Below are 72,089 nucleotides of genomic sequence, written 5' to 3' on the forward strand. Positions count from 1 at the left end.
AACGGAATAGGATCAAGGTGTAAAAGTCTGTCTGCAGAAATAACAAAATTCTTCATCCTCTATTTCAGCTGCTGAGTCTATTGCTCAGAATGATAATGTCAAGAATGCTTTACTGCAACATTGTTGGAAGAAAGCCCAGGTTAAGAGATTAGGGCTTTGTACGAGCCTTAGCCACAGGATTTCTCCCTGAAATTAAATTCTCCTCATTAATATATTTTCTTATCTTCTACCTTTCTTATACTAACAAGAAACCACTTTAGTGGTTTCCTGTATCCTAGAAAGTGCTCCAGTTGCTGTGCTGCAGTCTGTCTTCCGAAGACAAGGCAAAGAGAGTTACCGTCATCATTTTCTCCTGGTTCTCCATGAAAGTTTAGTCCAAATGAACATATTTTCAGAAACTTTCAATTTAAAGACAAATCATAAGAGTGTTCCTGATGAATCCTACAGAGCAGATGAAGTAATCCATAAAGCTGAAATATGCCATGTTTTAAGAGAAATATGACAGTGGTTTTTTTGGAGCTAATAGAAGAGCAACAGCCCTGTGGTGAACAGGTAGAGCATGACTCAGGTCTACATCCATCTCTGCTACTTTCCTTGGGGCATTTTCCATCACTACATACCTCGAATGTCCTTCCTCTTACACACAGTAAATGACACAAAGAGCAAACATAAACATGAAGGAAACAAAGAGTAACCAGGATTAATATAAAGACTACATATCAGTTTCAGGAAACAACTGCCTGGGGAAAACCTTTTTCCTACCTTATACAACCCTGAACCTCTGGCAGCTGTATATCATGACGTCAAGACCCTTTGACTGGCTTTGACCTATGAATCCTAATCCTACCAGCAAGCAGATCTCACTTCATTTCTCTTCCTTTTCTTCCAGACTATTGGCAATCAGTTAATACTTCCTGAATTGTTAACAATTGTTAAAAATATATAATTATCCCTGTTTCTATGCATTTGCTTCAGAAGATAAACTGTGAGTCAGGAAATACGAACTATCTCTGGGAAAGCAAGTGGGGATAAGAATAAGCAAAGATCATAACAACAAGAAACAGGAGAGTTTACACAAACCATATTAATAAGTAAAGCTGCTTTGGAATAGTGTCTCTCGTTGTTCCTTTTAACCATCTTTTTTTAAACACCAAAATAGTTATTGCTTTAGTGAAAGTTAATGCAAAAAGGTAGGATTGATTTTCCCATTTTTAATGATATAATTTTTTTTGTTGTTTTCGGTTTGCCTTTTTTAAGTGCCTTCTCAAATTTATGTGAAAATAAGAATTCTCACAAAAAAAGCACATTTCAATTAAAAAAAAAAATTATTAACACTGCTGATAAGGATTTCATCTTTCTGTGCTATGATCTTTTTTTCAACATCCCAAAAGACACTCTTATACTCAGTTAATTTTTTCTAGTTAAAAGTGTGTCTTACTAAGTTGAGATGTTCATTTAAAGAAAAGTGCTCTAAAGTTGTTTTAAAATGAGACTTGAAGGAAGTAAAGGGTTGGGGATTGGGGGAAGTCAAACAGCATCATATATTGCATCTCTCTTGGACAATTCCTTCTTGTTCTGGGACAATCAGAGAATAGTTATGTCTTTCAATACATTGACCTAAGTTACAGTAAATGAGATAGATATCAACTGTATTTAAGCTGATATAACAGCATAAGCGAGGTCTTACATTTTGTGAGAGCAGATGTGAAAAATACTTGCGGAAACCAGGAATGATTAAAGGTATTTTATTAGTTGTGAATCTTTTTGTTAATTATTAAATTTTTAACCTGAAGGTCTCAGCACATTTTTCCTTGTGGGACACACCTAACTGTGAAGGAACAGCCATTATTTGAAGAACCTCGTCATAAATGACCCAGAAGAATCAGGGGAGACTGTAAGGAACTCTTCTTTCCAGAAGCAGAGAAAACAAAGAATATGTTCAAAAGTTTTCTGTAAAAGCCAGAGGCAATGAACAAACACAGAGTCTGTAAGCAATCAGATCAGCAGTCACTTCTATATTGATTCATGTCTGCATTGACTGATTTCTCTGATATATAAAAAGGATTTCAGCACTGGGAAGGAGAAATTTAGTGATGCCAAAATGGCTATGAACAGCCAAGAGGCAGCGGCAACAAGTGACTTCCTGCCTACATTACCTTCTGTCTGTTTGCTAGCTCAGATTTATGTGATACATACATACTCCTTAGAGATCTGACACATCTCATCAATCTAATGAAATTTGCTTCATCCTGAACTTTCAGTACGGACTCTCTTCTTTTTTTAGCATCAGAATATCTCAAAAATTCAATAAAATGCCAGAAAACTTTGGAAATAAAATAAGTTGGTGACATTCCCTTAATCTGGTCTGAGTCAGGCTTTTCTTACCAGCTGATTGGCATATATCAAAGTCTACTACAAGCCATCCCATAAAGATAAACATTTTGAATTAAAAGGAAGAACACAAAATTAAAATGAAGTGACTAGAAGAAAGCATAAAATCATTTTTTGTGTGTGTGTAAACACAAAATACAAATCTTCTGCATTGCTCAAATGGTGTTGCTGAACAAGGAAAAAATTCCATTAATTCACATTTCGTTTAAGTTTGCATGCTTCACTAGGTTCTAATTTGTATTAAATTAAAATTGTACTTTAAATATTAAACGTTATTTTAAAACAGGACAAACGTTAACATATTAATGTGTTAATATAGGCCTGTCCATATGCTCTGTCGAGAAGACGAGGAATATTTTCTCTCTAACTGCACCAAACGACTATTGTGACAAACATCATATATGTGAGCAACAAGTGAGAGCACAGAGGTGGGTCCAGTCAATTACAGAGGGTGAAGTTCATATGATAGCAAGGTATGACATTTTATGTCCTTTCTAACAGATTTTAGGAATAATAATAAATACATAGACAATGCTAGCTGCAGCTGCATACAAACTCCAAAAATGCCAGTGAGGTTCCCTGATTAGGATTAGGAACAGAACTTCGAAATCCCTGATGTTTGCATTTCTGTCTCAAAAGGCTCAAAAAATGTGCTGATTCTTCTTTAATAAGGAAAACAAAAAGTGGAGTAGATATCCTCTAGTCAAATCTAGGCCTCAGCAGTATTTAGCAAAAGCTTAATCATTGAGCCAAAAATGCTACAGTGGGTGCGATTTAAATGCAGGAGCAATGAAGTGGCCTGTTCCAAACCTTTGCATCTTGTCATGCAACTTCCTAGCGACAATCTTGGGCTGATTATGGCAATAAGGAAAAATGTTATAACATATTGATATACTAAAAAATATACAAGAGCAGTAATTCTTGATTACTGGTAAAAAGTCCAAGTTTTTAGAACTGTAGCGCTTACTCTCAGGCTTTCTTATTTAACAGTTCATTACTGTTACAACTCCCTCGCAGTTGAAAGTCACGGTACTGGAACTGGGATGGGTTAAGGCTAACATGTACTTTCCTGACCTACTTGCAACGAACGCCTCTGTTGCAAAATTAATGACCCTTTTTAACCCATAACCTGGCTTGGCATTGCCACCACATATTTCACCTCAGTACTTGTCTTAACCTCGCTGTGCCGTGGTTGCTCAAAGATGCCATAGCTTTCCCTCACTTCAGATTTCTGTTGCTGCTTGTTCACAAGTAAGACCTCAAAGTTGTACTCTGCTGTTATGTTTTCGAGGAAGATGAAAAACAAACCCCACATATGGACAAGGAGTCTTATTTGCTCTAGAGAAGCACTTTTTGGTATTATTTCTTGTTATATCTAGATAACTGTTTTTATTAAGGGCTGCACGAGCTGTATTCGTAATAGCGACAGCAGGACTGCAAACAGCTATTTAAAAACGGGTTAAATGACAAGATACCTGGACTTGTAAAGAAGATAGGCTGATCCCTTGTGTAGTGCTTGTGGCATCAGGGACCAGTGAACTTCCCTGTCCTGCATGGTCACCAGGCTGCAGAGTGGAGATCATGGTCTGATTCTGTTGGGAAAGTATTCTTACATGAAACTCCTTTCTCATGTTCGCTGTTCAAGTCTCATTGTAAGAAACATTTCATAATCTCAGACATGTCAAACTGGATTGAAATCTGTAGCAGAACCCCTGAGTACACGAGAAGGCCAGGAAGACTGTCATTTGTGGTAGCAAGGCTTTCAGAAGGAAGAATCCCTCCCTTTTTAATGAATAACACGGTCACAGGCAGCACCCCAGTTAGTTACCAAAAGATTAAATTCTATTGACCTGCTGCTAGTTCGCGGTTTTGATTTGGTCACAGATGTTTTGTGCTGAGAGCTGTCATGAATCAAACTGGAGCTGAATATTAATTGGGAAATTTAGGACACATTGGCAAAGTAGGTCTTTAAAAATTATCAGAAAAGAAAGACCAAACAGTATGGTAGACTGTATTGCCAAGAATCCCAAAAGGTAGTTCACAGTTTGTGAACAGTTTTTTCAAGGAATTGGCAGGTTCAGAAAGACCAATTTAAATCACAATAGACTTAGTCCATATTTCCCAAATTGTTTTCCCAGACAAAAGAATTGAAAATATTTTTATGAACACGATTTAAAAAAGCAAACAATAGTCCACAAATGGGTAAACATTCTGTTTGGGGTCTATAACATGGAATCATGGAGTACACAAACTCGCAAGATCAAGTGCTGCTGGAGTTACTAGTTTTACTCAAATACACTAAATGAGATTGGCTGGGGATGACAAAAAGAGACAAGTTTGCTCTTACAAAGAGCCAATAATGAAATTATAATTAAACGTAGTGCATGAGTGTCAGGAGGAAATATTTATGCTACTGTTATGATGCCTAGACATGATCTAGACACAGTCCTGGGCAACTGGCTGTAGGTGGCCCTGCTTGAGCAGGCAGTTTGGACAAGATGACCTCCAGAGGTTCCTTCCAACATCAACCACTCTACAATACTGTATAGATATTATACATATTAAAAGAGAATGATTATTTTTAAAAGTCAAGTAGTTTTAATTGCTGTGGCAAAGCCACAGTGAAAATAACACGGCAAAAGAAACAAATAAAATATTGCCTCTATGTTTTTGCTTGATCAATGACTATGTTCCTTCAGCTTTTGTGTCAGCATAACTTGACTGAAATCAGTTTTTTTCTAGCATCCCAGGGCATTTTACACCCAGCCAGTTCCTTGTCTTGCAGTTTGTTACAGAATCAAGAATCTCCTGTGATGTTTAAGTAGTTCAGACCTTCATTCAGTGTTGATGCTTTTAAGGAAAAAAGACAGAATTATTCTGTCACTATCTATTTTTCACTTCTTCAAAAAAACTACTGTTAAAATTCATCTTTAGTCAACAAAAAGCTTGCATATATGTTTGCCAGGAAGGCATGTAATTTCTTCATGGGCTCATGAGCCCAGGGTGGAAAGACATGCCAGATCTTCTTACTGGGTTTGGGACTCTAGGTCTCATTTCTGTAATGGTTCTTAATCTAAGCTGGAATCACCTTCTCCCTAAATCAGAACTGCTGCTTGACACCGTTACAAGCCATGGGTATGCTGCTAAATAACAGGGTGAGGCAGCAACTTAAAGCACTGTAGTGACTGTCTGTATGAGGCATGGTTTTGATCTGTCCCAGTTAGCCCACTGTGATGCAATAACTGGGCCCAGCCTGGAAGATAGCAGACTGCAAGGACCCTTCACCATAGGCATTATGGACAAAAGCATGCCAGGTTTGTCTTCTCCACCCTACACAGTCCTCCAACATTATCTCATCAGACTTCATACCCTCAGGTGATTCCTGAAGGCATGCAACACACCCGAGTCATGTCACGTTATCGAACTATGCTCCTGATGGGTTGCAACACAGCGCTTTATTTCAGACCTGTTGAACTCAAAATTGTGTCTTAGGAGTGTAGAAACTGTAACCCACAGGAGAGGCACAAATCCAAGCATTACGTGGTGTGGACATGAATAAACTGTTCCACTTTGACCCTGCTTTATCTTGCAGCATGTAGCTGGCCCTGCTTTATTTTGCAGTACGTATGCAGCCACAGGGTCTCTGACCTCCAGGCTTGTTGGTCCTGGTGAAACCAAGAAATAGTATTTCTGCTGGGAGTAGAGGGAGGGCTCTATCTTGCTAAGCTCCAGAAAATGGTGTAGTTTTATCATCTGAAAGCTTAATATGTAACAAATAAGACATTCCTCCTGGGTGAAATTTAAATGCCTTTGATATGCATCAGGCCAACTTTGTTGATCTAATAGTTCCTTCCGACCTTAACTTTGGTGAGATCCACCATGCAGGGAGGTGTCTCACCAGGGGTCACTGGGAAGCAAACTACAGCCCACAGAAGAGTGGCCCAAATTGTTTCCTTTAGCAATTTTTTTAGCATGACATATTACTGTCTTCTCAGGTAATAAGTGACAGGCAAAGTCTTTTCTTGCCTAAGAAAAGAAATTATACAATTTATGAGTAAAAAAGTACTAAGACAGCACTGTGTCAGCAACATAACATCAAGTAAAATTCTCCTGTAAAATCTACTGGCATGTAGCAATGATTATAATGTAGGTGTTCTCTTAGGTGTAACATAATGGTACAGATTGCAAAAGAGACATGGAAATGGTGATCATGTTTTATAGCAAAGAGGAAATTGTTCCACTTACAGCACACAAAGAAAAAACTGCCTTCTGTAATCAAATAAACCTGACTGAAATTGTCAGGATGTCACCAATTGCACTTGATGAATGGCCACTTATACTGTGAAGAACACGATTTTGGCAAAGCATCACTCTGGCAGAGTCCCACTGCCGTGCTCGTGGGGCAGGCATGTGTGACTCAGCAGAGAAATACATTGATGTTGAGTGACTCTAGGCTCCTCTTCTACCAAAATCATTTGAAGTGAGACCTTTTGTGGTCTGAATGTGAGATGGGCACACTGTCAGCACATCTCTAAAGGGCAATCCTCCCCGAATTCTCATAATGTGGTTGCTGGTGGACATTTGGGCTTTCATTCTGCATTGAAAGGGCAAGTACTAATAACAAACAAGACAGACAATAGAGTGAAACAAGGAGTTAAATGGATAAATAAATAGTGCAAACCAGTTCTACGTACTTTCAGTAACACATACTGCACTAGTATCCTGCTGGTCATGAAAACACATCGCCTAAGTATTTCATACGTCATGCATTAGCCAATAATGGAGAAACCCAATAAAAATACAGGAAGAAGATTGTTGGGTATAGAGTTCCAATTTTAAAAACGTTCTATTCCAGTATACATACCAGTAAGTGCATTGTTGTTACTACAGGGCTTGCCTAGGGCATGGTAAAGAAGGATTTTACAGTTGAAGAATTTTAAGCCATTGACTTCCGCCTGAAAGAGTAGCCAAAATATGACTTGGTTGATCTCTTTAAGAAAGCTTGTCTTTTTAAGATCCTAGTTTCTATGGAGGAATCAAACCACTACATGTTGAATTAAGACAATTATGATTTATATATTAATCCCTCTTACAAGTATAGCATTTTTATGCTGCCATTATAATCTAATAATCTAAAGTTTAATGTTTTAATGTGAATAAACCAGACATATTTATATTCAAAAAGAGTATCCTATTTATCAGAGTCTGGCACCATTTAGAAAACCACTCCTAGGAGATGTTATCTTTGGAACTCAGGTTCCCATTATCCAAACTCGTTTTTCTTTTTCTTAAAAATGTCCAGAAAGTTAAAAATACTTGGCAGAACTTAATTAATTTCTGTAAGTGATTGGCATGCTATATCCTAAAACCCAATATTGAAGCATTGCTGCTTCATGTATAATGCAGGTGTCCAGAGGTTAATACTTATATTAGTTTGATGCCAAGGTGATACAGCGGCTTGAAAGCGATGATATCTGGGAAAGCAAACACACCATTCTGTAAATAATCACTCAAAGCCAGACTAACATTTCCGCATATTGCCAGGCAGAAGGAAAAGATGTCAAAAAAAGGATTAGCCCATAAATGCGATCTGCCCCGCAGAGCCGGGTGGATGCTGCATTCCACTAAACTCTCCATGGATATGGGAAAAAACAGCAGTGAGAGCACATGGTGTAACATATCTCAAGCTTTCCTTTCATAAACCTGGCAGTAGTTCCTTACTTTTGGAATAGAAATGGGGTGATCTGTGCTGTCCATCTATTATCTTATGGAAGAGAGTGCATTGGTCAGGTCATTCAGACACTACTGCAAGTGAACAGGAAGAGATGCAATGACCTGAAGAGTTTTAAGTCATTTCTGTCTCAGGACATTTCCAAACGTCTATCAGGACCTCTTGATGACAGGCTAAGAACCTTGGGGAAGCAAAACTGTAATGTTGGAGCTAGTGAGTGCTAGCTAGTGTTTCTCTTGGTGGAGAATGGGAGAACAGCCACACAGAAATCCAGCCCTATACCTGATCTGAATGAGGGATAAAACAGGCATCTAGCAGAAATACTTTAGCAGCAGAGGCCTGATTTTTTGGTAGGGAAGGCTGAGGTTGTCTTCAAAGATGTGCTAATCAAAAGCCATGATCTGTCTAGGGCCTGACAAAAAGTAGCAAATTCTTATTGTCAGCAATGGAAGCTTGATCAAATAAAATTCAAGAACTTTTTGGAGAAGACAGATCAGTCTGGCTGGCTGAGCTGGAGGTTTTCTGCTACTTGCTGTTAAAAAATGTTTTCTTTCAGCCATTTGTCCATATGGGTGTGCCACGATGTCTGTTCTCTGCAGATGGGCCTCTGTTGAGAAGAAATGTTAAAAACCACTTGAACTTGTTAACAGCTGAAATAGTGGGAAACTGACACCAGTTGATGATACAGGTACTGCCCCAACCTCACAATGATTTTTTCTGGAAAAACAGAAGTGCTAGGTAAGATACACAAAACTCAGATCGTACAAAATCCGCACCCCAATCCAGGCTCCTGTGACTCAAAAATGCAACTGCCTGAGCTGCTTCCTTAAAATGCACCCTGCTGGCACATGGAAAGAGCTTTGACTCTAGAGATTATAACACACACTCAAACTGCGGACTTTCAGATAAAGAAGCTCCCCCGTTCTGGAAAAAGTGGGATGAAAAAGATTTGTAAACAAATCCAACCAACTCTACAGTCTCCTCTGGATGCATGAGAAAACCGTTTCCCTCTTTCCCCAGGTGAATCCCCACAGATCCTGGTGCTCTCCCTGTGGGGCCTCCCAGCCCATGTGTTCACCTCCTGTTCTCCCAGTGTCTCCACTGAGTGTGCACAGTTATGGTGAGGGTAGGCACAGCCCCCCCGTCCGTCCCACCAGCATGTTCTCCAGGGACCAGGGTGACATAGGCTGGGCAGGGCCAGTTGGCAACCTGCCTCCTTGCTGTCCAGCCAGCTGCTGTGGCATTGAGCCTTGTTCACATGAGGCATGCAAATCAGGCAGCTATATGGTCCGGCACAGTGCCTGGCCATGCTCTCTTGGACTTGACCTCCGCAACCCAACTCAGCTGAGTTTCCTTGTATCCAGTATCGGCCTCGGTCACATTTCCTTTTTGGTATCCTGTAACCCGGTATGGAAGAGTCCTCCTGAACACCTTCAGAGGTGAGCAAACAGGAGATTTCCCAGAGTCATAAGCTTTTATGAGAAGGGTCCTTGAAAAGAGACTGGAGTTGGAGAGCAGACCTGGAGGCACATCCCCCATTGCCCTTGGGGTCCTGCCCACATTGCCGCTCTGCAGCATGACCAAACCAGTCAGCTGCAGTAGGCTGCCTGCAAAATCCAGTAGCTCTCCTCTGCCAAAGAGTGTAATCTAAACACCTTGAAAGACCTTCCCTTCATATCAGCCCTTTGTTGGCTCAGCTGGTCATTGACTCTTGCACAGTCCAGCTGTGACGTTCTCTGTACATTCACGGTTATCGGGGTAGGGTCAGCAACTCGTCTGGTTTGAGCACGTTGTACAATTGATTTTGCTGCCGTGTTACATGCTGTAGATTTTCCTTCTGCTCTCACTAACTTTGTTAACTTAAACATTAATGGACAAGTTATGCTAACCACAATAAAAAGAAATTGATTTAACTTGTTTTGTTGGTAAGTCACGTATGATCTGGTTCCCTGATAAATAAAGACTCATTTGCTCATATTTTGTTTCAGTATTGAAGCCCCTGTACAAACCTCCACTGTTTCCAGCTCTGAGTTTTTCTCAACTGATCAAGCACCCCATTGACTCTCTCAGAACAGTTCAGCCCCTACAGTGACCACAGGTGCCAAGGCTCCAGTGTATGCATCTTCTTCCATCAGCACCTGACCTCCTGCATCAGGATGCATTTCAACATCTCTCCTGCCTTGTGAACTGAAGACCTCATCCCCTTGTGTTTCATTCAAGTTTGATCAGGCACCTCTTTCTCTGCTCTTGTAAGGAAAGATTGTTATAGACGTGCCCTTAAGCATAGGTATATAAATATAGTCAAAATTTATGGATGTGTATTTCTGACGCTGCCTACCTTTTCATCTCTTCATTTCCTTTCGTCTGCTTAAGTTCTAGCCCCCTTAGTGGTCCTTTTCTATATCGTACGTAACAGCAAGACCAGTGTTTGCTGGCACGGCGACACGCTGATCTGACACGACGTACTGACTATCACCCCCTTGTCTAAGGGTCTTCTTCCCCGTGAGACGCGCTGGCCCGTTCCGTGGGGCCTCGCTCTCCGATGGCGCCGGGCAAGCCAGCAGCAGCCGCAGCAGCAGCGGAGCGCGGGGCAGCGCGCAGGGACCTCTCCGGGAGGCGAGCCGTGTTTGGCCGGGGCCATGAGCCACCCTCGTAACTGCGTGTGCTGCAGGTTGCAGGCACGGGCGGGAACAGGCAAATCCTTTCTGGAACAGGAACGATGTCGAGTGTCAGTCCGGGCCGGACAACCGGGAAAGGCGGGAGCGCGGCGCCGGGCAGCGCTGCTGCGGCACCTGCCGGCGGGGCCGCGCTCCCGCCCGGGCCGCGCCCGGCCCCGCCAGCGCCGCCGCGCAACCTCCGGCCGGCGAAGAAATCCGCTCACCAGGTCACTGCGCGTAACGATAAACATGTTCTTTAACCCTTTGTGACTCCTCATAGTCATAAATATCACTCCCCTTTGCACAGGGCAGTGCTGGTGACTGAGTCGTGTCCTAGAACGTGGTGACTACTGGTTGCAAAGATGCAACTACTAGTTAGCCATTTTTTGACGTTTATAATGACGTGCGGAAATAGACTCCCCAACTCGGAAAGCTGTACAGTAGGTATGTTTATTGCAGCGCTGGGTGCACGGGGGATCGCTCCACCACAAACGTGCACACCGTATGGCAAAACAAGAACCAATTTATAATGCAAAGGCATACATGACTCATCACCGGATCACGGAATGGTCGTTAACAGTTCCCATTAGCTTATCTGCTCCTTCTAAGGTCGTTACCCACAGACAATAGGGTTCCGGTAACAGTTCCTGTTACCTTTATGGCTTTAGATGGCTTTAGATGGCTACTTATCTATAGGATTCTTGTTCGTGACAGAGCTTCAGTGTTTTGCTAAACTATTTGCTGTGTTGCAATGTGATTCTCCATATCAATAGGCATTATTTTCACTCTTCATGTCTAAGTCTAAAAAGCATTAAATAAGTACGTGTATGATCTACTAAGTGTGGTTTTAACCCCTTCCTTACCTTGATGTTTCTGGTTTACATTTTGATATGATGCAGGCGTTTCTGTAGGTGTAAACCGAGGCACGGCTTAGTCTGCGGCACACACTAAAGATTTGGTTTTTAACTGCCTGGAAGCAGATTCTCCATGAAGATTATCAAAAATACTCAGCTAATGGAATCACTTTCCACCTCCAAATAGATGCTGCTGAGAAATCTGAAGGAGGAGTGTGTCAAAGTACCTTATGCTTTAACTTACTTGGCTGCAGCTACTTCCCCGCCCAATTTCCCCATCCTGCAACCACTGTCCTTGCCTTGTGGGGATTGTACCTGGGTACAATGTCCACCTCTAGAGCCTCTGCACTAATAGTGATACTGAGAGCCTAGCAGAGCAGCAGTAAGCCAATGCTGCTCCTCCGCAGGTCAGTGGGCATATGATAGACCTTCAGAGACAACATCTGCAGCAAGCCCCCAAGTTCTGTATAGGCCATGCACAGGTTGCAGACTGCACATAGGGTACAGGAAACAAAGGTTTAATATGCCAACCCAGAATTTTGTGTCATGTCTTCAGAGCATATGAGTCACAGCATAGACATCTATTAATATTTATTTGGCCTAAATATTCACCCCTGGCTACCCTGAGGAGACTCCCCCCTTCCCATTTTAATGCTTGCAAGCTTTATGGAGTAAAGCAAACCAACAGGCAAACGCTGAGACCTGGCTGACATGTTAAGCAACTCTCAGGTAATCAGATCCTCTGACAACCCAGCCTGAATAATGTTGATAAGCCATGTTTTCAGGGGTGGCTGAATGTGGATGACTCATTTGTTCACGTGGGACAGACTTGCTGGCCATCATGCAGACCAGGCAATTGGGAACGACAAGCATTTCTGGGTATCCAAGAAGAAATCCCTTTTGGTGTCAGGGATAAACCGCACTTCAAACTTTTATCTTTCTCTAAGGGAAACCAGAACTGACCTGTCTAACTCACAGGCACCTAAAGGCTGATGGCCCACAGTGCAAGCTGGCCTGCCTGAACCAACAGTAAATAACCCTACTGCAGATGCTCACAGTTACCTAGGCAGTAAACTTACCTGCCAGTTAACCTATAGAATGGGAAAAGAAAACAGCTAAGCCTGTCTTGCTTTTTGTGTGTGTCTCTCTCAGCTTGGCTTAGAGAGCTAGCATGAACCACGAACCGAAGAACTTCATGAATGTACAGCCATCTACAAACCTCCTCTGATCAGGATGTCATTGTTATTGCAGCTACATGATTGAATACTTCAGAATAAAGACGGTATGTTCAGAACGCATTTGAAAGTGGGGCATATTCCTCAAATTTGATATACTTCCTGCAAGTCCCAGGCAACTAGGCCACAAAAAATAAAGATTCTTCTACTGTCTCTGCTTTAATAGAGAAACATGGCAGTGTTTCAGATGTTTGTAACAGTGCACAATGCAGTTTTTTCTCTTGAATTTTTCAAGGAAAAGTGTGGGCCTGTTATTAAATGGAGGAAATAACCTGGCACCAGGTGATAGAAAAAGCTCAAGTATTCAATACTTTTTGGCCTTGGTTTCCACAGACAGGCCTGCTCCCAGACTTCTGCACTGCCAGTGTGCTCTGAAGAAGAGAGGGATGGCCATCAGGAGGAAACGACATTAGGGTCTACCTAAAACCTGGATGTGATGGGACCCATCCACAGCTGTTGAAATAGTTGACCAATGTGATAGATAGTTAGATAGTTAGATAGTTAGATAGTTAGATAGTTAGATAGTTAGATAGTTATCTATCATCCATGGAAAAATCACATTTATCAGGGGAAGGCCCTGATGACCGGAAAAAAGGCTGATGTACCCAAGACACTGCTGCCACTTTGAATAAAAGGAAGACCCAGGAAATGGCTAGTTTGCTTCTACTGCAGTTCCCAGAGGGATGAAGGACCACTTCCCATTGGAATTCAATCCTAAGTACTTGCAGGACAAGGAGATAGCCAACACAGACTTGCCACAGGCAAATCACACTTGACCACTTGGTAGCTATGCATTTCACCACTGACAGCAATGTAGATGCAGTGAAGGATGTAATGCAGCACATCTGGACTTCAGACACCTCCTCCCACGGCAGTCTCCCTTAGAAGCAGAGGTACATGGCATGGAGGAATGGACCAACAGGCTGGGAGAGCAGCGATCAACAACATCCAACTGGTGGCCAGCAGGTAACAGAGAGTGTATTCCAGAAGAATAATACCAAGGCCATATTGTTCAACCTCCTCCTGCTACTATCAGCAAATGTAAACAAGGGAAGGTGGCCACGCAGTACAGCTTGGGAGTCTCAAGTTGCACATTAGGAAGAACGTGACTGGAATGGATTACTCAAAAAGACTGTGCAATCTCCATCCTTTTAAGTTTTCTAAGATTTGGCTAGAAAACAACACACGGCTGACCTGGTCTAGCATTGCTTATAGCCCTACTTCACACAGGAGATTAGACTAGAGAGAGAGATAACAGGGGATTTTCAGGGTCGCTTCCGCCAACATATCTATGAATTGGTGTAACTGTTTTCATTCCTGTCAGTAAAAATATTGGTATTTCAAAGGAACTGCCTTTAGTATGCAGAAGATATGCATCTATTCATTGCAATCTAGAACTTCCTCAAGGGGAGCGGTGGAGGGAGAGATGCTGATCTCCTCTCTCTGGTGACCAGTCATAGGACACAAGCAAATGGAGTGTTCAGATTAGACATTAGGAAAAAATTCTTCACTCAGAGGGTGGTCGGTCACTGGAACAGGCTCTCCAGGGAAGTGGTCATGGCACCAAGCCTGTCTGTCAAGAGTTCAAAGAGCATCTGGACAATGCTTTTAGTCATATGGCTTAGATTTAGGTAGTCCTGCGAGAAGCAGGGAGTTGGACTTCATGATTCTTACAGGTCCCTTCCAACCCGAGATATTCTGATTCTTTCACTGATTAGCTTAATTCCCAAGCCTCTCAGCCCAGTCAGTTAACTGCATCATTCTGCTCCTGGGCACAAGGAAGGCACCTTTTTCTCCTCAGTATACTTCCATTGCAGATAGTCATGGCTAAATTTATTGTAGGGAAAAGTTTGATCAGCAAATCCTTCCTTGTGCCACAACCATGAAACAGTATCTGCAGTGACATACTGACACATGCAGTAGGAGAAATTCCTGGATTCTCTGCTCAGAAATGTAGCTTCAAAAAATTCAGTTCTGGCTTGACAGATCCCATAGCTTCGGCATTTCACTTCAGAAAAATATTCATGTAAATAAGATTTCCAGGCAGTTACCCTGACTCTGAGAAGCTCTAATGGTTAAGAGCAAAAGCATTTAGCAGAGGAACAGAGGTACCGGAACATCTGTTGTGGGTCTATCCATAATTCTATCATGTGTCCACTTTCCACAAAACAATTTCCATCTCCAAATGCATTTGTGATGTCCCTTGCCTTTCCATTTACCCATTGCCAGTTAAAGATCTCATTTAGGATTTGCTGATGATGTTCCACAGAACAGCTGCTGTTAGTTTCTGGCTGACAGTATAGACCAGCTTCTTGGAAGGCCAATGTTCTGTACAAGCGTGGCAGAAATGGAACATGCAACAAGGATTAAATCACACTGTTAAGGGGGGAAGGGAGAAGAACGCCTGCAATACAGCCTTGTGAGGAACTACTGGTCACCTTAGTTCTCTTAAATCTATCCCTGGCCTAATTAAGCTGCATTTTCACTGTAAAGAAGAGAGCTGTCAGTCATGGCGAAGTGAAACCTGCTTTCCAGTAACTGCCAGCTAGAGCTCAACGACACGTTTAAAACAGAAACCTTCAAGAGTAATGGGGCTTGAGGAACCATATTTGGGCATGGCTTGAACTAGCATTAAAATACTCACAACTCTTAATATAGCAACTCTTAAGGGTTTTGTTGTTGTTGTGGTTGCTTTTTTTTTTTTAATTTTATTCCCACTTGGAGTCTAATTTCATATTCACATCAAGCACCTCAAATATTTCCTTTGGAGGTCCCTATAAGCTGTACAGTACTGCTGAAGAACAGAATTTGGGGATCATGGAAGACAGGACCTCACAACAGTCCATCCAGTCTACTCCTGCTGTTCCTCTGTTCCAGAGCGGGCAAAGGGGTCGATAGCTTGCCGCAAAAGCAGCCTGCCACCCACTGCCATCTCTACACTCTCATCACAGGCAGAAGAGGGGTCACAGAAACGTGTGATGGCTGAAACAAGCACAACTCATCCAACAGAGAGAATGGCTTGCATTCCTACACATATATTTTACAGTCACTCTGACAGCGGACAGCACATTCTACTGCTTTGCAGAGGCTGACAGTCTAGTTTTCAGACCAAACAGGACTGTTCAGGAGAAAGCTTAAAATCAGCAATGCTCTACTTCCATATAGCTATCTCCAGAAAGGTCTGCATTCTCTTTGAAAAAGGTCTTTTGCTTTATACAGCCACACTAAGAGCTCAGTTATTTGTCTTTCCTTTAGAAAAAAAAAAAACAAAGCATGATACACCTGGCATTTTATCAGTGGAAGGCTCACTGAAAGAAAACTCAATTTAGGTTTTGTGCAATTGAGATTAGAAAGTAAGAGTCATGCTGTAGCTAGGTGCTCCTGTCCCATCGCAATTTCTTGACTTTTGTGCTTAGTGCAAGACTTTTTCAGTAATTAGGAGCTTGATTCAGAACTGTACAACTCGGCTCCTTCAACTCAGTTCGTGATCCTTCCACGCTAGATGAACAAGCAGCCTGTGCTATGACACTGTCCAACAGAAGAATGTCTTTTCAGATTTATAGTCGGGATTTGCTATTCAACTACAAAGACCGTATTAGTCCTTAAGGAATTAGCAGCTCAGGCCATATGCCAATAAACAAATCCCATGGAAGCTGAAGCATGTGCAACCACCTCCACAGGCAGGCATCCAAGTACAAGTCTCAATACAGAATTTCTAGCTAATAGGTATTCTGCACATGCAGTATTACAAGGTCTTCCAGGAATCAAAATATCTCGTCCTACACATCACCTTTCAGACATGGTGCACAAGCTCTAATGTGCAGGAATGAATCGACTTGTAGCAGTAGGAAGCTTCAGGAAATTATGCCATTTCCCTGAAAAAACTTCCTGTTTTACTAGCAGGCTTGTATCTTATAAAAGCAGGATTTGTCAGTGAATTCTGTTCTTTGCCCATAGACATCTGCCAAACTCCCCTCCATCCCCAGACTTTATCATTACTTTAATAACAGGGATTCAACTACAACAGGAACTAGATGAGACCAGAGGAACAATGGATGAATTGCACAGGGACTGGCACAACAACAGAGTAAGTTTTAAGGGCTAGGAACTGACAATCTTGTTTAGTTGAATCTTATGCCTTATTTCAAACATGCCCTTTTCCAAAACTTCTCTTGTTCTTGCACTGTTAGTAAACTGACGTGCAAAATTACTAATGAAGAGATGCAGTAAGCACAAAGAAACCATAATGCAAAATACTGTGCTTCTTAGATAAAACTTATGTCGACTGTTCCAATGCATATGTTGGTTTGCGAGGCAGAAGACATCTCATCACCACTCCTAAAAAGAAATCAACATTTTTCCTTTTAAAATGATGTTCCACCAATTCATTTTTGACAGGCAATTTTTTTTCTCACCAAGTCGTTTTTGGCAGGCTTTTTTTTTTTCCAGCAATTGAGCAATGGTCCACAGTATGAGAAGCAGCAAAAGCGTTTTATTTGCCGTATAATTAGTGTCATTAGAAATATGATTGATAAAAAACAACACACAAGTCCACAGAGAAAGGAAAGCTTAATAAAAACCAAAGAGTACTGAAGGGGTTGTGGTGGTGAAGACTTAGAGAAAAGTTTGGGTGGTTTGTTTTTGTTTTTTTTTCCAAAAGTCTTCTAAAGTTCTAGAGACAGCAACAACTTCTTTTGGCCACAAGAGATGGAAACAAATCTTCCTACTTCTTTTGCAAAGTGTCCTCCTCCACCCTTGCTGGACTGCTAGCTTCAGATCACTTAAACGTGTTGCAGAGTGGGAGAAGTGAACTAAAACACAAGATCATGATCTGTTTGCATTAGATAATGGCTTCCATGCAACTGTTCTGCACATACAAAGGCATAAAAGTCAGCAAACATTATCTTCTCAAAAATCACTTCAAGTCATAAGAATGCTTCACTTTGTTTAATTCCTGTATTTTTGAAAAGGTGGTGTAAGTACTGCATTTTTTTTTAAACAATAACATGCTTCTCCTCCTTCAAACAGAAAATATCTTTAATCTTTGAAACAGAATGATTTTTTTTCCTCTGACACTGAAATGACCAGACATTCTTAATTCATGAAAGTAACAAACATGTTTCTGAAGCAGAAAGTTGCCACAACAATTATTTGTAAACATTATACCCACAACAGTAAGTACATCGAAATCCCACACTTCCACCTTAAAATAAACCACAAAGCTTTTGACACGAAATACATAAAAAGTTTATTATGTATGTACCCCATTTTGTTATCTGGCGGAGAAAATCTGAGGCAACAGTTTGGTGCAGTACAGAGAAGCAAAGCAATATACAGTAGCTGCACACAGCTTGATTGGTTTCAGATCACAACTAAATACTCTTACTATGACCGTTAGTACAGAAATGTTCTGTAATTAGAAAAAATGAGAAGTATTACTCTCATGCTGTACAGTCTCATGGTTCTTGGTTAGAAAAGAACAACTGATTGAGTTTGAATCTTTCACGCCCGATTCTTTCACACCAACTTGCTCGGCTGTTGCCTCTGGAATGTTCAGCACAAAGGTTAAGCTCCAGACGTAATTTAAGTGCTTTTCATGTGCAAACTGTTACTGGCTAAAGCTTTCAAAGTACATTTAATTACAGATATGAACACCCTGTAAAGATATGAGGATAATGATAGCAGACCCAGAGGCCAATACAGATTCTTTAAGAGAAATGCTATGTTCCACTGCAGTAGTTCTAGTCCCTGATTAGGTCCTTCCAAAGAGAGGCTTATTTCAATTGTAGGAGATAGACCACTCTTTGACAGAAGCATCATGGGATGTTGTTACCAGAGTATGTTCATCCAGCCACGCCAAGCCGCTTACATGATGTAGTCTGTGAGCATCTGTATAGCAGTGCGAAATAACAGAGAAGAATTAAGAAGCCTAGGCTGACAAAATAACTTATTACCAAATAATAAATGACAAAATAACAAAATAATTTGAAATAGCATATTCCAAATGTGATTTTCAGTTGCATTAAATACTAGCAGTGTATTTTAAAAGTGACTACAAAATAACATAACAGAAGAGTTCTGGCTATTGTAGCTAGACAGAGATTAACATAAAGGCTAAATTAGTTTGGGAACACTCAAAGCCTGCTTACCATTAGTTCTAGAAAACAGTTACTGTGCTGAATTTCAAGAACTACTAGCAACTTTCAAAGTTAAGATTCTGAAGCAAACATACCTGGTATCTTGACTCTGGTCTCTGGATCACTTACAGTCCAAACATATACCATCATGTCCATGCCTCCAGAAGCAAAGTGTTCATTGTCTGGTGACCAGGCAATACAAACAATTTTTGCATGGTGTCCATAAAAGACATTATGTTCCTATTTGAAAGTTAGAGATACAGTGTTATTTCATTATTTTAGATTACTTCCAAGAGATCACAGGCTTTGTGGCTAATGTGTAGCATCACAATAAGCTACTGCAAGACTCCAGACAACATACACCTCAGGTGCAGATAGATGACCTAAATCAAGTAGTAGCTTCATTTTATGCTATTTATTTAAGCACCCACAGGCCAATAAAATCCAAATCTTTTGTAAAAAACACTAAGACTTTTTCTATGAAAGCAGAATCCATAAAGTTCATATGTAACAAGTCACTTCTTGCTTAGAAGCTTTTCAAAGTAACAACACAGATATTTCTAAAAGCAAAATTCTTTCAATTTTTACTTAGAAAATGAAACTTTTCTGTGGAACGTCATCTTGTATTTTTTACTTCAGTGTAATTTCAGTCAAAGCTTAATGACTTTACAGGCTGATACACATACTTACTGCTCAGCTGAAAAGTAGCAATCACCCATTTTTTGGTTCATGGTTAAAGACACTAGATCGAAGCATAAAGACAGATTCCCTGCCCTAATGTATCTCTTTCATTGCTTAGTTCTTACCATTGAACTATGTGTCACAGCCAGCAAAATTGTATTGCCATGTCTGCTTTATTTACATGATTAAATGTTATTGTACTGCATGATTCTTATCAAATTGAGCCTGCATTCTTGTCCATTTTACAAAAAAGCACACAATCGTAACAGGTACATATGTAATTTGTTGTTTTTTCCTTAAAACAACCACACTAGTGATTCAGCTGACCTAAGGGACCTGCATACTTTGTAATCTTTTGTATTTAACTACTGCGAGCCTGGAGAAATCCAACGTCTCCTTCATTTAAATAGGTGTTTTTTAGATGAGTTTGAGTGTTCTCCCAACAGCAAACCAATGCTGCACATTTCCTCATCTATTCTTATGATCTAGAGGCTTCACACAGGCTGCTGTGAAAAGCAACATTAACTCAAAATACCAGGTAAACAGTCACAGAAACACCAAATATACATTAACAATTTAACAATTAAGTTTCACCAGCTACACTATATTTTCCCACAAAAGATTTAGACCCAAGATACCAGTCAATTTCCTTTTCAACAAAAAAAACTCCCAGCACAACAATTCTTACCGCATAGCCATCAGCGACACTGAAGACAGTGACAACTTTGTTTGCATCACAGACTGCGAGGAAGGCACCGTCGTGAGAATACGCCAGGTCAGTAACAGGACCTTTAGCTTCCAAAGACTTATCATCATTTTTCAAAGAGCTTCCTTGGATTGAATACAAACGGACATTCCCATCCTGCAAATTAATAGTGAAAAAGGTGGGGAAGGTAGAAAAAAATCACTTTATAATAGAAAGAGCAAGGCTTACCAAGTTTCTGGAACTTTCTGCATCAATTCCATCTGGTAGTGCTAATACTAAGAAATAGTTAGAGAACCTGTCATTTAAGCTGGCTACAATCCAAGTCTAGGATATAGACCTGATTTCTAGAATTTATCTACTTCCACTTACGCCTGCAGGGCTATGATCTTATTGGCATCACGCAGATGCGGTGGGATGAATCCTATGACTGGAGTGTTGGAATGGAAGGATACAGGCTCTTTAGAAAGGACAGGCAGGGGAGATGAGGAGGAGGTCTCACTGTCTCTGTCAATGACCAGCTGGAGTGCATGGAGCTCCACCTGGGGATGGATGTGGAGCCAACCAAGAGCTTACCAGTCAGGATTAAAGAGACAGGCAGAGACAGGTGACATTATAGTGGGGCTCTGCTACAGGCTATCTGACCAAGAAAACTCAATAGATGAGGCCCTCTACAGACAAATAGGAAAAGCCTCACATTCACGAGACGTAGTCCTCATGGGGGACTTCAACCACCCCAATATCTGTTGGAAGGACAACACAGCAGGCCACAAACAATCCAGGAGGTTCCTGGAATGCATTGATGATAACTTCCTTCTCCAAGTGGTAGAGGAACCAACAGGGAGAGGTGCTATGCTGGATCTTGTTCTCACCAACAAGGAGGGGCTGGTGGGGAATCTGAAGCTCAAGGGCAGCCCTGGCTGCAGTGACCACAAAATAGTGGAGTTCAAGATCCTTTGAGCGATGAGGAGAAAGCACAGCAAGCTCACTACCCTGGATTTCAGGAGAGCAGCCTTTGGCCTCTTCAGGGATCTGCTTGGTAGAGTACCAAGGGATTTTAAAGCCCTGGAGGGAAGAGGGGCCCAACAATGCTGGTCAATATTCAAGGATCACTTCCTCCAAGCTCAAGAGCAGAGCATCTCAACAAAGAGGAAGTCAGGCAGAAGTGCCAGGAGTCCTGTGTGGATGAACAAGGAGCTCCTGCACAAACTCAAGCACACAGGGAAGCCTACAGAGGGTGGAAGCAAGGACAGGTAGCCTGGGAGGAATACAGAGAAATTGTGTGAGCAGCCAGAGATCAGGTCAGGAAAGCTAAAGCCCTTGTGAAATTAAATCTGGCCAGGGACATCACAAGCAACAATAAAAACTTCTGAGGTACATCAGTGATAAAAGGAAGACTAGGGAAAATGTGGACCCTCTCTGGAAAGAAATGGGAGATCCATTTACCTGGGAGATGGAGAAGGCTGAGGTACTCAGTGACTTTTTTTTTGTCTCAGTCTTCACTGGCAAGAGCTCCAGCTGCACAGCCCAAGTCACAGAAGGCAAAGCCAGGGACTGGGAGAATGAAGAACCGCCCACTGTATGAGAAGATCAGGTTTGAGACCATCTAAGAAACCTGAAGGTGCACAAGTCTATGGGACCTGATGAGATGCATCCATCAAGGAGACCAGTGACAAGTGGCATTCCTCAGGGGTCTGTATTGGGACCGCTGCTGTTTAACATCTTTGTTGGCAACACAGACAGTGAGATTGAGAGCACCCTCAGCAAGTTTGCTGACGACACCAAGCTGTGTGGTATAGTCAACATGCTGGAGTGAAGAGATGCCATCCAGAGGGATCTTCACAGGCTTCAGAGGTGGGCCTGTGCAAACCTAATGAAGTCCAACAAGTACAAGGTCCTGCACATGGGTCAGGGCAATCCCAAGCACAAGTACAGGCTGGGCAGCGAATGGATTGAGAACAGCCCTGAGGAGAAGGACTTGGGGTTGTTGGTAAATGAGAAGCTCAACACGAGTCAGCAATGCGTGCTTGCAGCCCAGAAAGCCAACCATATCCTGAGCTGCATCAAGAGAAGCATGGCCAGCAGGTCGAGGGAGGTGATTCTGCCCCTCTGGCTCTGCCCTAGTGAGACCCCACCTGGAATACTGCATTCAGCTCTGGAGTCCCCAACACAAGAAGGACATGGAGCTGCTGGAGTGAGTCCAGAGGAGGGCCACAAAGATGATCCAAGGGCTGAAGTACCTCTCCTACGAAGACAGGCTGAGAGAGTTGGGGCTGTTCAGCCTGGAGAAGAGAAGGTTCCGGGGTGATCTTATAGTAGCCTTCCAGTACCTGAAAGTGGCCTACAGGAAAGCTGGACAGGGACTTTTTATAAGGGTATATGGTGATAAGACAAGGTGCAATGGCTTTAAACTGAAAGAGGGTAGGTTTAGACTGGATATAAGGAAGAAATTCTTCACTCTGAGGGTGGTGAGGCACTGGAACAGGTTGCTTCGAGAAGCTGTGGATGCCCCATCCCTAGAAGTGTTCAAGGCCAGGCTGAATGAGGCTTCATGTAGGGAAAGGTGTCTCTGCCCATGGCAGCTGAGCTGGAACTAGGTGGTCTTTATGGTCCCTTCCAACCCAAACCATTCTATGATTCAAGTATACACTGGGTAAAAACGATTTGACAATTTAAAAACAGCTAACACAATAAAAAAATTGAAATAGATATTAGGTCACAATGTGGGAGAACCTGGGGAATGAAAGCCCAGGAATACCAATTACATATAGTTTACTTGTTACAATACTACTGTTGTTACAAACTGCCATCTACTACTTCTCAACACAACACAGCTACTACTATTAAATGCTTCTGTAACTAGTTCCAGTGCTCAAAGTAGCATAGGTTTATTAAGTGCACCTTACCGCTCCTCCCACTGCTGCTGTGCCTCCTCCGGGGTGAATGGCTACAGCTTCTGGCTCATAGCCAAGGTCATCAATTGCAAAACATTTTTTCTTGTCTTTCATCAAGACAATCTGCAAATAGAAAACCAGAAACTAAGATACTTCTTCAAAGTGCATAATACAAAACTATCACTAAGCCACATTGAGTAGTCATAAATACAAACCCACTCTGATGGCTCAGAAGTTTACTATATTCTGATCTTAAGGGAAACAGTTTCACTCTTAAAAAAAAAAGAAAGAAATGCCTATGTGCAGTGACTAACTAATCTGCTGTACTGAAGTACTTATGTGGTCTAAAATAGGTAGTGCAGGGCATGCTCTAGTGCCTATATGAAAGAAATATGAACAAAACAGTATTTTTAGCAATGCTTACTCCTTCCTCGTTCACTGTTAAAGGAAGGCAGGCAGGATCAAATTAGCAGCAAGTTAATACTGTAATGTTAAATTTAAGGGCTATTTCCTATCCAGTTCTGTACTATGGACAACTGCAATTATAACTCACATGAAAAACAGGTTTGGACACCACTAATTAGAGTCCCAAGCATAAAACCAGTATCCATGCAGAAGGTATAAATGAGATGTTAAGCATGCTTTGATACAAGACAGCCCTGGTGCAATTTCTCTGGTTTTGCACGATCTAAATACTACTGGCAAGCAAGTTAGAGCTACCTACACTGTAAATCAGCATTAGACAACTGGTTAGTTGGATTAGTTGCAAAAAAAAAAAAAAACATGCAGGAGTAAGACATCCTTTCCCCAGAATCACGTCACTGAACAGATCAGGCAAGAGCATGATTAAGACTGGTGTAAGTCTTCCAGCACAAAGCTGTACTGATAACAAAATTGGATGCATCCACACGAGGGACCGTGTTAAATCTATGCATTGGCACAGGATGCAAAAAGACGAGCCTCTAAGTATCCTGCTTAATTATATTCCCCACAGCAGTTATTAGAAAATTCTGCAGATGTACGAGTTGATCCACACTAAATAAGTTTGTCAGAAACCATTATGTTATCAACAGAGCAACTGTGTTGACAATACACAAAGTTAACACTTACTTGTCCAATACATAGAACTACAGTATAACCACCAGGACCCACGGCTAAACATTTTGGTTGAACATCCATTTTCACAGCATCCTGGCCACTAGAGGAAGTCATGCCAAGGTGGACAAGCAGGAAAGATAAAACAGAAATAAATTATTCCATGCCTACCATTATTTAAAATTGCCCATTCAAATAACGACCCACTAATCATAAAGAACATGCATAATTTATATATATTTTTTTAAATAATCTGCAAAGTTTCTTTCTGTTTACTATTTAAAGCATTACTATTTAAAGCATTACTATCTTGATCAGGTAGTACATCTTCAAAGTGAAAGTCAAAGTCAATGTTACTACACTAGAGTCTCATTTTTTTAACTAGCTAGGTGATTTTAATAGGATTCCTTGAAGTTGTGGTTCAATTGTGGTTTCCATGAAGGAACAGCTGTGTCCCACCCTTCCTAACCACATTTATTACCAATATTCCTGGGTATTTACGAATCATAAAACAGATACCCTTCCCACAGCCTTCCAACTAAGCCACCTGATACAAGGCAGATCTCTACTCAACCTGTGGGAAGGGATGAGACAAATTGGAAAGTCTGGGATACATTTCTTCTTGTCACAGAAAAAAGCAAGGTTGGTACAGCAATCATTTCTACAGTTTCCATGGTAACTTAACTCCTGGATAAAGTGCTGCATAAAATTCTTTACCACATAAATCAACAAAACTCTTGCTGTAAAATAATTAGGGCAGCAATACTACAATAAAAGGCAACATTTTAACTAACCTGTAGTCCCTCTTGCTGAGGTTGGTATAGCGCACCGTGTCATCCATACTGCAGGTGACGAGCTGATCCATTTCATCCACTGCCATTCTGGAAACCTGGTTTGTATGGCCCTTCCCAGAAAAGCCATCATTCTCTCCAGTTTCAGAATCCCAGTAATGTGCATAATAGAATTAAGGAACACTTGAAGATACTGGTGCAGTCAGGTACAGCATCATAAAAAGTTAAATAACTGACAGAATAGCTATGGTTAAAGGGACCTCTTGAGATCATTTAGTCCAACCTGCTACTCAAGTCAGTGTCAGCTACAACAGGCTGCCCATTCCATCAGTTTTTTAGTACCTCTAGGGATGGAGACTCTACAGTCTTCCTAGGCAACCTGTATCAGAGTTCAACCAACCTCATTTAATAATTATTTTGAGGGTGTGAATCTCTGACGTTCTGTAATGAGACAAATGACCTACCACAAACAGTGGCAAATACCAGAACATTAGGTCTGAGAATAGGAAATACTTCTTACAGCATTATAGTTAGAAGTCCTGCAACACTGGCTTTCCCTGATGTTGTATGTTAACATCGTTTTGAACTATTAACACTACACTACATATTTGTAAAGACACAAGTCCTATATTTGTAACAGTTTATGCCAATGTGACACCATTTTAACGCATAATGGCAAGCAGGATGAAGGACTGCAGTTTTATTTACAAGCTTCAGAATGTTGAAGAAAAGTCAACAGTGTAGTAGCTGAACACATCCCGACCTCACCCTTTAACATGCCCTTCGGGAACCAGACTACATTCCCAGTGTTCTGTTCCAGAAACCAAAAGGACTGAAATAGAGTCTCAAAAGAAGCACAAGCTCTCTTCAGCAGTGAGGACAAAGTCTGATGACATTTGAGATACCACATAAAGAGCACAATGTGTCACAGAACTACAAAAAACACACCTTAATACAAGCCAGAAAAACCTAACTGCAAAGAGAAATGCATGTTAATGGCTCAGAGACAGATCCACAAGAGTTTATCTTTCTTGTTCTGAACTTTTAAAACACAAGATACATGACTTTCACCACATGCTAAGATCTACCTATCGCATGTAACAGCGGAAGACAGCAACACACATTTTGCATGTATGACAGAACACATGGAAAGTTTCAAGAGGCTAATTTATATATTTACTTGCTTGTCCGTACTAACAATCAACCTACTACAAATAAGTGACAACTGGAAATTAAGAACTGGCTTATATTTAGCAGGCAAGTTTAAAGGCAAGCAGGAAAATAGGCAAGTTAGGGGAAAGTAAAATAAACTTCAGACATAAAATATTTGTGTCCAACAAATCTAAGTTTTCACCTTTGGCAAAGGTTTTTTTTGTCCTCCTAATGAACTCACTCGGACTAGAAAACTAGAACAAATAACACTGTCATTCAAAGGATATTAATATGACCGTCATTACTTCCAGAGTAAATATAGGACTTCCCACCATTTTTATGTACTGTAAGACACTGAATTGATTTACTATGACCCTGTGAATGGGACACATAACAATTAGTGATAGGCAATTTTTCATCTTAACACATATATAAACCAAACCTAGTTGAGACAAATTATAGGTTATTCAGAAAATAACATATAATTTTATTCACAAGCATTAAAAGTCACCCAGAATACAAATCACTAATTAACAGTGCAGTCATTTAACTCTTGCAGCATTGTATTTCCATGTACTACTCCTTTAAGAGAAGGAACAGGCATTGTGAACATCCTTATTAGCCTGCTGGGCCAAAATACTTTCATGGTCTTTTCATCGACAAAGTTTGCTTTTCAGGCACTTGATGATTTGGGGAAGAGGACTAAACACGGTCACGTACCCACATCAACTGACAAAACTATAGCTGCAATAGCAGGAATCTGGGACATCCCTTTCTAGTTCATGTAAAAATACAAGTTCCCATGAGACTGCTGTGTCAGCGAACTCCAATTCCTAAAATTAAAGCTCAATTGCACAGTAACCCTAGTCACCTTGCGCACAGTACACTGACTCTGGTAGAATATGACATCACTGGTAGCTTTCGATCTATGCTGCGTTTCTTTTCTCATCTCAAAAATGCTTAAAAGCTGCTACGAAAGATAAGCTGATAACCATAACTGAAATCAAAGTCAGTCTGTATATTTGCACAAAGCACAGTATCATGATGTAACATTTTAACTTCTTGATTCATGTGACTTGCAAGAGTCAGTCACACATAGCTTGTCTGGCAACACTAATTTAGCAAAACCATTTTTCAAGTTATTATTCTGACAACTTCAACAACTGAGTCATTTATTACAGAAACTGATGCAACAATAGAAGTTTAACCTACCTTTATGACACGTAAAGGCTTATTTGGATTGTTCTTGTCCAAGTAATTGATATAGCCAGACAGAGAGATAGTCAGTAAGTGGTCTTTCTGCCACAAACAACCCAGCTGCTGATCCAACACATTTGATCCCATGTTGAAAGTACTGACAATAGAATTAGCACCAACATCCCAGATTTTAGCAGTTTTATCTCCAGAAGCAGAAAGCAAGTGACTACTGTCAGGGCTCCAACTAATCTGTGAAAACAAATGTCACCACTAGATAGTAAGTGCATTTATTATTGCAAGACTTCACAGTCCATGAACTTGGTAATGAAACATCATGGACCATTTGTACAAATGAAGCGATACTTACAGCATAAATACCTCCATCATGAGCTTTGCCTCCACCAAGAGCACACACTTTCTCTCCAGTCTTCCCATCATAGACAAAAATCTTAAAAGAGCACACAGACATACAACTTAAAGGGAAAAGCAATGACAGGAAAAAAAACATAAGAACTGAAACACTGTTACCTGCACTGCACAGACCATTCTTTTGTTCTATGTCATGCTTGCAGTTTTATCAAACACTAGATTTTTGAAGAGGAGGCACCAGTATTCCTGCATTTAATATTTAAGACTAAACAAATGAGATAACAATTGTGAATAATCACAGTAAGCCACTCTATACACTGGATATTGACATTTGAAATTCTGGAAGATGTTACATTTTGGATGGCAGCTGCTTAGCACTGCAGTCATGGGAACCTGCCTTCCTAGAAGGAGGAGCTACCTACGGTGACAGTGTCTCTGTCAAAACTGCCCTCATCAGTAAGGAGTCTACATGGAGCTGGGTTGCTATCTACGACTTCAGTATTTCAGCCAGACTTCTCAGGATCCTAACAAGGACATACATACTCCCAAATTCTAGTATGTTCCTGACAAAATAACCTGTAAGAGAAGTAATATGCTAGGGAGATGGAGTGGGGAAAAAAGCTGAGTGAGAATAGTCTGTTTGATCAGTTGTCACAGCTTTATAGGAGGATACTTAAGAGTTTAAGCCAGCCACTTCTTGGCATGAAAAAAGGAGCAACATGGATTTTACAGTACCAGTCCTGTTCTAAAAATGCACAAGAAAATCTTCTCATGCTAAAATCACTACAGAAAGAGTTTCTTGTTTTTTACCTGGCCATCTGCACTAGCTGTAGCAAATCTGTTCCCATCAGGAGAAAATCTTACGCAGTTCACAAACCGTGTATGGTCCTGTAGGAAAAAAGTAAAAATCAGCACATGTAATAAAACCAGACCTTTTTACACAGGAGATAATCCAGTAACAATGAAGTTCTCTTACAGGCAAGCCTTAAGTTAGCTCAGTAGGAGACACCTGTTGTAGAGAATTGCTACACAGCAAGTCCAGTCTCTCTCTGAAGAGGATCATGAGGCTCAAGAACAACCCAGGGAAGAAACTGTCATATCAATACCGATGTAGTTGAAACAACTTAGCACAATACCAGGTGAATGAGTAACCGGGTTCAGGGATAGGCAGAAAAAACCCTCAGCTGGAGCCTAGATGCAAACACGGAATTCTTTCCCTCTGGTTGCTGAGTTCTTCTGCAACATTCTCCAGATTTTGACTCCTGCTTCATTGTGCAAGTAAGTTTTATACACAGAAGAGTACTTCATCCATCTTATTGTAAAAATTACAGGCATGAAGAATAAATTACTTTACTGGAATTCCATTTCTGGGAGACTGCATTAGTGGTAGCTCTGTGAAGTAACCAGGCAAGACTGATGTATGCTCTCCAAATAGACTATTTACAAATAGGAGACTATTCAAACCATGCTAGCTAAAAAACACACGTTAAATACAGACATGCCACAATGAGGCCAAAGCTCCCACGCAAAGAGGCCTGGGAGACTATTTTTAGTATTATGAAAGTCAGGTTCTAACCTACTTTAACTATAACTTTTTTTCGTAGTGATACCTCAAGCTCTAATCTAAATCATTTAACAGCCTGTACCAGAATCCCATACATCAACTCAAATATCACTTTAAAAGGAAGACTGCATCATACACCAGTCTAAGCAGCACTGGTAAGCAATTCAGACTTCAGAGTTCCAAAAGAACCAGCTTAGCAAAATGCAAGTATCAACTTAAGTTCAGAAATATATTAGGCAATTACATCATTTCATTGGATTGCAGAGCTCAAAACAATTCCTTTTCTAGAACTGGAACAGAATCCTGACTAAAGTCAGTGTATAAAGACTATTCAAGGTACATACTTAAGAAAACAAAAGGCCTACTACTGTGTTTTTAAAACTAAAATATGAACTAAACATTTTGAATTTACTACTGCAATAACATCCAGTATCTCTGCTATAGTTTTTTTGAGGCAAAACACATCTTCTAACATTAGAAACAGCTGCAAAAACTTTTGGCTTTTTATTTTCTTTGGCCTCGAGTAACAGTGAACATCTTAAATGTGGTAGTTCCAGGCTTTGTTTCACTTATGTAAGAGATGTTAACTAGTAGAATAAGAAACAAAAAGTGAAAAGCAATGTAGAAACAGAAAACTGACCACAGAAGTTACATACCTGTTCCTCATTGTAAAAATCAGTTACATTTTCAAACATTTACGCTCACCCCTTCTAAGCTGCCCTGGGATTTCAGATTTTAGCATTCTTAAGTAGATTGAAAAATTCCATTCACATCATCACGTTTCTCAATTCAAGTACCTTGGAGAGTATTAAGAAATTCTATGCATGTCTGCACTGGGAAGCAGAGCTCAGAAAGCACCAATACAGTCAATAAAATATCCTACTTCTTAAGTTATGGAAGAGGATGAAGAGCCAAAAAAAAAATTATCAGAAAAAGTGCCTCAGGTCTCCTTCTTCACCAATCATTTATTTCAGTTTTCTTGGCCTGAGACAAGCCTTCACACATGCATTTCAGAATGCCACCTGACACCAACTATGCCTCAAAACTTGGCGCACAGTTTTAACAGAGCCAACACTAAACTTAAACTCACGCTTATTGTAAACTTGAACTTGAATGGTGGTCCCTCAAAGAAAGCAGCACAGTTGTCATCACTGCCAGTTGCCAGACGATACGGTCTTGTCTGTTTAATGTCCACGCTATTGATCACTTTGTTGTGCCCAGTAATCTCACCAACAGAAGAACCGCTGTCCCACAGGAACACTGCTCCAAATCTAGTCAGAAAAGCACACAATAACTACAATTCATAAAAGTTACATGTAGATTAACTCCTTGAGCATCTGCAAACAATAGATTTGAGTGCACTCAAAGAAAAGAAATTAGGTCATCTTGTTAATCTCATGCAAGCTCATCAAAATTCCCTGAAGGATATTTGAGATCTTGCTGGAGAGAGAATGAGAATCTCATCTTCAATAGGATACATTTGCTGAAGGGGACAAACAAGTAAGTTTTATTTATAAAGCTCCTCAAATTCATAGATTCAAAAGATATTCTTCAGTAAATTTGTCAGTTTATAAAAGAAAACAGTAAGTTATTCTGTCTGCCTAGTCACTACACAGAAAGTAGAAAGCTAGGATAACAAAGTTATCAAATCATTTCTCTGATTATTTAGTTAGATTGGGTACCACCATTTTTACAACTATTATTACTTAAAGGTTTAAGGAAGAAGAGTTATAACAGTGTTTTTGCCAGTTCTTTAAATAATCTTAAAAAAAATAATCAGTATAATCAATACAGTGGCATTAAACTAACAGAACATCGCTATTAAAAAGCAGTTCTATGGCATCACTTCAGCAAGATTCCAGACTGAAAGCACATCCACTTACCAGGAAACTGGCAGACCTTTTGAAGTCAGAGAGCAAATTTACACAGTATTCACCCAGGGGCAGGTGGGGGTGGAGGGAGGGATGGAGGCCAAACACTCTCAAATATCAGGACACAGTACAAGACGGTGATTAAAAAACGTCACAGGGCATCAGGGAACAGGACCACACTAAGTTTTTCAGACCTTTAGGCATAAGACTACCTGGTCTAGACTCTGCCTTAAAGATCTGTCAGTCATTAAACATTAATATTAATAACTTATGGTAATGGGCACCTCATTTACTCAAAAACAAGGAAAACTGGCTGCCATTTTCTTTTACCATAATAAGGCCTAAAAATATGGGTATGTTGCCGAGGGAGAACACTCAGATACACTTTTTTTTTTAATTCTTATTCAATCATGTCCTCTTAATTTGGGAGAGGTGAAAGAAAGGGGAGAAGAATTGTCTTGTAGTTCTCCCTCCCTATACTATCAGGATTAGGGAAAAACATCCACCAAAAAGCATAATGAATAGCTATCATACAAAGTAATAACTCTCTCAAAACCAAACAAGACTCTCACAATTTTAAACACCACAATTCTAACAGAACTGTATTTTCCAAGTAGTTTTACTGCTGCCAAATACCACATAAAGAATTATGCTGCAGAACAGCACAACTTGAAGCCTAAACAGGGAACACACCATGATTTTCTTCCCTTGAACTAAGAGCTTTCTGCACAGAACCTCCTCTGTTAGAACACAGACATTTACAGTATATGTGGGTTTGTTTTTTTTTATATACACACAAAAAGAATCACTCACTTTTCCCTTCCTTCTCCAACCACAGCAATTCTCTTGCTGTCCTCAGTCCAGGCAAGGTCCTTTATTTTTCCTGCAAACGGCTGATACTCATACTTCAGTAGGTGTTCCTTCTGCGTAGTATCCCAGATTCTCAGCTTTCCAGAGACATCTGCCATAACAAAATAGAATATAACTATTGTTCCAGCATGACTCAGTCACATGACTCAGCAATCTGCCAGGATACAGCTTTTTGGCTACACTGAACACTCATACTAGGGACTCACTATTTTACTCTATTACACTTACTGCAAATCACTTGATTTAGGAATGAAGGCTACATTCGTTTCACTGACTTATGTTTTTAACCAGATATTACGGTTCTAGATATGCAGCAATAAACACAGCACATGGAGCACACTTTTTGCAAACAGGTATGTGAAAAAAAAAAAAAACGCACAGTAAGAGGGTAGGAAGAGGGTTATCAGCTGGTACGCGTTAAGTCTGTGTTACAGAAGAAAACCCCGACCCCCAAACCAGCCTCCTCCATCAGCAGCTACAAGCCGGCTTACCCACACTTCATTGGGAAGCCACCCGTCCTAAATCTACAGTAATAGAGCAATCTGGTGGACAGTGGCTGAGGCACTAAAATTCATACCTCGGGTTTTTTGTACCTTCAAAGCAAACCCGTTTTGCACACAAATACCAGGTATATGTAAACACATTAACAGATTTTGGCCAACAGAACTCAACTCATGCACACTTGGCAGCATACTTTTTCTATAAAAGCTCACATGCACTTATGTTGCGTGTGGATACCTACACTATCTTGACTACTACAAAGGAATCCAACAGAACATTAAAAAATGGTAACATCAGAAGCAGCAGATATAGCATAGGTCGTAACAATTTAAGATTGAATATAATGAAAGCTTCCTTGGTCATTGCTTCCTCTCAGTATTACACAGCCCTAGGGCTTCCTTCTATTCAGAGCAATTACTGTAGTGCAGCGCTGTAACCAGAGGAATTTTTCTATACCCAGACTTGTAACCAGAGGAATTTTTCTATACCCAGACAGGTTTCCACACCTCTGATGAAACCCACACAGTAAATTCTGTGTGTATTGGACCCTTCATAAAAACCACTGTTTTAGAATAAGCCACATGCTAAAATATGTACCTTTCACCTCAGCAGAATGTTTTTGCGTTCTATTTACCATTTATTAGTGCATCTTCACAGTTCAATTTAAGCATATAGCAACCCTGTATCTTTGGGACCTGATCATGGACTCATCTTCTCCACTTCTACTAAAAGGACAGATGTAGAATCCTCCGTTTTACATAAAGAATTTGTTATCGAAGGAGAATTTCAATGCGAAGTTCAAAATCTGTTTGCTCCATCTATTAATAGACAGGACACATATAGCTTTAACTTTGTGGTATCTCCCATTACTACATCTGTTGGGACTGCAGTAAGAGAAATTACCATAAAAGCCACAAAGCATATTGCCAAAGGTCTGTCTCATCAAGCACATGAAGTATTAATGCAGGTTGCACGGCTAATGCAGATTTATAGATAGAGAAATGAATCTTGCATGTTATACTTAGAAACAGCTTAAACAGCCTGATACTATCTTCAGACCCCATGCTCAGCAGAATCACAAAACTATTTATAAATGACATACAGAAGACACTTTTTAAGGGAAATACTGCAGCCTGAACTCATTTACTCAGGTATGACAGACAAATTCTTAAAAAAGTCAGCTGAATACTGCTCTAGGAATAAGGAGCTTCCTTAAGCTGACTGTTAATGATATATTACTGTTCTTTTACAGAGGACTAAAAATCTACAAGGCTACAGGAACAAAACAGATGGTTATTCTGAGGGTTAAGTACAGTCCAAACCTAGAGCACCAAGTCTGTAGAATAAAGAATGCAAACTGGATTTTAAGAAGGTATTCAATTTGACATATGGTCCACATACAAGACTGAGCCAAGAAAATCCTGGATCTGGTTCCTTTCAGATAGGGGGGGGGGGGGAAGCAAAAAAGCTGTGCTTTCAGTGTTCTTAAAGCTTTCCCAGTACTGAAAAGATACATATTCTAATACAGCTTTCTGATATGCAGGAAGCCAAGGAGGACAGAACATTTTGCATTTTAAAAAACATAGTTCCCTTAAAATTGCTGAGACAGAAACTCTCATTCTAGTAAGACCTATGCATGAGTCTGGACTCCCTTTCTAAGGGGCTCATAGTCAAAATTTTTTATTTTCAGATATATTACTTAGATAGTATCTCTGTATTTGGGCGCATTACTTGCTTCTGAAGCATTTTTAATTGACGATGGCAAGCAGATTAAAAAAACCCATAGATTAATTGCAATTATTTTTAATAAATTGAAGTTATAGTATTATATTTAGCAATATTTTTCATTGGTATTAGTCCTACTGAAAAAAGACCAATTATTTGAAGCAAGCTTCTATATAAAAGGGCTTGTTTAGTTCTTTGTAAGTCATAAAAAACTGTAGCCAATTCTGCTAACAATCCAGGAAATTCATGTTGTAGAAATTCTTATTACCCATTTGCAGACTATTGATTCACATACATTACATGGAAACTGAGAATCAGTCTCTTTCCCTGCTAACTTACCAAAGAATGCTTTTTTAGTTCAGGTTACAAACATAAGAAAAACCATGCCAAGTTTTGCTGAGTTTGGTCAGGAAGAATGGGTAAGGGAAAAGAAAGGAATATACACTCTTCTAGAATTCTCCCTTGCCACCAAAGTATGAAAGTTTATTAACAAGTAGAAACAATAGCCCTGTATTTGAAAAATAACTTTTCACCCTGCTGCACATACACAAGTAATTCATTACACTAAGATTTGCTCTTTCTAATGCTTCATACGAAGTTCCAAGGCCAGGTCAGATGAGGCTTTGAGCAACCTGGTGTGGTGGAAGGTGACCCTGCCCATGGCAGGTGGGCTGGAACTACATGATCTTTGAGGTCCCTTCCAACCCAAACCATTCTATGATTCCAAGTATTGTAAAGTTCATTTTCAGGTTCTTTTTTATTTAAATAATGAATTTCAAAAAAAACCCAAGCATGTGATTAAACTCACTGCTTTAGAAAGCGGTTAGAGAAACACTACAGAAAACGTTCCTCCCTCAAGTATGTATACATAATTCCGTTGAAGCAGGTCACATTGACTATATATATTCTGCACAAAACCATGAAGTGTTACTACTCCGTTTTGAAGTGTTACTACTCCTTTCTGCAGTAAGTTTAACATCAAGCACTTTAACAGCTATATCCACATATCTCATGCAGCATGCCCACTGGTACTTTACCTCCAGATGCTATGTAGAATCCACTGGGAGCATACTTGGCAACTACGACCTGATGGGCGTGCTCAGTGTAGATGTCAGCAATTGCAGGGTTCTGGTTTAAAGGAATAAAAGTTACTAAGTTGTATTTTCTGGTTTTCAAAGGAATAATGTCAGACATTCAAAGATAAAATTCAGAGCTTCTCCTTGCACTCCTTCTCTCACACCCTTCCTTCCAGCTTCAACAGAGCTATTGTCTAAAACTGACAAGTGCAGTACACACTGCACAACACTGCTGTCCAGGACCGCTAAAACAACACACACGTTTCTAACAACTGACACAATTAAAGTACTACTTCTAACAGCCACGACTGCTGTGACCCTTTCCGCTCCAATATCTGTTGGAAGGGTGAAAAACGCTCTCCAAAATAATTGGCCAAGCACTGGGCTCTCTTTTTACAGGGCTGGCCCAGGTAAGGCAGCTACCCAAGTAGAACACTAAACATGAGCTGTGCTTCCCAGCACACATCCAAAAGTTCTACTACAGTTGGGTATGGAAGTTACACATACGGTTAACCGTATCACATGGCTGGTAATCCTCAAGATCACTCAGTAACCAACGAGGTGTGCAAGGCTTGCTCTTTCTTGCTGACTGCAATCTGGTTAAAAGCTAGTGCACTAGCGCAGGAAAAAGACCTTTTCCCTCGTATCAAGAGCTGTGCCGGAATTCTGAAAGCAATTCACTGCCACTCCATCACAGTTTTACCTCTTCAGTCTTAAATACGTTTCCAGATGCTCCAGGTTGGACAATAAAACTGACCCAGGGTCTCAGCAGATCAGCAGTGTTACACTACAGAGGGGCCACACAAATCAAAAAAGGATGACATCACGGCAAAATCTGCTCTCACATTAACTGTATAAAAAAGCCATTCTGCACATCTTCCAAATATAGTGCACACACACTACAACAGTAATACACCACTCCTTAGGAAAATTTTTCTACCAGTTAGTAGGTATCTTCCAGCTCCAGAAACTTCACTCAGACAGTCAAAACAAAAGGCCATTTGACCTGCTGCAATTAATCCAGATTTATTGAGCCAAGCCAGAAAACCACCTGATGTCAGGGAATGAGCCAGCAAGTCAATCAGGAAAAACAAAGCTACCTGCTCTGTGCCAGAAAGCAAACAGTCTCCTGCTTGCAAGGGTTCTTGCTGTTGTACCTCAGGAGACAGAATATAGCTTACTCGTGCAAGCAGCAGCTCCTTTGCATTCCTGCTTTCATACATCGCTTGAGCGCATTATAGCCCTACTTCAGCCACAATCACCTGCATTTACAGTGTGCACGTTGCTCTCCATTTTGTGTGCAACTGGATTTCATCTACGCAAGACAAGATCATGTTTTGCCCATGCCAGAGCTGCATCACCTACAAGGTTAAGGAGCTCAACTGCACCCACTACTTCATCAGTAATGGCACACAGAAGTAGCTGATCTTTTACAGCAAGCATCTCCAAGAGTCCAGGATGCTGAGATGACAAGAGACCAAAGTTAACAGATTGACTTAAGGGGTTAAATGAAAGAGAGATTCCCAAATTTAAGATATAGTAAATAGATTCAGGAAACGATTTAATAAGTTAGAGCTGCCAATTTAAATGCTGTAATCAAATACATTACATTATTTCTGCATATTAAGGCAATTTTTTAACTTGTATGCCTTTCATATCAAAAGCCCCACTTCTAAAGAGATTTTAGGATAAGATTATATTGTTAGCTGGGACAAACGCTTTACCTGATACTAGATTCAACAAGGAGAGTGAGCTTACATGGCTTACTTTGAACACTGAAACCAGAGCCACATACGAAAGCGAGTAGTTGAAGTTCCAAGCTTCCAAGTAGGTTTAGACCCATGAAGATAATCAAATATTAACAAGGTATGAAACCTTACAAATATCACTAGTCCTTCTGACTCACAGTGCTTTTCCAGCACTGTTCCAGGACTTTTCCTGTGAAAGGAAGTCTCTAGCTCATGCTCAAAGATGAAGCATTAACCCTGACGGCTATGTTCATCACCACTGGTTAGCTAATACTAGGTAACTTCTGACTTAAAGAGACAGGTGATCACTGCATTTTGATGACCTGGTTTTTTAATTAGAGCACCATCATCCCACTGGAGAAGTGTTCAAAGAGGGATTCTACACAGACCTCCCAGCATCTCATTTGGTTGTTGCAAACTACTATACAGGCTTCTGTACTATTCAGAGAAGCCATGGCTCTCAGTTAGCATGGCTCGCAGTTAAGAGTGGACATGCTTCCACGTCGGGTTAGGAACAAACTGCAATGTTCTCCAACACAAGCGCCATAGCACAGGCTTTGGTCAGTTCTTGTGTCACTGCTCTGATACATTCTGCAGTTGTCTGCAGACCATCACCTGTGAATTATTAACAGTAGCTGACTCTCCTTGCTAGTTAGGTAAGCATGCGTACCAGCATGCATTACACCATAAAACTGAAGAGTTTATGGCTTCCATTCTTCACTTCCCTCAAAAGTTTAAACAGTCTAAATTCGAACTCCCACAATCCCACCTCACCTGTACTCAGATTGTGCCATGTGCTCTATGCTCTGGCTCATGCTGGGACTAACACTTTCACTGGGCGAATCTTCAGTGAGCCAATTCAGGATCATACTAGTAAATTATTTCCTTCCAATTTAACCCCAAAATAGGATCAGATGAGCGCTAACGACAGTGCAAGGGAGGAGGTCACAATCCATAACTTGGGCAAAAATTATAAAGTAAGCAGAGTGGCTTTTCTCTCTCCTCTCATCACATTGTGGGCCGTTACAGTGTTTTAAGTGGGGCTTCTCCTTTCAGAAAACGGAACTTTTCCTGATACCAAGAGTGAAACAGTATTACAACAACATTATAGTGAGACATTGAAACCAGAGTGCAAGCTCGTTTTTGGTTTTAAGTGGCTGAGTTCAAACTGTTATCGAACAAGAAATTTGCAGAGAATTATGGTATTAGCAGCATTTCTGTATTATGGCACAACAATGAAGAAATGTCTGAATATAGTGGGGGTGATAAGATAAAACAGAAAATAGCTCATAAAAAAATCAGTTTACAAAGGTGATTTACAGAAGCAGCCATAAACAAATCCACTGCTGTTGAGATCTGAAAATCCCAGAGAGGTATGACCTGCCTCCCCACTGCAGGCCAAATCTGCAGTAAGAGAGGAAAGTAAATTTAGGGGAGAACGTCATCTGCTAAAGAACAAGCATTTACTTTGAAGAAAAGTATTGATTAAAACCCAGTAGCAAGACAACAGCCAAGACATGTAAGCGATACTTCCTCCATGCTTCTCAAAGGGATACCATCTTTAAAAAGAAATCATTTCAATAGCTCTCTTTTTAACATTTCTCTACATACCACTAGAGGAGAAAAAAACCCACTTCAACCTCCACACCACTGAAAACATCAACTGGGGCATTCTCATAGTTAATCGATGAGAAAAGTTCCCTGCGACCTGGGCTGAGAACTCACCTAGCAGGCAGCCTGCCACAGTCAAGCAAGTCACAACTGGTTTGATTCCTGGAGTGCTGGGGGCGGGGGGGGGGGGGGGGGGAGCAGCTATGGACTCATGCGTTTAAAGAGAGGTGTTTGTGAGTAGTAGCACACTCCACTTACAAGCTAAAGGCACAATACAGCAAATAAGGAACTAAGAGTTCATTTATTAGGCAAACCCAACTCCGGAGCAGCGATACTTCAGAAGATAAACAGGGCCGACTAGAAAATACCAGCCTCTCGTCTATAAACCCTATGCAAAGAGAGGGAGAAAACGGTACATTTCACTGAGGTTTTCTACAGGTTTTTAGAGTCGCTGCCCAAGGTTTTATGCCTGAGTCATGCACCCTGCTTCTTTCCCTGCTGCTGCTCGCAGATCTGTGACCTCAATTCAAATCACCAAGCGTGAACGAAGATATTAAAGGAGAGGGGCAGGGAAACAAAATGAAACTTAGCGAAAGCTCTATAAGACGAAACAAAATAAATCAGGATACATTACATCAACGTTTCTGATGACGACACATTTTCCATTGGTATAAAGAAAATTGTTGCCTTTAGGATCACCTCCGATAATTTTGGAAACACCTCGTTCCACCTGCGGGAGGCTGGCGAACACTTTTTCTACGGGAAAAGGAGAAAGAGAGGAGGGAAGACGTTTTATTTCTCCCCGTTACCGGACGCCAGCCGAGCAGCCCAGCGCCCTGCCGGCAGGCGTAGTCACTTGTTGCTGTCAGCGGGCTGTGACGAGCCGCCGGCTCCGCACCCGCCTCCGGGGCGGCGGAAGGCCGCCCGGCGGCCCCCCAGCCACGGGGGCTCGCCGCCGCCGCCGCCCAGTGCCCTTCCCTAGCCCGGCACCTCGGCGCTCCGGCCCCCCCGCTCCGCCTCGCCAGGGGCTTACTGATCTCGTACGGCATCTTCGCCCACTTGTTACCGCGGACGGCGCTCGGAAGGGCTGGGAAGGGCGGCGAGCGCGACCCCGCGCAGCGCAGCCGGACCGGCCTCTCGCTCTCGCCGCCGCCGCCTCAGCCCCGCGGCGCCTCAGCGGCACGAAGCAGGAAGCGCCCGCGCGGCCCGCCGCTCTCCCCTGCCTTTGACCATATATAGTCAACTCTGCTCGCGCCGCGCCGCTCCCCGTCCGCCCGCGCCACGCTCCCTCCCCCGGAAATGCCGTCGGCTCGGACGGGCCCGGCGGGGGCTGCGCTGGGGCGGCTGCAGGAGCCGGCTCCGCCCCGGCGGGGAGCTGCGTGCAGGCCGCGGCGGGCGAGCAGGCGGGAGAGCCGCGGCGGCGCCACACGGTGGCTCCGGCCCGCCTCGGGGTGGGCCCCGCCGGGCGCGCTGCGCATGCGCGGGCACCCCTCCGTGGCCCAGGCGGGGGGGGGGGCGGCGCATGCGCGGGAGCGGTGGTGAAGCGGCCGTGGCGGCTGAGGGGGTGGTTGCGGCGATGGTCGGCACGTTGTTATGGGGACAGCCGGGCCAGTGAGGGGGCTGGTGGAGCTGTGAGGCGAGGAAATCTGCGCTGATCCCAAGGGAAGGCGGGGAGAGAAGGAGGGCTAGGGATGCTGCGGGTGCGTGGGAAAACAGGCCGGGCTAGGCAGGTCTTCTGATCCGTGATTTCCTTTTAAAGAGGAGTCGGGAAGGCACTTCCTGTCTGCAGTCGTATTCCCTAGAAGACCGGTCTTAACCTTATTCCTTAAACGTTTATGACTGTGTAACAATTGTTAATGTCTGGGGCATATTCCCAAAATGTTACGCCATTCAACTCCAGGTATTGCTGAGGTGCTTTGCAAACTGCAAGTTTATCTCGGAGTTGTCTGTTGTGGCCAAGTGGGAAGTCTGCTTAAATTAACGTGGACAGCAAGCTGTAAGGAGAACCACACGCTATCCTTCATGTCTCCTGTATAACTTTGGATAAATTGTATTTTTCTCTCCTTCCAGTGCTATTAATATAAACCATGTGTATACCATCAGTTCTGCAGGATACAGCAAAGCAAAGCATTTATAGCCAAGTGGCAGGAATTCCTTGAAATGGGTGCTGGTTTATGCTTTTGTCCCTTTAACTTGCCTCATTCATAAAGTGTGTTAGTTTTTTTCATATCAGACGGGGGAAAAAAGCGTCAGTGTATATGAGTGTGACAGGACTGCCTTGCACGGCATGTGAATGTAGTTACAGTAATAGCAGTGTCCTTGGCATGTTCTTGGCCAATTGACCTGTAAAATAGGCGTGGGAAACCCCGTGGGACTCTCCTTTGGGGGTTGGGAGAACAGGTGAGGGGGAAAAAAAAGAGAAAGTTTTGGATTCTCAATGCAGAATCGGCATTGCAATACAGGGATATAGAGGCTTTCATGCAGACAGGTGTAGGCATTTCAGCGTGAAAGGGTGCTGAAATTTCCCAAGAACCTGTCTTGAACCGGCCTGCGTAGCCATTGCTTAAGGGACATTGATGGCAGCACACAACTAGGTTGGGATCACTGCGAGTTTTCTGTACTTTTCACTTCCGCACTGAACAGATGTGCGTTTTTCCATTGTCCAGTGTGTGGCTTCATAAGAGGTATGTTTTTCTTGAATGATTGGCATGTGCCCATTGAAAATCAAATTATCCATGTGGAAACAGATTTTTTTACTTCGCTTGTTTAGATTTTTCGGAAGTAAATGAATCTGTATGTATTTATTATGCCAATATTTAATGCTGAAGACAAAGTAAATTTCTACATTTCATATGGTTTTGTGCACCAAAGCTGAATTATCTCTTATGTATATGAATAAAATCTTATGTGCCCAGAATCATGTTTACATTTTTTCAACTGCATTAGTCCGTAGAAGATATTTTCTCTCCCTGCAAGGGTTGCCTTTATAATTCCTTAAAGCACTGACCTCTGCTTGCATCCTAAGATTTTATTTTTAGTACAAATTTGATGACTTGAAACGATGTAGCTAATGTATTATAGATATCTTATTCATTAACTTCTCATAAGTATCCAAATAATGCCCTAGGCTTGGAGGCAGCAAGTATGCCTGTGGAGACCCCTGTGAAAAACGTGGAGTCAGAGTTTAAAAAGTGATTATTTATTTATTTTAATTTATTTATTCATGTGCCTGAAGTATTTAAGAGGCTGGAAATCCAAATCTTGAAGTAGAGTGGTAAGACTCAGCACAGTGCTTCTGGAGCTTCCATTTTTCAGCTTGAAGTGGGGGATGGAATTGATGAATTGTTACTTTTCTCTACTTGACGTAGTTTTTACTAACTTGCTTAGCAAGTCTTTGCAGCTTTTTCGTATTTCTACAACCGTCCTTGCACTTTGGCAAGTCTTAGGGGTTTTTTTGAACGGAGATTTCCACCCAGCTCAAGCTGCAAGTCCTCAGCCTCTTGGGGAATTATAGCTGGCTCGTATTTGGTAGCAGATTTGTAGTAGTTCAAGAAGTTACTGCTCCCAGCCGTCGTGCAGCTCTTCTCTTGAATGACTAGGTGGGTATCTGCTAATGTCAGTTTACATCGGCATGGCTATGGAGATGGTAGTCTTTGGCAGAGGGTGGGCAGCAAGTGCTAACCGCTTCATTCCACCATACTAAATCTGCCCGAAAAGTCTGCCACCCCTGGGCTTACGCTTGGAGCATATTCAGACATTCCTGAGTATTTTGGCAAGCCAAGTTTCTCTACTGTCTTTTCACGAGTGTGGACGTGCCGCCTGCTAGAGTATGTGCTTCATCTTCATAGCGGTAATTAATACTGACGACACGGACATCGAATTAGGTTGCTTTAGAGTCTGCTCAGATGTTATTATTTGCTTGCTTGACCACAGATACATATAGTGGCTTGTAAAACATGTAATGGTCAATTTCTATTCCAGAAGGCTCATAACCTGCAGCCCCATCTCTCCGGGCATGTAGATGTTCACCATTAGGCATGTGGTACCAAAGGTGGTGTTCACGTATTTGGAGTTGAATGCTAATGTTATGCTTAAGGCTCCGGGCCAGTATTAAGATAAAAATACGCCTAAATGACAACATTGCGTGAGGAAGCTGTGGGGACTTAAGGCTGGACTTTAGACCATTAGATAAGAATGTAATGAAAAATCAAAGATTACGCTGTTGCATTGCTCAGCACATGGAATTTCTAAAATTCGTAGCAACTTTTCACGGTTTTTTAGCTTTATTTACCATTCTCCTTTCCTCACTAACAAATATGACTTGAATACTGATGAAAACACGCCCCTCAAATTTGCAGCTCAGCAGTACAGCCTCAGGCACATGTTAACAACTCCTTAGAAAGTATTTCACAGTCTTTGGGTATTTCCACATCACTTAGCATAGCATTGCATTTGTACACAAGTTTTGTCTGATGCCGAGTAGCCATCAGCTTTTCTAAAAGGAGTGTTAAATAAAACACTTCTTTGTGCTGTGGGTTGTTTTGTTGTTTTTTTTTTTTGCCAGACTGCAGCTGGTTTATCTCTGTGTGTTGAGGTCCAAATGGTGAAAACTGCTCCCAAATAGTCAAATGGAACAAGCAGTTTGAAATGAGAATTAATGTTACACATCATATCTGCTGCTGTTATGACAAGATTTTAGAATGCCAGACGTCAATCTGTAGGTGCTTTACATATTATATATCATTAATAAAATAGTTACTGCAAATACCAACAAGATAAATACTCTGTTTTGTGCCCTAAGAAATACTGAATTTTGATTCCAGACAGATTCATGTGGGGTCAGTGTTAAAATACTGATCATCGAATCAATGAGAAAAGACAGACTGTGATGAATATTTTCTGACCCTGATACCATGAAATACACTGAAAGCTAAAAAATACAAAAGTTTGAGTTACTATCTTCATAGAAATATTCTAGCAACATGATCATTCCATATATAAAAATGCAAACATACTAAGATTTGAGGCGAAATTCTGGTTTCACTGAGGTTTGTGGGGCCAGAATTTGTTCCGGATGGGTGAAGATCAAGTTCTTTGCAGTTGAAGATCATCATATCCTGGGTTGCTGCAATCCCACACTTAAAGTTTCCCCAGGCCACACCTTATTCCCTCATCCCTTGTTCAAATACTGGCACTCCTGTGTTCCCATTCCTAGATCAGAGACCTGAACTGGGCCAAACCAAATGGAATTTTTGGCAGGTTGGTTTTCAATTAAATGAATGCTAGCCTGTTTCATAGGACTGTTAAATGAGCTCAGGGGTTGGTGCAAAGGATTGGGAATGTGTGAGAGGAGGGTTGCAAAATCAGCAGTACAGTTTTAGATTAGTTTATGCTGGTACAGAGCTAAACCTTGGTTATTTCTCTCTCTTACAGGTTCTTAGCTTTCTCAGAGAGCCAAGGGAAAATCTGAGGGAAAGCTTCAGTGTCATGAGGCAGTTAGAATAGTAACCACTTGTGCAGGTTACATGCCCCAGCACTAAGAAATGGTTGCAGAATCACCGTCTCTCTGTGACCTCTGTGTGTTGAAAAGAACTGTGGGACCCTTAAAAAAACAATAAAAAATAAAGGCTGTTGACACTTTAGACTGAGGATCATGTATGGACGTTTCTAGTGTTGCCTACAACCAACACCCTGACTGGTGATTGCTAATTGCTGACATAATGAAAGCTTTAAGTTTGTGAGTACTTTTGTGACATCTGTAAAGCCCCATCCTTTAGAACAAGTTAATGATTTACCTAGAATAGAAAAGTGAATAGCAGACCACCTGGCAATGTGGTTTGCACTAAACGATGTGATTCGTTTGATACACAAAGTTTCTCTGAGTGATATCCCAAGCACAAGTACATGCTGGGTGGAGAATGGATTGAGAGCAGCCGTGAGGGGAAGAACTTGGGGATGTTGGTTGACGAGAAGCTCAACACTAGCCAGCTTCCAGCCCAGAAAGCCAACCATATCCTGGGCTGCATCTAAAGAAGTGTGGCCAGCAGGTTGAGGGAGGTGATTCTGCCCCTCTACTCTGCTCTTGAGAGACCCCACCTGCAGTACGGCCTTCAGCTCTGGGGCTCCCAACACAAGAAGGACATGGAGCTGTTGGAGCGAGTCCAGAGGAGGGCCACGAAGATGATCCGAGGGCTGGAGCACCTCTCCTATGAAGACAGGCTGAGTTGGGGTTCTTCAGGCTGGAGAGGAGAAGGCTCTGGGGAGACCTTCTAGCAGTCATCCAGTACCTAAAGGGGCTTACAGGAAAGCTGGAGAGGGACTTTTTTTTTAAAGGACTGTAGCGATAGGACAAGAGGCAATGGCTTTAAACTGAAAGAGGGTAGGTTTAGATTGAATATAAGAAAGAAATTTTTCACTCTGAGGGTGGAGAAGCACTAGAACAGACTGCCCAGAGAAGTTGTGGCTGCCCCATCCTTGGAAGTGTTCAAGGCCAGGCTGGGTGGGGCTTTTAGTGGCCTGATCTAGTGGAAGGTGTCCCTGCCCATGGCAGGGGGGCTACAAATAGATGATCTTGAAGGTCCCTTCCAACCCAAACCATTCTATGATTCTATGATTCTATGATTCTATGATAAATACCAAGTGTGGTCAGCAAACCAGAGAGAACAGCCTGGAACTGCCAAGGTAAAAGAAAGGTAATTCTGTCAGGTGGAGACTGTCAGGACCACCGACTTATTGGCCACCTACCCCAATGATACCACCTACTCAAAAAAGAACAATAGAAGAAGGAAACTGAGCATACATAATGTGAGAAAGAATAAAAATGAATATGTAAATATGTTAACTTTTTTTGGGGGGAAATGTTATGAATACGTATGATTACAGGATATAGCTAACTTTCTATCCAGGGGCCTGGTGTGCATGCTAGGTGAAATATCCCCCATGCACCCACTACCATAATAAAGTAATGCCTGCTTTCTAACACTGCAAATTGTGTTAGAGAGTTTCTGTCCGGATTTTCAGTGACGCTAGTGATACCTGAAAAGGAAACTGAACTTTCCAAGACTTGTTCTGGAGTTTTAGAAAGCAGGTATTCTTTATTGCAGCACTGGGTGCATGGGGTTTTTCTCCTCCTAGTGTGCACATCCAGCTTCTGGACAGAAAATTAGTTATACACTACAATCATGCATAATTCATAACGTATTTACATATTCTGAAACAATTGGTTAATTTTCTCTCACTTTACATGTAAATTACTTCGCATGCTCAGTTTTCCTCCTCCGCCCCTTTCTTTTGGGTCTGGGGTGTATTTAGGGTAGGTGGTCCGTGAGTCGGTGGTCGCGATCTCCCCCTGCCGGAATTACCTTTTCCCCCAAGACACTGCATGTTCACAGTTCAGAAAGAAATGATAACAAAGTTTATGCAGTGTCTGGGATGTTCCCTCCAAGGGCAGACAGTTCTTGATAGAGAGTCTCCTTTTTAATCACTCCTGACAGCTTCAAGGATGCTCATCTTGTTAGTTTCTTTAGGTATGCGTAAATCACCTACTGCTGACTAAACCCTTCATGAAACTCTTACACAAAAACTTTAACCCCTTTATTGTTGGGTAACACTGGAAAGGCCGAAGTTCTGTGCTCTTCTCAGAGATGAGATATGATGTTCATCTCAGATGCTCTGAGATACAGGGTTATCTGTTAAATTGCTATTGTTGATCCCCTTTCTCCAGAAGCCACATTCCTCTTTATGTTTGAATCACTACAGCTTTACCTGGAGCTTTTTACACTAAATTCTACCTCAACACAGGTAGTTTTTGTCAGTAATACTGACAAAGATGTGAAGATGTATCTCTAGTACTCTCAGCTGTAGAAAGGAAAGGAAAAGAATACAGAAAAATTCGTAAAAAAAAAGCCCCTGTTGTATCAGCCCAGTCTGCATTTTCACTAGTAGTACAGAGTTCTGTTTTGGACATCTTGTCGGGAAATGAAGCAGAAATAATCTAAGAAGATGACAAAAATATGGCAACTAACGGGAGGGAAGGCGTTTTGATACACGATCAAGTTAAACTGCACAGAAATACAGCACAGGAGTATAAAAGTGAATTTCAGAGGGACAGGCGGTTACAAGTGGTCCACAGAGAGACAATTAGACCCTTCTCACCCTCTTAAGGGGACAGTCATTGAAATTAAGAGGCAATTGATTTAGAAGCATAGAAGGAGTGTTGTATAATTAACCCCTGGAATTCTTGGCCACAGGCTAACTTCCAGTCGAATTCCTTCACTGAATTCAGTCACTTACAAAGATAACACTTAAGATGAGATCTACATTATAATACTATCTGTAATTGCTTTAAGTAAGAAGAAAACCAATTGTTTTCCTGATTAAAGGCATAAAGTATACACCACCTGGAAGTAGGCGTAAATTCCCCCATGTGAAACACTACTTGAATGTATTGTGGAGGTTTTATGTCTTACAGTATATACCTTTGACTGGTGTCTGCAACATGATACAGGTTATGGGCTACTCTGTTTTACTCTGTTGAAAATTGCCCTGACTGAAACAGATGAGATCATGATCTTTTGTAATGGAGGCTTGGGAAACCGTATCTATTTATACCTCCGTATTTCACTACAGCCTAAACCAAATTAAGTGAGGCAATTTACATTTTCCAAAATTGTTGAGCAGTTAAAGCTCCCCTCTTCCTAACAAGCTTAAGTGGCGCAAAAAAGGAACTTTATTACATCTGGGGTTACAAGACAGAGTTGTCATGTATTGGAACACATCATACATTTCTTAGGATGACTGCTGTGCTATAGATACTCTGGTGTTAACAAAGTTTCCATGTCTACTGTGGTGCACAGGAGAAGCCATACCTGTGTCATTCCTAACAACAAAAGGAATGCATAGCTTCTAAAACAGGCAAGCTTTTGTTCTTCCCAGGTATGCTTTGTATACTGCCTGTAGTGAGACACAGCTACATATTCCTTTCAAATGCTCATTGTTGATTGGTCTGACGAAAAAGGCTGTAATATTTGGTTACCTGAGGAGAAATGTGAAGGTATACTGGAGACAAAATTCTTGACATTTCTCATCATACAAAGAGTTTTAGATATTTCAGAAAAGAATTAAGAGTATTATGGCCAAACACAGACTTTTTAAAAAGACATTGACTTCCAGCTGTCACTTGTGCGCCTGAGATACCCCCGAGGGTCACGCAGTGTTCTTCAGTTGCTTATGCTCTTGATGCCATTTATGGGATTCAGAGTTGACATCAGCATTTTATTTTGAGTCGTGATGCTCCTTCCTACACGTTGGCTTTGCAGCTGATAATCGGCCACTCCATTTATAGTTGTCACGTTTTGCTGGTGACGTAGTCTCTGCTCCCTGTAGCATACCGCTAATGCCACTAGTAAGAGCCAAAATAACGTTGACTGCCGTGTGACATTGCACACTGTAAGTTACAGCTCTCCGGGATGCCGTAGCTCTCCTGTGCCATTCAGCGTACTTGTTTGCATTTGGTGGGCTCTGATTTTTAACAGCTTGAATCCAGACTAAATGTGTAAAAGCTAAGCGTGTTAAGGAATGCCGTTTAGGCTGCTAAATAAGGTTGCCTCATTTTCAGGTGTAGCAGATACCTGCACCTACCTTCACCTCCATTAAGAGGGGCAGGGGTGGGGTTGGGTGGGCAAGACCATAATAATCAGACATATACTAGAAACAGCCTAAAGTAATTACATTGAGGCACCCAACTTTGAAAGCGTTGCTCTTCAGCCTTCTGATGGTAGCTTGTATATAGGTAAGGTTCCTATAGCATAGTTAATATTGTAAGGCATATTTCTTATATTTTGAGGCATGAGAAGGTTCTTCCTCCTAACGCTAGTATTAATCTTGTACTGGAGATTAGATTGCTTTCCAAGAATTAGAATCATAACACAGTATCTCCATTCTACATTAACAAGCTCTTTAGGAGTTGGGTTTTGTTCTCATTCCTAGAGCAGAGCTGTACTCTTAATTAAGCAAATGAAGCAGACAAAGAGTGACATATGCAAATTAGAAAGAAGCCTGGCAGGCAAGAGGAACAAAAAGAGGCAAAAGACTTCAGAAAAGCAGCAGAACAATGCATCTAATTACAGGCAACTACTGAAATAAGTGGTGAAGCAGGTTTCACATCAGAAGATGTGATGGTGTATCCAGAAAAAGATGTAATCCAAAAAGCCTTACTTAGAGCTCTGGAAGAGAGATTATTTAATCTCCAGTACGTAAACCACCAAAATGTTCGTTTACGTGGGGGATTACTCAGTCTAGCGAAGGGAACTCTTAATTGCGAAACATTTCATAGAATCATAGAATCATAGAATCATAGAATCAGAGAATGGTGTGGGTTAGAAGGGACCTTGAAGATCATCTAGTTCCAACACCCCTGCTACAGGCAGGGACACCTTCCACTAGACCACGTTGCTCAAAACCCCATCCAACCTGGCCTTGAATGCCTCCAGGGATGGGGCATCCACAACTCCTGTGGGCAACCTCTTCCAGTGTTTCATCACCCTCATTGTAAAAAATTTCTTCCTTATATCTAATCTAAATCTAATCTCTTTCAGTTTAAAGGAGTTACCCATTGTCCTGCCACTACATGCCTGTGTAAAAAGTCCCTCTCCAGTTTTCCTGTAGATCCCCTTTAGGTACTGGAAGACTGCTATAAGATCACCCTGGAGCCTTCTCTTCTCCAGGCTGAACAACCCCAACTCCCAGTCTGTCTCCATAGGAGAGGTGCTCCAGCCCTTGGATCATCTTCGTGGCCTCCTCTGGACTCACTCAAGCAGCTGCAAGTCCTTCTTGTGTTGGGGACTCCAGAGCTCAGTTTTGGCTCTAGACAGGGTCCTAACTCAGATCATGGTTCTAGACCAGGTTCTAGCTCACCTGCTGGTTCTAGCTCACCTGTAGGTTCTAGATCACACTCTAGCTCCCTTGTTGGGTCTAGATCACATTCTAGCACACCCATCGGTTCTAGAGCAGGTTCTAGATTGCTTTTTGGTTCTAGGTTGGGGTTCAGTTTGGTTTCTAATTGTTATGTAACTAGTTTGGGATTTAATTTGCTTACTGGTTCCTGATTGCTATGTACTCAATTTCATGTTCAGGAGGATGGTCTTGAACTTCTAGCTCACTTGTTGGGTCTGTCGACAGTTGTTGTGATTTGGAGCGCAGTCTAGCTCACTACTTGATTCCAGACCATCTTCTAGCTCACTCATTTGTTCTAGAGCAGGTTCTAGACTGAGTTCTAGCTTGTTGTTCTTCTTCCAGTCTTGTTGGTTCTAGAGCGGGTGCTAGACTGCACCCCAGCTCCCTTGTTGGTTCTAGAGCAGGTTCCAGGACAGCAGTTCATTCTAGAGGAGAGGGTGGGTTTTTCTTTCCTTTTTTTCTTCTTTTGAGAGGAAGGCTCATCATAGAATCACTCAATCATGGAATCATAGAATGGTTAGGGTTGGATCATGATCTATCTACTATAGAAAGCCAAAGGCTTACATCCTTAAGGGAATTAAACGTCTAAATCTTGTTTAAATTGCCTTCTTTCCGCTGAAGGCACTGAGAATTAGGTCTTTAAATAGAAGTTAAACCCTGAATCTCTCTGTGGTGGTGTACCAAAGTCATAACCTGCGATATCTGTGTATAGAATGGAAACACCACAAGGAGGTATTAAACCGTTTCATCAAGTCATCTATTAATTGTTGTGCAATCTGTGGGCATCTTTGGGCTACGTAATAATTGAAAATGTAGGAAAATAGCTTTTGGAACAGTTCACATGTGAGATAACATGTCCATGAATTACTGTAGGCATACACCTCTTTGGATCACCTCCTGTTAGCCAGATGTTATATAAGGAAAAAATTTGAATTTTTAGGAGAACTCTCTGATGTTGCTGCGAATTTTGGCACGATTGTTAATGATGGCATGTTATCAGACCTGTCCTTAGACAGGATGCTTAACAGCATTTACTGGTGGGGACATTAGACTGTCCTGTGGGCCTGTTTGTTAGATGGCATCTCATTAAAAAGGAAAAACTCTAGAAATTATTGAGTTTGTGACACAGAGCACTTCCTGTAAATGTTCACATCTTCACTTCTGTCATGGCAAAACCATGCAGAATCACCAGCTTACTGAGAAGGATGCGCTATAGTAACGGTAACAATTATTTTATGCTGGAATTAATAAAATAAGGGTCTGCTGATTTCAAGAGTCAGCTCAATTAAATTAAATATATTGAAAAAAGAGATGCATGTGCCAGTTACGCCTTCTCACATGCTTATCCTTAAGTATCCTCTAAAACCCACAGTAGACTGAATTGTAGTTGCTTGCGTAGATGTTTTTTTTTTCCCTACAGGTTAAACTAATTCCTCTTCAGAGAAAGAGAGCCTTTGTTTTTCACCCTTTGGTTCTCACTTCATCCCTGTTTCAGAAAGTTTAGATGGTGAGCTGCCCTGTGCTGTTATTTGGCATGTGTGAATGTCACTCACTGTGCTCCTGGCGACTTCCTCCAGAGAACAGGGAGACAGCAGACTGAAAATTCAGACAATCCTGGTGATGAGACACAGTTAAATGAGACATACCTAATACAAAAAAATACCTTCAACTACTGAGTAAAGCTGGGGAGTCAGGACATGAAGTCTGTTTTTATATAAACTCACTATAAAAAAAGAAAAATCCAGCACTTGTAAGGCTCTGTGAGATCCCTTGATGGAAGACTTTTCATTCATGGAGAGAATTATAAGATGAAGTAAACTGTTAAGAAATATTGTCATGCCATAGAGATCACAAGCATCCCATGAAAGGAGGAGGAGTGACATGTCATTGAGAAGCCTTCATGAACCTGGTGTTGTTACTGATACCTAGAATTTTAGTAATTAGAATTTAATCAATAGTTTGTGATTAATATAGGTTGCAATTGATTTTAATAATATAAAGCTATAAGAAATATTTCAATGAAAAGTATGCTCGTACAGTAACCAGATGCTGCTATGAAAGCCTTTGTATAATCCTGTACCAAGACCAAAGGGATAAGTTAGAATCATGTAGAAAGTAGATAACGAGTACAAGTTGACCTACCAATTGATTTATGATACTTACATAGAACTAGAAGAATGCATGTAGCTATCAAGGTTTGGGTTAATGAGAATGAAGAAGGCCAGCCTTAACGAGTTATGGGTACTTGCCAAGAAACCATGAGGTAATTACCAGAAACTGTGAACTTAAGCAAAATGTAATTCCGGCAGGGGGAGATCGCGACCACCGACTCATAGACCACCTACCCATATTATACCCCAGACTCATTTCCAGATGATTCTAAATTTTATTGCGCAGAATCGGAAATAGGAGAAGAATATGCTAATGATTTTCGGGAAATAATTTGTTTATGCATGTGTAAGCTCTATATAAGAAGTTTAATTTTGGTGCAAGGTGCGCACGCTAGGAGGAGATATCCCCCGTGCACCCGGCGCCGCAATAAAGAAGTGTCTGCTTATCTACATCCCATTGGTGTTGATAAGTTTCTTATTCCGGATTTTCGGTAACAGTTTTGGCGACCCAGATGGGACCTCGCTGAAGGAGACCGGAGGAGTCGGGGACCTGATCGGTTCCAGCCGGCACCGAGGATTTCTCGGGGACACCCATCGATCCCCGATCCGTAAGGTTCTTCGCGACGTCCCCTGGATTTTGGGTAAGACACTTCTTTTGTTTTAAATGAGTGGGTTCGAGTCCCACCGTTGTGAGTGGGTTCGAGTCCCACCACATAGAGGGGGTTCGAGTCCCGCCTCTGGAAAGTGGGTTCGAGTCCCACTGCGAGTGGGTTCGAGTCCCCTCGCTGTAGCCTGCCTGTCAGTCGCGGTGAAAGCTGCGCAGGGTTGGGCAGAGGATCCTCGTGGAGTGGAAGCCTAGGCGTCTGCCCGTAAGCCATAAGCGAAAGCTATTGCAGGGTTGGACATAGCGGAGACTTGGAACCTATATGCTAGCTATAGTGTTCTATAAGTTGTGCCTCTAACGTAAGTTAGAAGTTTTCTTGTGTGCTATATTGTGGAATTGTTTGTCTTGACGGGGTACTGAGGCGCTGAGTTTTGTGTTTATTGTGTTACATACTTGTATTCAAAGTAATAATTGCAGAACTGTGTGAGTGTGACTGTGAGAAAGAGACGTGCAACTGAACACGAAGCGAGTGCAGAGTTCGGATCCGTGGTCCTGCTATTCCGCGAGGGGTGCAGTCGGAGAAGAACAAAGCGACAGATTTGAGTGATTGTATATTGTACTGTAAAACAATTATATCATGGCATCTAAGTTAACTCGTTTGTTTAAAAGTAAAAGTGCGAGTAATTTGGCTACAAATGACAAAATCCCGAAAACTTCTCCGTTAGGATGTTTGTTAGCACATTGGGGAGATATAGGAGATGATTTGCGAAAGAACAAAATGATTCAATATTGTAATCATTGGTGGCCGTTGTACACGTTAGAAGATCAAGAAGTATGGCCTGTGAATGGTACTTTGAATTATAACACTATTTTTCAGTTAATGCTGTTTTGTAGAAGGGAAGAGAAATGGGATGAAATACCTTATGTAGATTTGTTTTTCTATTTAAGGCAAAGAAAAGATTGGCAGAAGGAGTGCAGACTGATTGATGGAAATGGTCTGATATTGGCTGTTGCTACAGGGAATAAAAAGGGGAAAAAGTGTTGTACAACATGTGATATTGGAAAGGATTGTTTGAAAAAGAGGATTATTCCTGAAGCTGATGAGGGACCAGAATTAGATATATCTCCTCCTAGGAGAGAAAGAAATCGGGGTCGAGAATATCGGGAACAGATGCAAGAACCAGAAAGCAGTGGTATTGAGGATGCTGAGGAGGGTCCCTCTGAGGTTGTAATTCATACTCCTGTTTCTCGGAGAACTCGGCAGCAGACACACACAATAGCTCCCCTGCGGCAGGGAGTTGGTAGCAATGGGCCGGTGTATGTAAAGGTGCCTTTTTCAGTTACCGATTTGATGGCTTGGAAACAGGCAGCCGGACTTTATAGAGAGGATCCGGAAAGGGTAGGAAGAGTGGTGGATACTATAATTAGAACGCAGGACCCAGACTGGAGTGATTTGCAGGTGGTTTTAGATAATTTATTGGATGATACAGAAAAGCAAATGGTGTTGAAAGCAGGTAGAGCACAGGCTGAAGCGGCAGTTCTGAATGAAAATATGACTGGAACTTTAGAACAGAATTTTCCATCTGGGGATCCGCAGTGGGATCCAAATAATGCGGAGCAGAGACAGAGACTGAGTCGGTATCAGAAATGGATTTTATACGGAATTAAACATGCTATGCCTAAATCTTTGAATTAGTCTAAATTATATGAAGTAAGGCAGGATAAAAATGAATCTCCCTCAGTGTTTCTGGAGAGATTGAAGGAAGCTGCCAGGAAATATACTGATTTAAAGGTGGAAACTGAGGCAGCACAAATACAATTGGCTTTGATTTTTATGGGACAATCAGCACCAGACATAAGAAAGAAACTTCAGAAATTAGAGGGAGAAGACTCTAGGAGTTTGAATAAGATGATGGAAGCAGCCTGGAAGGTGTATAACAATAGAGAACAGGAGGAAAGAAAGTCTCGGGAAAACAGGCTGCTAGCAGTCATGACAGGAACAGTGAATAGAGGACAAGGCAGAGGAAGAGGTTCAGGATTCGGTGGAAGAGGAGGATTTGTGAACGGTGGTGGCAGGAATTTTAACACTCCCCTAGGAATGCATCAGTGTGCTTTGTGCAAGGAAGAGGGACATTGGAAAAGAGACTGCCCTAGAAAGGGAAATGCTCAGCAAGAAATGGCTAAAATCATGATGCTAGATGACTGAAGGGGACCGGAGGGGAACCCAGCTGAGCCTCTGGTTGTAATTAAGCTGGGAGAAAAAGAAGTTAAATTTTTAGTGGATACTGGAGCAACATTTTCAGTATTAAACACCTGTAAAGGAAAAATTGGAACAAAAACAGCAAATATTATAGGGGCCACAGGGAAAGAGGAAAGCAGACCATTCCTGAAACCCCTGGATTTAAAATTTGGGAAAAAGATAATTACCCATGAATTTTTGTATGTACCTGAATGTCCAGTACCCTTATTAGGAAGAGATTTATTGTCTAAATTAAATGCTCAGATTAGTTTTGAAGAAGGAGAGATTCTCTTAAAAATACCGGAATCAAAAACAGGTGAAATTCTGATGATTCAGGAAACAACCGAAGTACAAGAAATTCCTTGGGATGTAGATTTTGCTGTGATTCCCACAGTATGGGAAACAGATATCCCTGGCAAATCAAAACTGGCAGAGCCTGTTAAAGTAGAATTAAAAGAAGGGGCAAAACCAGTTAAATTGAAACAATATCCAATTAAACCAGAAATCAGACAAGAATTGAAGAAATTAATTGACAAGTTCTTGAAGTATAAGATTTTAGAGGAATGTGAATCTGAATACAATACTCCTATCTTACCAGTCAGAAAAACGTCCGGAGAATACCGGCTGGTACAGGATTTAAGAGCAGTGAATCAAATAGTCAAAGATATTTACCCAGTAGTAGCAAACCCATATACATTACTAACCTCGTTAAAAGAGACCTATCAGTGGTTTACAGTGCTTGATCTAAAAGATGCTTTCTTTTGTATACCCTTGGAAAAAGAAAATAGAAAACTGTTTGCTTTTGAGTGGGAGAATCCACAGACTGGACGAAAGATGCAGTTAACATGGACAAGGCTACCCCAAGGATTTAAAAACAGTCCGACAATCTTTGGGAATCAGCTGGCCAGAGAACTTGAGATGTGGAAACAAGAGAAACCAAGGCCTGGACATCTACTGCTACAATATGTGGATGATATACTGATTGCTACAGAGGAGAAGTCAACTTGTATCCAGGTAACAATAGATCTTTTGAACTTTCTGGGACTAAATGGGTACAAGGTATCCAGGAAAAAGGCCCAAATAGCTTGCCAGACTGTAATATATCTGGGCTTTGAAATTTCTAAAGGACAGCGACAATTGGGAAAAAGTCGAAAAGAAGCTATTTGCAATATACCTGAACCAGAAAATATTCATGAACTCAGAGCATTCTTGGGAATGGCTGGGTGGTGTCGCCTTTGGATCATGAATTACGGGCTGATTGCTAAACCTCTGTACGAAGCCCAAAAGATTTCTCCTTTTGTGTGGGGACCAGATCAACAAAAAGCTTTTATCGAATTAAAACGTGCTTTGATGTCAGCACCTGCTTTAGGACTTCCAGACTTGACTAAGGACTTTCAGTTGTTTGTCCATGAAAGGCAACACCTTGCATTGGGAGTGTTGACCCAGAAGATGGGCAGTTGGAAACGACCTGTTGGATACTTCTCCAAACAACTGGACACAGTGAGTAAAGGATGGCCAAGTTGCCTGCGAGCGGTGGCAGCAACAGTGCTGCTGATACAGGAAGCTCGCAAATTGACTTTGGGAAGGACAATAACGGTCTATGTCCCACACATGGTGATAACTGTTTTAGAACAAAAGGGGGGTCATTGGTTATCCCCAAGCCGGATGATAAAATACCAAGTGGTACTAACCGAACAGGATGATGTGATTCTAAGAACAACTAACCTGGTAAATCCTGCAGTGTTTTTAAACTCCACACAGGAAGAAGGACAACTGGAACATGATTGTTTGGCTACTATCGAGTATGTTTATTCCAGTCGTGAAGATTTGAAGGATGTACCACTGGAGCGACCAGACTGGGAATTGTATACAGATGGCAGCAGCTTTATGGAACAAGGAGTCCGATACGCTGGATATGCGGTAACAACAGACACCACAGTTATAGAAGCCAGAGCATTGACCAGCACCACATCCGCCCAAAAAGCAGAACTTATTGCTCTGATTCGAGCCCTAGAATTAAGTGAAAGGAAGAAAGTGAACATTTGGACTGACTCCAAGTATGCCTTTGGAGTAGTGCATGTCCATGGAGTTCTGTGGAAAGAAAGAGGATTATTGTCCTCTCAAGGATCAAACATTAAGCATCAGAATGAAATTTTACAATTACTGCAAGCAGTTCAGAAACCAGAACAAGTAGCAATCATGCACTGTAAAGCACACCAAATTGGAAATACAAAAGAAATTGTTGGAAATAATTTAGCTGACAGAACAGCAAAGAAAGTAGCAAAGAAACAAGCATTCCAAATGGCATTAATTCCCTCCAAAACAGTAGCCCTTCCTAGGGAAAAGCCAAAATATTCAGAGGAAGATGATAAGTAAGGCCAATTATTAAACGCTAAGAAAAACTTAGCTGGATGGTGGGTAACCCCTAGTCGACAAGTAGTAATTCCACCTATTTTGATGAGAGAAATAATTCAAACAAAGCATCAAGAATGTCACTGGGGAGTAGAAGCTTTGGTAACTTCTTTACAGAAACAGGTAGTATCAGTTAAAATGCTAGGATTAGCTAAATTGATAACTGCAAAATGTGAAATATGTTTGAAAAATAATCCAGTAATCAAGAAAAGAGCCCAAATGGGTAAGTTAAAATCTGGTACAGAACCTGGAGATTATTGGCAAGTAGATTTCTCAGAATTACCTAGACAGAATGGGTACCGGTACGTCCTGGTGGGGGTTGATACTTTTACAGGATGGCCTGAAGCCCTTCCCTGTCGTACCACACAAGCAAAAGAAGTAGTAAAATGGTTACTACAAGAAATAATTCCAAGATTTGGAGTTCCAATTGGAATTTCATCTGACAGAGGTCCACACTTTGTTGCTGAAGTAGTCCAAAGCGTTAGCAAAGTACTGGGCATTGCCTGGGACTTACATGCATCCTGGAGGCCACAATCCAGTGGAAAGGCAGAAAGAATGAATCAGACTCTAAAGAGACAAATAAGTAAAATTTGTCAAGAAACAAATTTAAAATGGCCTCAAGCATTACCTTTGGCATTACTTCGAGTCAGAGTACAGCCAAAGAGTGGAACCTCTATCAGTCCTTATGAATTGTTGTACGGAAAACCTTATGAATCCCCGGAACCAAATCCAGATATGCATGTAAAAGGAAAACAAGATGTATATAACTATTTGCTTTCTCTAGGGAAAACCTTGGCTGCAATTCGGAGTGCTGTGATTTGGAATCGACCTTTATCTTTAGACACTCCAGTGCATGATTTCCAACCAGGAGATTATGTCTACGTAAAAACGTGGACTTCTGAACCTCTGCAGGAGCGCTGGAAAGGACCTTTCCAAATATTGTTGACAACCTTTACAGCAGTCAAGATTGCAGAATCTACAGCTTGGATACATTACACTCGAGTGAAGAAAGCACCAACACCCTGGAAAATTGTGAATCATGACCCAGAGACTTTGAAACTGACTTTGAAACATGTCTAAATTCTCATATCCGTTTTCAATTGTTCTTTGGATCTTATGCTGGAAGGTAGTACTGGTGAAACCGTGGGCTGACTTGGTGAGTAGGAACAAAAGACAATTAGAAACAGAACAAGTGATTGAAATTCCCAAACAATCACCTGAGGAAAATTTGATATTAGGATTAATTAAAGGATTTGCCAATTTACAGAATGTTACACAGATTACTGCTTGCTTGCCAATACCAAGGGCAGCAGGTGAATCTATTCCATGGGGAATCTTAACCATGAATTTGACTGATCCAGAACATAAAAATGAGACCACTCACTGTGAACAAAAGCCAGTGACTCAATGGTATGAACAAGTGAGATATATTAGAAAACAATGGAAGTTCCCAGGAAGTAGGGCTGAGTGTAGAAAATTATTGAATTCAAACTTTGTAGACACTAGTGGTGGTTGGACAGGACTAGATTCAGGATATGGTTACGGATGGTGTTTTTATGATGAACCGATAAGGAAAAATACAAGCCGCATAATACTGAAATGGGAATGTGAAGAAAATACTCAAACTTCACAAAAGGAACAACTTACTTGGGAATCAATTTGGTCCATGGCTATATTCTCCCAATTTCAATACATGGCAAAAACCCCTTGGTGTTTTACATGGGTAGGGTCAGTTTATTCAGTTTGGCCAACAGTGACAGATAGAGGAACTACGTCACGAGAAAAAGGGAGTTCAGTATCTTGGTGGAAATGTGAAAAAGTTTACAATTGTAGTACCGTAAGTAAAGCAATACAAGAAATTCCCCCTTTAGCAGCTGCAGTGAGGTATGGGTGTTTCTGTCGAGGACTCAAAAACGATCTTCAATTGACTGCAGATTATCAGATTAAAAAGGGAACATTCCTAAGTTGTAAAAATAGTACGATCCAAAGTCCTGGACACTTGGTTTGGGCATTAAATGATGGGACCTGGACAACTCACTTACCATTAGATGGTAAAGTTAAACAAATTACCTTAGGCATGCCAACATTGTGTCCAATTTGGAAAAAATCACCATTTAAAGGACCCCTAGAAAAGCTAAATCTAAAACGAACTAAAAGGTCTGAAACAGATGACACTTGGAACGAACCATCAACAGGACTAAAAATCAGCTGGGCCCTTGAGTCTCTTCTAAATCCTATAGCCTCATATAGAAACAGAGAATGGCTGTATCATTTGACAAGTCAAGTAGAAAAGTTAGCAAATGTTACAAAGAAAGGGTTCAAAGAATTGAACATTCAATTGCAGGCAACATCTAGAATGACACTTCAAAATAGAATGGCTTTAGACATGCTTCTACTCAAAGAACATGGAGTATGTGGATATCTCAAGGATAAATTAGACCACTGCTGTATACACATTCCAAACGTTACTCAGGATGTAGAGCATGACTTGGATTTGCTAGGAAAAATTGAAAAAGAAACAGAATCAATCCGAGAAGACATGTCGGAAGACTGGATAGGAAAAATTTTCAAAGGGCTGGGCTGGAATCTAAGCTCTTGGATCCAATCTTTGATTAAAACTGTTTCTGTTGCTAATTGTCTTCCTGATGATCATGCTGTTATATACTTGTTTGAAGAAACAGTTTGCTAACAGAATTGCAATCAGTCGCAGAATCATGAGAGAGTTACCTACTATTCCACCAGACTAAAGTTCACCACCAAATTATGCTGAAACGAATCTTAGCTTTGAAAATGATAATGAATAAGTGCTAAGCAGTAAAGATAAAAGTGGTGAAAGTATTGAAATAGTTTTCAACACTTTCAAAGGGGGGAAATGTTACTGATACCTAGAATTTTAGTAATTAGAATTTAATCAATAGTTTGTGATTAATATAGGTTGCAATTGATTTTAATAATATAAAGCTATAAGAAATATTTCAATGAAAAGTATGCTCGTACAGTAACCAGATGCTGCTATGAAAGCCTTTGTATAATCCTGTACCAAGACCAAAGGGATAAGTTAGAATCATGTAGAAAGTAGATAACGAGTACAAGTTGACCTACCAATTGATTTATGATACTTACATAGAACTAGAAGAATGCATGTAGCTATCAAGGTTTGGGTTAATGAGAATGAAGAAGGCCAGCCTTAACGAGTTATGGGTACTTGCCAAGAAACCATGAGGTAATTACCAGAAACTGTGAACTTAAGCAAAATGTAATTCCGGCAGGGGGAGATCGCGACCACCGACTCATAGACCACCTACCCATATTATACCCCAGACTCATTTCCAGATGATTCTAAATTTTATTGCGCAGAATCGGAAATAGGAGAAGAATATGCTAATGATTTTCGGGAAATAATTTGTTTATGCATGTGTAAGCTCTATATAAGAAGTTTAATTTTGGTGCAAGGTGCGCACGCTAGGAGGAGATATCCCCCGTGCACCCGGCGCCGCAATAAAGAAGTGTCTGCTTATCTACATCCCATTGGTGTTGATAAGTTTCTTATTCCGGATTTTCGGTAACAGTGTGGCTCTTGCTAGACTAGCAGAGCTTACCTGGGCTGGGCAGAGGGTGTGAGCGGCGTGTTGTGATTGACCCTAATGTGCAACTGCATCCAGGGTTTCCATGTTACTGAGTCAGGGCCTGACCTGAATGTTTCTTCGACTTATATTAGTTACTTAATAATAAAATATTTTCGTTATTGGATAAAACCATGATTAATTGATGTTGTTAAAGCTGGTTTTTATTATTTCTGTCTGCCATGCTAATGTTAGGAAGAGGAACCACTTTCATGGCTGTTTCTCCTGGAGGACACTCTGGTGGATTGATGTGACTTCCCTTGCCAGTCACACCATAATGTGGCTATACTGCAGAAATTATGGTGTGCACAATTTTGGCGTGCATGTTTTCCAGCTGATATCTGTAGGAGATAAACATGGGTTCATCCTGGCTGTTTCTTTAGAGTGGTTCAGGTGTATAGGAAAGTAAAATTAAAAAGCTATTTGTGAGATTTGAGATATCTCCTAGTGCTTGAAGTACTTTTTAAGACACAACATGCATGACAAAGGACACTATCATACACATTATAGAGAACTTCAGTAGAATGCTACCTAAAATAAAATTTCAGTTCTCGTCCAGTTCTTTGGCCTGCCTTCTGTACAGGTCAGCCTTCTTTATTCACAAGAAGCGTCTGACTTAAAAGCAACTATGTATTTCTCTTATCCCATAACCAAGTTCATCTGCGATGGAGTTTTCGAAAGAACTGAGCCTTAGCTTTAGTGTCAAAGGCAGTGGCCTTTGTACTCTTGACTTCACAAGGAGAAGTAATAAGCCAGGATTGAGCATTTTAAAAACGAAGAAAGATCTTGGTATGTGACAGAGTAATGGGAAGCAGGGCTTGACTCCAAGGGACTCTAGAGAATGTTTTCTTGCCAGATTTTTAGAATTTAAATTGCAGAGCTAAGCATTTTGCAAGAGCTGTTGGTTTACTTAATGTATGACATTAAGAGTTGTGACTGTTAAAAGCAAAGCTAAAAGAACAAAGATGTCTAGGTTCACAGTTTCCTTTTACCCTCCGATAGCTAAAGTTAAGTAGTAGTTAAGAAATATCCTCCTCATTAAAAAACGTAATGTGAGTTTATAAAGAAACTGAAGAGAAGCACAGATAGTGTTCTAGATGAGTAAATCCCAACTGTGAAACAAGTCAGTGTCAAAGAATGTGGTGATCTGGGGTGAAAGATTGCTTTGCATGAAGGACTGGCTCTTCAGACATGGAAAAGCTTTGGTAGATTCAATATTGTCTGCTTTAATTTTAATTACTGCAACTGGTTTTGAAGCAACCTACACAATACAGTTGTTTGCAATACTGGATTACCTCTCAGAAATGCGTGCGAGCTATCCATCCACCCGAGTGCTTGTTTAACAGCTTTGAGGCTGCTGTCTGTACGTACGTATGGAACACACTGGCTGCTCTGTCTGGTTGTCCGTTTCCAGCTGGGCTTCTCTGTCTTTCAAAGCACTCTTCTGTCACAGGAGATGCTGACATGGCCTGGGCATTGCCAGAGCAACAGCAGCCGTCCCCACATCTACAAAAAGCAGCCTGGGCAGCACTAGCGACCAGGAACGATGTGACCAGAGCGGGCGGCAGACAAACTCCCCCCTTGCCCACCTCGCCTTCCCAAGTACCTCTGTACAACAGGTGTGGGCTGTGGATGCGGAAGGTCTGTCGACGGATAATGTGGATGACGGTTCATCTACACTGGAGGTGTTGCCAGTGACAGAAAGGCCCACTCCCCGTATCACGACCACCTCCACAAGGAAGAAGAGATGGGTTACAGTGGTAGGTGACTCCCATCTGAAGGGAACAGAGAGTCCGATATGCCGAACAGACCCTCCTCTTAGGGAAGTCTGCTGCCTCCCTGGGGCCTGGGTTAGGGACATCATTAGGAAATTTCCAAGCCTGGTATGGCCCTCGGACTACTACCTGTGACCAGTTCGAAGGATTCCTATGCACAAAGCTTACCCAACACTTGATTTTTATGGAAAAACACAACAGTATTGTTCTGTCATAGCCTTGCAAAAGCAGTTACTAGCATATTGTTTCCCTTTCTGAGACTCTTGCCATCCTGACTATGCCTGAGACTGCTGAGCAGTAGGGTGTCAATTAGTGGGGTCATGGTGGAGAAGGGAAGTAGGCATGGCACCTTCAGGGAGTCCCGTCTGTTCGTAGAGGGTGCTCTGTAGCTTCCCCTCGTCCATTCTGAGCTGCCTCTTTTACATCCTCAACAGAGTCTATGGAAAGGCACTGACTAGGCGTTGCTGCACACGTGGCCAGTGTGTACAACGAGGCCTGCCAAGTACGTGCTCTGCTGCATAACAGTGGTTTTTTGGGGTAGCAACATGTTGTTCAGTAACAACCCTCCCAGCTCCCTTTTTCAAGGTTATGTTCTCACAGCTGAGTCCAAGTTGTAATTGCATTTATTAAATAACAATCTTTCCAATTCCCTTTCTCAGAGCTGAGTTCAGTTAGTAATTTTCTATTGTGGCCCTACACGGATCATCTGAAGTCCCTAACACATTGCCCATTACTGCTCTTGCATGTGGGTGGCAATGAAGCCACAACATGTAAGCCAGGGGCGATCAAAAGAGAATTCAAAGCCCTGGGACAGTTGGTAAGGGAATCTGGAGCACAGGTTATTTTTTCCTTTCTTGTGGCAGTGACATTGGAAGAAACAGATGCTTGTAACAACACCAAGCTGCATGGTGCGGCTGACAGGCTGGAGGGAAGGGATGCCATCCAGAGGGATCTTCACAGGCTTGGCATGGGCCCGTGCAAACCTCATGAAGGTGCACAAGGCCAAGTGCAGGGTCCTGCACGTGGATCGGGGCAATCTCAAGCACAAGTACAGGCTGAACAGAGAATGGATTGAGAGCAGCGCAGAGGAAAAGGACTTGGGAGTGCTAGTGGATGAGAAGCTCAACATGAGCCGGCAATGTGTGCTTGCAGCCCAGAAAGCCAACCGTATCCTGGGCTGCATCCAAAGAAGCGTGGCCAGCAGGTCGAGGGAGGTGATTCTGCCCCTCTACTCTGCTCTCGTGAGACCCCACCTGGAATACTGCATTCAGCTCTGGAGTCCCCAACACAAGAAGGACATGGAGCTGCTGGAGCGAGTCCAGAGGAGGGCCATGAAGATGAGCCAAGGGCTGGAGCACCTCTGCTATGAAGACAGTCTGAGAGAGTTGGGGCTGTTCAGCCTGGAGAAGAGAAGGCTCCAGGGTGATCTTATAGCAGTCTTCCAGTACCTGAAAGGGGCCTACAAGAAAGCTGGAGAGGGACTTTTTTTTCCAAGGGCCTGTACTGATAGGACAAGGGGCAATGGCTTTAAACTGAAAGAAGGGAGATTTTGATTAGATATAAGGAAGACATTTTTTACAATGAGAGTGATGAAGCACTGGAACAGGTTGCCCAGACAAGTTGTGGGTGCCCCATCCCTGGAAGTGTTCAAGGCCAGGCTGGATGAGGCTTTGAGCAACTTGGTGTAGTGGAAGGTGTCCCTGCCCATGGCAGGGGGGTTGGAACTAGATGATCTTTGAAGTCCCTTTCAACCCAAACCATTGTATGAATCTGTGATTCTTTTTCCTCTTCAGCTCCATAAGGAAGAAGTTCCATGTTCAGCCAAGCTGGTCTTCTACCCTATTTGCTTGACTTACAGCACAGCGGGATTGCCTGCTCCTGTACTTCTAAAAAGTAGTTCTTAAAAACTGACCAGCACTTGTGGACTCCTAAGCCCTCAAAAGCAGGTTCCCAGGGTACTCTGCTAAATAGATCCCTCAACAGCTTAAAGTTAGCTCTCCTGGAGTCCAGGGTGGCAACTCTGCTGTTATTTTTTATTCTCATTACACTGGAAATTTTGAACTCAACCATTTCATGATCACTGTGGCCAACACGGCCATCTACCATCACATCTCCCATGAGTCCTTCACTATTCACAAATAGCAAGTCTAGGAGGGCATCTTTCCTAGTTACCTCACTGAGTACTTGTGACAAGAAGTTATCTGCTACAAACTTCAAGAACTTCCAAGACCTACTCATCCCCGCAGCATGATATTCCCAGTTGATGTCTGGGAAGTTGAAATCTCCCATAAGGACAAGGGTTACCAATCCAGAAATTTCTCCTAATAGCCTATAGAGTAACTCATCAGTGCTTACATTCTGGCTGGTGATCATTTTATTAGGCACCCACTACAACATCTCCTTTCTTTTCCAGCCCCCTAGTCCTCACCCCCTAGTCCTCACCCCGAGACACTGCCACCTTGCCTGCCCTGCCTATCCTGCCTGAACAGCCCTGTAGCCCTCCATCCCAGCACTTCAGTTGTGGGACTCATTCCACCAAGTTAGAGCACCCTCAGAATCAGGACACACTTTCTTGTGTTCAGATGGAATTTCATGGTTTTTCCTATTGGCCCTTTGGTTCTTGCCCTGTCAGTGGGTGCTACTAAGAAAGGTCCAGCTCCCTTGCCCTCGTTCCCTCCCAGCCAGTATACGCATGGAGGCATCTTCCCCTTAAGATGGAAGCAGAGCAGAAAACTGGAAAAGAAAGGAAAAAGGACTCAGGGGAAGTGTTCTGGTTTGGTACTACTTGCACTTGCTTCCCTCCAAATGCCACCCCGCTGCTTCTGCATCTGAGCAGGTAGCGACCTGCTCCCTGCCCTCATTCCCCAACAAAGTGTTGCACAGACACTCACAGACAGAGGGCTGGTTAAACCAAACTAATTTATTGTCATTTTTGCATCGTGTAAAGGTCCCAGAGGGGATCAAGTCTTTCCAACAGGATGGGTGGTCCCATCCTGTTACAGGCAGTAGCAGGAACCTCAGTTGCAATGGCTTCTTCAGCTGGACCGGCGGACATTCCCCAAGCTCTGCTTATGCTGAGCTTCTCCTGAGCATCTCCACGCTTAGTTTGCTGACCTCTGCAGCACAGGCTCCCCACGCAGTCTCTGGGATGAGCAGATTCTCTGTCCCAGTGTTTAAAATTGTCCCCCGGGCCTCACTAATGTGTGAGGAAAGCAGGTCCTCTGGGTCACAGTCACGAATGGAAAAGCCTGTGACCACCAGCATATGGGTGCAGAGCTGCAGACCTCTCAGCTGGAAATTGTCCTACTGAGTGTGCCTCGCCGTCAGCCTGAAAAGCAGCATCTCAGCAACACCACAGCTCTCTGGCCAGGACGTGCTGCTGGTGAAGCTGGTCTCTGCCTACTCAAGGCTCAGGTAGGCGCCTCAACTGCCTGGCTGCACTGCAAAAATTAGCTCCGTGCAGATGTTCATCTTGGAGGAGCTTGTCAGTTTGAACTTGCAGGACTGGGAGGAGGGCAGCACCGTTAGCCGGCAGTGGTGCGACTGAGGCAAAAGCATCCAGGCTGATCTCACCAACATTTGGCCCCAGAGGGTGATTTTCTCCAGGTCTAAATAGGAGCCTGTGCAGAGGGTGCGTAGGAAGTACGAGCTCTGATCCCTCGGCAGCTTGTCACTGGGCTGGTGCAGAAAGCACGAAATGTCCCCCAGCAGCTGGTCCCTCGTGCACGTGCATTCCAGCACCACACGGACGTGGCTCGCTGGCAGCTGCCCCATGGTGTCCAGCTCCAGGCTGAAAGAGTGCCCGCGGGGTGGCTGCAGGAACACGACCAGGCGGTAGGTGATGCTGTTCTCGTGGATGCTCCAGGCTTCATAGCCATCCATCCCAATGGCTGGGTGCATCTGCGGCATGATAGTCCTCTTGCAAAGCAGTCGGCAGACATGAAGGAGGTCATCCACAAGTTCCTTCAGCAGCTTGCATGTGTTGGGCAAGTCCTGCATTGGTGATTGAGTGGATCCAGCCAGAGATCTGACAGTGTTGTGTGCACTATTGAGGTCTTCCTCCTCCTCCTCATTGCTGGTGCCATCCTGCTCACTGCAACTGCCATGGGAAATCTTCATTTTCCTGGCCAACCAGCAGAACTCAGCAAGCAGGACCAGGGTTCCTGCAATGGTCCAAAATGCCCGGTGCTGGAACATGGAGAAGAGCGTGGCGTGCCTGCTCCGCTCAATCTCCTCGAACAGCTGAGTCATCTGCTGTTGCACATACTCCTCATACTTCTGCATCTTCTTGGCGGTGGCCAAGTCTGCCTGAGGATCATTCTTCATCCCATGTGGGATGGCCAGCAGAAACAAGATGAAGGTGGTTAACACATTCATGGCCTGGAGGAGGTGGGAGAAAAGAGGGCTCAGTAGGGCTGGGGGAGCAGGGCAGGAGCCACCTGGAGCTGGGAGTTGGCAGGAGAGAGAGTGAAGGAGGCGGGACGGAACAAGGGCAGGGTTTGTGAGCACTGCACGCATGGGAGCCACGGGCGTCCCAGGAAAGCGTTTGGGCACTGGTGTCGACAGGCGAGAAGGGGCCCCGCAGGCCCTGGCTGGAGGCCCAGGGCACCCTGATGGCCAGACCCTGGCTGGGCTGTGTGCCGTGAAAGGGCAAGAGACGCCCAAGTCGAGTCTCCCAAGGCCACATCTGTTTCACACAGCAGCGTCCCATGGAGCCACCGGCACCCGGCACATCCCCAAAGCCTCTCTGGGCACCTGCCACTGCTGGGAGCCCCGAGCAACTCTGCCCCCAGCCCCGAGGGCGGTAGCGTGCCCTGGCCTGAGGGGCTCAGCTCCTGCTCTGGGTTAGAAACCCCCTGGGCATCTGCCCTGTCCCCCATCCAGCCCAGCCTTCCCCCTGCATGCGCACTCACCGATCACCCAAGTCAGACTGCCGAGTCAGACTGCCGTGGGGCTGCCTGGTGCTGTCCTCAGGGATGGCTCCCATTGTGACGTGTCCTCTGTGCTGTCACGGTTACCAGAGCAGCAGCACCCGGCCGGCAGTCCCCAGCCTTCATCCCCACCGCCCGGCTCCCTGGGTCCTGGGCATCACACCAAGTCCAGTCCTGTCTGGCAGGAGCAAGCTCCCAGGGGGTTTCTTGACAAAGCGGGCAGACACCCCCCAAAACTGTAACTGAAATGAAAATGGGGACTGTAGGTGGATGTCCCTGACTTACGTGGAGAGGTGCAAAGGTGGTCTGACTCCAAGTTGTCTTGAAAAGAAAAGCTGCGAGCTCCTGGGCAGACAAATATCCATCTCCCTCTTCTCTTGGATTCCTTCTGCCAGGGCAAAACTTTAGCCCTGCAAACCCTGAAAGATATAATAAAGGCAAGGTACCACTGTGTTCCTATATTCTTATATTTACAGAAGAAAGGAGTGTGGGAGTTTAACAATATTTTTCACAGAGTATATAGGAGAATAATTTAAAACCCCATGATGCTGCAAAAAGTTAAATCAATATCGTAGCATTATTACAGGATCTGGGACAGGTCTTCACTAAAGTTTTCTCTCAGAATGTGTCATGGTTTAGCACAGCCACCAGTTAAGCCATCACAGCCACTCTATCACTCCTCCCTCTCCCTCCCCCTCTCCCCCTACCTGGTGGAATGGAGAGGAGAAAAACATAACAAGTCTTGAGGGAGGGATCACCCACCATCCACGGCCACAGGCAAAACAGACTCGGCTTGCTGGACAAATCGATTTAATTCGTTATCAGTTTATTCACAGAGGACAATGAGAAACAAAGTCAGATCTTAAAAAAATCCCACTTTTCCCGCATCCTTCGCTTCTTCCTGGCTCTACCTCATCCCCACTAGCAGTGCAGGGGACAGGGAATGGGGGAAGGTTGCAGGTCAATTCGTCATACGTCATTTCTGCTGCCTCTTCCTTGAGAGGGAAGACTCCTTACACTCCTCCAGCTTAGATTTGAACAGACAAAGCTGAGTTTCAGTGAAGGAGGAAGCCCTGAGAGCACCTACCTCAAAGTCTTGTGACACAGGATCACACCACCAGCATTTAAGGAACTTCAGCTGAGGTCCTCCTCCTCCTCCTCCTCGCTGCTAGAGGCATTCAAAGATAAAATTCAGAGCTTCTCCTTGCACTCCTTCTCTCACACCCTTCCTTCCAGCTTCAACAGAGCTATTATCTAAAACTGACAAGTGCAGTACACACTGCACAACACTGCTGTCCAGGACCGCTAAAACAACACACACGTTTCTAACAACTGACACAATTAAAGTACTACTTCTAACAGCCACGACTGCTGTGACCCTTTCCTCTCCAATATCTGTTGGAAGGGGGAAAAACGCTCTCCAAAATAATAGGCCAAGCACTGGGCTCTCTTTTTACAGGGCTGGCCCAGGTAAGGCAGCTATCCAAGTAGAACACTAAACATGAGCTGTGCTTCCCAGCACACATCCAAAAGTTCTATTACAGTTGGGTATGAAAGTTACACATACGGTTAACCGTATCACATGGCTGGTAATCCTCAAGATCACTCAGTAACCAACGAGGTGTGCAAGGCTTGCTCTTTCTTGCTGACTGCAATCTGGTTAAAAGCTAGTGCACTAGCGCAGGAAAAAGACCTTTTCCCTCGTATCAAGAGCTGTGCTGGAATTCTGAAAGCAATTCACTGCCACTCCATCACAGTTTTACCTCTTCAGTCTTAAATACGTTTCCAGATGCTCCAGGTTGGACAATAAAACTGACCCAGAGTCTCAGCAGATCAGCAGTGTTACACTACAGAGGGGCCACACAAATCAAAAAAGGATGACATCAAGGCAAAATCTGCTTTCACATTAACTGTATAAAAAAGCCATTCTGCACATCTTCCAAATATAGTGCACACACACTACAACAGTAATACACCACTCCTTAGGAAAATTTTTCTACCAGTTAGTAGGTATCTTCCAGCTCCAGAAACTTCACTCAGACAGTCAAAACAAAAGGCCATTTGACCTGCTGCAATTAATCCAGATTTATTGAGCCAAGCCAGAAAACCACCTGATGTCAGGGAATGAGCCAGCAAGTCAATCAGGAAAAACAAAGCTACCTGCTCTGTGCCAGAAAGCAAACAGTCTCCTGCTTGCAAGGGTTCTTGCTGTTGTACCTCAGGAGACAGAATATAGCTTACTCGTGCAAGCAGCAGCTCCTTTGCATTCCTGCTTTCATACATCGCTTGAGCGCATTATAGCCCTACTTCAGCCACAATCACCTGCATTTACAGTGTGCACGTTGCTCTCCATTTTGTGTGCAACTGGATTTCATCTACGCAAGACAAGATCATGTTTTGCCCATGCCAGAGCTGCATCACCTACAAGTTTAAGGAGCTCAACTGCTCCCACTACTTCATTAGTAAAGGCACACAAAAGTAGCTGCTCTTTTTTTCTACTTGTACATGAGGCATCCCAGCTCAGACAGCACAAATTCAGAGCCCTTTTTGCAAACTGAAGTGGAAATTCAGGCATTGGAAGTTTCTCCAAATGGCAAGACTGAGGTCTTAATCTCTTTGGGAAAAAGAAGAGATACTTTCTTACATTAATCATGGAACTAATAATATGTGATTTCTAAGGTTTTATGTACTATTTCTACACTCCTTTCACTATATTGGGATGCTCCTGCTGTGTGCCCTGTGACATTGTTTGCACCTGTATTGCCTCCAGTCACCCTAACTTAAAAGCTAACCATCATTTCCACACTAAGTCTCTCTTACCTAAGTACAGCTGTGTCCAGTATGGAGCTGTGTTGATGCTGTTTGGCTTTTGGCAGGGCAAAAAGAGGAGAAGACTGCTGAGTTTATACTGGGGCCTTTCCTTGAGGGACACTAATTTGGGTTGCTTTCCTCTCCTTCAAAGACAATTATGTTCCTACAGGTTTCATGAAAACTAGTGAAACATATAGGAACCTAATTATCTTTGAGACTACAATTCTCTGTCAAACCTGACTGATATTAGACAACAACTCACAAATTATGAGAAGGACTGATGGATGTGTTGATGGGTGCACACTGCAGTCACAAAAGCCTTGTTTTTGAGGGAACCAGAACACAATGATGGCTTAGGCTGTTAGATCCAGCATGATACAGTGTCTTCTAACAGTGACATACAGCCTATAGACACTAACGCTTTCGAATGATATAGGTGGTCTGTATCCAGTGAAATATATTGAAGATTGGATATGTTGCAGCACTGCCTTAGCACTCTGAAAGACTTCTAAGCATGAACAACCTCTATTTAGATAGATGATTAATTTTCTAAGTGAAGGAAAACAGTAGAGTGGTTATGGTTTCCCAAAGAAAGACTACCCATTATTAAAAGAACATTTCTAAAAGGTATATTCTGACTGTGAAAGCATATTTTCTAGAAAGAATTATTGAAAAGGATCAAAACAGAACACTTCTACATTTTGTGTAACAGCATTATTTGGTCTTTGATGTAGACAGACACCATCTGATATGCCTCCCACATTCCAGAATGCCTTTCTTCTCTGGGGGAGTAGGTAGAGGTGACGCCAACAGGCGAGCAAGGACCAGGGACAAACAACTCTTGCTTCTGACTTGGGCTTCAGCTTACTCCCAGGGCCTTTCTACCAGAGACACAGGATTTTTTAAACTTTTAGAACTGTTTTCTTTATGGATCCTTGAGATTAATGGCAAGTGTCAGTCAATGTAGACATGAGTCTGGGAAAATCTGAAACTGTGCCAGCAGGACTGTCTGTATGCGAGTGAGGGGACTGAAAAACGCGGATAATGCAAGAACATGATATGTGTCTGATCCAGGCAGATGCCAAGAATGCAGAACAGAATGAGCACGCTTGGGAAACAGCAGTTCTGCCATGAAATGGCAGAGTGTAAATCTCAGGGAACTGGTTTCCCCTCTGTGTATTGGGCTTTTCTGCAGGAGCTGCAGCTTCTGTAGACATTCCTGAGTAAGCAACTATCTTGCTGGTGTACTTCTGACAGCAAAACAGAGTAGGCTGAAAACACAGAATTTCTTCTCCATGTTAAAGTCAGGTCACTCACATTGCCTACAGTCATACTGCAGCATTGCATGGGCTGATGTGTTACCCTCTCAGGAACCACATAAGAAAATGCAGCCTTTTGGATTGCATTGAAGATGCATTCTTTGGCTGCTCTGAATGAAGCAGAAGAAAGCTTCACTATGACAGCCACTGGTTCTTGTTTAGGGATGAAGGAAGTACGAGTGCTTGTTTAACTGTGTTACCATGACATTTTGTTCTGGCAAACCAGAATCTCTACAGCAAACTAGATAGAGTTTACCGAAACAAATCCTGTTGGTTAAGCTGATTCATTCCTGCAAAGAAAGGAGTCCCCGTGATGACTTCTCTTGCATCTTTCTGGAAACAGTTAAAAGTTGCAGGGTGCATGGCTAGAGTGGATGTGTTTACTAAATCCCTTCCCTTAGGTGGAGAAATGAGTGAAGACGACTGCCGGTACTTCAGATCTGGCAAAGTTAATGTGC

The 72,089-nt window shown here is 42.3% G+C and overlaps 2 protein-coding genes across 2 annotated transcripts; both read right to left on the bottom strand.

Moving 5' to 3' along the window:
* Positions 1–17,340: 17,340 nt before the first annotated feature.
* On the bottom strand, positions 17,341–39,953 carry WDR1 (WD repeat domain 1). The gene is made up of 15 exons (XM_086611933.1): positions 39,887–39,953; positions 39,488–39,609; positions 35,456–35,546; positions 32,136–32,283; positions 30,542–30,722; positions 28,698–28,775; positions 27,886–27,966; positions 27,534–27,767; positions 26,609–26,696; positions 25,173–25,329; positions 24,394–24,481; positions 23,296–23,406; positions 20,375–20,548; positions 19,101–19,245; positions 17,341–18,757 (listed from the first exon to the last, which is right to left on the bottom strand). Exons 1-15 carry the CDS (start codon positions 39,900–39,902, stop codon positions 18,648–18,650), a joined length of 1,824 nt encoding a protein of 607 aa, XP_086468059.1. The 5' UTR covers positions 39,903–39,953; the 3' UTR covers positions 17,341–18,647.
* A 26,040-nt stretch (positions 39,954–65,993) lies between these two features.
* LOC104377359 (inositol 1,4,5-trisphosphate receptor-interacting protein-like 1) lies at positions 65,994–67,088 on the bottom strand. The gene has a single exon (XM_009984143.2). The coding sequence runs from the start codon at positions 67,086–67,088 to the stop codon at positions 65,994–65,996; it is 1,095 nt and encodes a 364-aa protein (XP_009982445.2).
* Between the last annotated feature and the right edge of the window lie 5,001 nt (positions 67,089–72,089).

This window comes from Tauraco erythrolophus, chromosome 5 (assembly GCF_009769465.1).
Source record: "Tauraco erythrolophus isolate bTauEry1 chromosome 5, bTauEry1.pri, whole genome shotgun sequence".
Classification (NCBI taxonomy): Eukaryota; Metazoa; Chordata; class Aves; order Musophagiformes; family Musophagidae; genus Tauraco; species Tauraco erythrolophus.

Excerpts from the sequence above, each read along its gene's own strand:
- WDR1 (XM_086611933.1), bottom strand. Across the intron at positions 24,482-25,172 it reads CTCAGCAAGAGGGACTACAG|TGGCCAGGATGCTGTGAAAA; the intron begins GTTAGTTAAAAT and ends GACTTCCTCTAG. Across the intron at positions 18,758-19,100 it reads GACCAGAGTCAAGATACCAG|ATGCTCACAGACTACATCAT; the intron begins GTATGTTTGCTT and ends ACTGCTATACAG.
- LOC104377359 (XM_009984143.2), bottom strand. The coding sequence starts at position 67,088 with ATGCGTGCAGTGCTCACAAACCCTGCCCTTGTTCCGTCCCGCCTCCTT.